Source organism: Erythrolamprus reginae, chromosome Z (assembly GCF_031021105.1).
Source record: "Erythrolamprus reginae isolate rEryReg1 chromosome Z, rEryReg1.hap1, whole genome shotgun sequence".
In the NCBI taxonomy this organism is placed as follows: domain Eukaryota; kingdom Metazoa; phylum Chordata; class Lepidosauria; order Squamata; family Dipsadidae; genus Erythrolamprus; species Erythrolamprus reginae.
This window is the reverse complement of record NC_091963.1, coordinates 77,406,658-77,478,746: the sequence shown is the minus strand read 5'-3', so window position 1 is coordinate 77,478,746 and position 72,089 is coordinate 77,406,658. Positions and strand designations below refer to the sequence as shown.

Here is a 72,089-nt window from a genome sequence, read left to right as displayed (position 1 = left end):
TCAAATGTTTAGTCATCATATCTAATTCTGCACATTCTATAATTTTTTTAAACACTTCAACGTCTTTTGGTATTGTCTTTTCTTTCCATTTCTGTGCGAATACTATTCGGGCCGCAACCAATATATGTATTATTAAATAATAAATTTCTTTTTTATACTTTGTATTTGAAATGTCCAATAGAAAAAATTCAGGAGATTTTTTAATCTTCTCCTTTGTTATTTCATTTATCCAATTCTCCACTTTGTTCCAGAATATTTTAGTCTCATGACATGTCCACCATGTATGATAATATGTGCCAATTTCTTTTTTACATTTCCAACAAATAGGCGACACAGACGGAAACATTTTAGCAATTCTATATGGTGGAAGGTGCCATCTATAAAACATCTTGATTTGGTTTTCTTTAAAGGAAATTGATTTTGTTATTTTCCAGTTATACACCCATATCTTTTTCCATGTATCTAAATTTATCTCTTTGCCGAAATTTTTGCACCAACTGATCAGGTTGTCTTTCAATATCCATCCTATCGTTCTATAATTTAATAAATATTTATACACATTTCCAATTATCTTTCTTTGATTTTGAAGTAATAATTTACTTAATACATTATTTTCTTTTTAAAAAATATAAATCTTTACGCCCATTTGATATCTAGAACTGATCTGCCTGTATTGCCACCAATCTAAGTCAATACCTAAATCTTGTAACTCTTGTTCTTAATTTTAAATGATTATCTAGCAAATCTCTATATTTCCAAATCTTACCTTTTTCTTTAAGATTCGGATGTGTGATAGCTTCAATGGGTGAAACCCATTCTGGCATTACTAAAAAGTGGTTTTTCTTTATTTCATTCCATACTTCTATCAATGCTTTTCTAATAATATTATTTTTAAAATATGAATGAGTTTTTAATTTGTCATACCATATAAATGCATACAAACCCACCATTAAATCGTGGCCTTCTAGAATAAGCAACCTTTGATTTTCTAAAGTCAGCCATTCTTTTATCCATGTCAAGGCGGTGGCATGATAATATAGTTTCCAATTTGGGAGGCCAAGACCTCCTCTTTCTTTACGATCTTCTAATGAATTTTGTTTTATTCTTAATTTTTTACCTTGCCAAATCAATTTGTTTATTATCTTATTTAATTCAACAAAAAAAATTCAGTCCTGGTTTATTGGAATGACTTGAAAGAGGAATACAATTTTAGGGAGAATATTCATTTTAATTGTAGAAATTCTTCCTACCAATGATAATTGTAAATTACTCCATATTTCTAAGTCTTTTTTAACCTGACTTAATAATTTTAGGTAATTATCATTTTTTAAAGATACAGCTTTAGAAGTCTTCCATATCCCTAAGTATTTCACTTTTTTTGTGATTTTCATGTATGATAAATCTCCTAGATATTTTCTCTGTGTTTCAGTCATATTTTTTGTTAATATCTGCGTCTTTTCTTTATTTATTTTCAATCCTGCAACTTTCCCATATTCTTCAATTTAATTTATTAACTTTAAAATAGATTCTGTTGGGTCATCTAAAACAAACACCACATCATCAGCGAATGCTTGTGTTTTATAAATTTCTTTTTTAATCTTCAGTTCTTTTATTTCCTTGTCTGCTCTTATTTTTATCAACAATGCTTCTAATGTTAAAATAATTAATAATGGTGATATTGGACAGCCTTGTCATACTCCTCGTTGTATTGCTACTTTTTTTAACCTGTTCACTGTTTATTATAATTTTAGCTGTTTGTTCAGAATATATAGCATCTATTATGTTAAAAAAAACTTTGTTACTACCTCCATCTTGTTTAATTATATTTTCATAAAATTTCAACCTACATTATCAAATGCTTTTTTCGCATCTAAGAATATAAGTGCCATTTGCTTTTCTGGATGCTGCTCATAGTATTCTAATGTATTTACTATTATTCTTAAGTTATTTTTTATTTGTCTTCCTGGTAGGAATCCATTTTGGTCACTATGTATCATATTGTTTATAATACTTTTAAACCTATTGGCAAATATTGATATAAAAAATTTATAATCTATATTTAACAGTGAAATAGGTCTATAATTTTCAATTTTTTCTTTTTCCATATCTACCTTATGTATTAAAGTTATTAAAGTTTCTGACCATGTTTTTGGTAAATTACCTTCTGTCATTATTTGGTTATATATCTCGAGCATATTTGAAAAAAATATTTCTATCTCCAATTTATAAAATTCTGCTGGTATTGCATCTGGGCCAGTCGCTTTGTTGTTTTTTTGATTCTTTATAGATTGCTTTAATTCCATTTCTGTAATAGGTTTATTTAATCTTTGCTGTTGTGTTTCAGTTAATACTGGTAAATCTATTTTTTCCAAATATTCAAAAATTAGATCCTCACTTATTTCTTATTTCTTATATAATTGTCTATAAAATTCCAAAGCAATTACCTTTTTATCTTCTATTTTGTGTTTTATTGTGCCTTTTGAATCTATCAAATTTTTTATAATTTTATTTTCTCTCTCTTTTCTTAATTTGTATGACAACCATCTTCCTGGTTTATTCGCATGTTCAAAATATTCTTGTTTTGCTCTCTTTATCTTTTCTATAATTGGTTCTTGTTCTATTAGTCTCAATCTATGTCTTATTAATTCTCTCTGGTTTTTAAGTTTATCATCCTCTTTTTGCATTAACATTTCTATTTTTTTAAGTTCTTCTACTAATTTTTCATAGCTTCTTTTCTTTTCTTTATTTTTTTTGCTATAAATGATATTGTTAACCCACGTATATATGCCTTAGTTGTGTCCCATAAATTTTGAGGAGTAATATTGGTATTTTTGTTTATTTTGAGAAAGATCTCTAGTTCTTTCTCTATCCATTTTTTATACTCTGGGTCTTTTATTATATTTCTGTTCATTGGCCAGTTATTTCTTTTCCTTTTGCCTTTCCAATATAAACATAAAGGATTATGATCTGCCCAAGTATTTGTCTCTATTTCTATTTTACTAATTTGTTCCATTATATGGGCAGAAGCCCAAGTCATGTCAATTCTAGACCAGGTCTTGTGTGTGTTGGAATAAAAAGTGTATTGTTTATCTTTTAAGTGGTATTCTCACCATACATCTTTTAATGATAATTCTGTACTCATTTTCCAAAACGGCACAGGTAAGATTACCTTTTTTTTTTTTTTCTTTTCCCAGTATAATCCATTTGGTCATCTGAAATTGCATTAAAATCTCCTATTATTATCATATTTTCAATTGATAATTCATTTATTTTTTCATGCAAATCTTTATAAAATTGTTTTTGGTTGTCATTTGGTGCATAAATTGAAACAATTACAAGAGGTTTTGTTTCTAAATCTAATTGCACTATCAACATCCTTCCATCACTATCATTATATATTTCTTTGAATTCAATTAATTCATCGATATACATTGCTACTCCTCTTTTCTTTTGATTTGCCAAACTAGTATATAATTTCCCCAGTTTTGAATTATTAAGAAGACTTCGTTTTGATTTTTTGATATGAAATTCTTGTAAGATATTTATCTGCGCTTTTTGTTTCGTGAGTTTAGTTAATACTTGGTTTCTTTTCCTTGGGTTATTCAATCCATTAACATTGACTGAAAATATTTTCAAGTCATGAGTCATCTTTATTTGTAGTACCTTTTAACTTCTTTTGGTTCTCAAAGTCGGGTTTCCAAAATTAACTCTTGTGAAGCCTGTGGTTGTTTCTGCTTCACTGCCTGTAGTTCTTCCCCTCCACCACCTGTGGCCCCCATCATATCATCACTACTCTTTGGTTCTATCTGAATTTGTTCAATTCTATCCAATCCGCTGCGTGCTAAGAAGGACCTTGCTTGTTCCACACTTTCTATTTTCACTTTCGTTGATTGCCAATTAGAGTCAAACCTTCTGGTACCAGCCATCTGAAAACAATATTCTTTTTAATTAAAATGCTTGTGAGAAAATAATATTCTCTTCTACTCTCTCACACTCTCTTCGGGACTTGTTTCAAAATCGCGATTTCTTTCCCATTACGTTGAAAAGTCTCATTTCTTGTCAATCTCAGTATCTCATCTTTGATAATTCTTCTTGAAAACTTAATATGGACTTCTCTTGGTAAGTAATGGCATCTTACATAGCCAGTCTGGACTCGGTAAACTTCATCAATTTCTCTTATCAATTCTGCTGGATCTGCCTGCATAATGCCTCCTATGACTTCTGCCATTTTTGCGGATAAATCTTCATCTCTTTCTTCATCAATGTTTTGAAATCTCAAACTGAAGTGAATCCAGACACAGGTAACTCAGAACGGTACTTTTATTCAGCTCAGAGAGAGAGAAGTGACAGCTCAGCAAGGCAAGTGACTTTTGCGAGTACCGATCTGCTTTGCCTGGGAGAAACCGCTTCTTTTATACTTTTGCGGTTCCCGCCAAAGCAAGGAGCAGCCGCGTCTGAGCCAATCAGGAGCGACTTCCTGAATCAGGCTCAGACAGCGCTTTAAACAGGAAGAAACTATTTACAATTGAAACAAGGTAGCCATTACGGACACAACACCCCTCCCTCCTTAGTTTGGATACATCCTTAGGAAAGCCATGTGACAAAATCGTCCAATCTGCTTGGTCTTCGCGAGGATTGGTCGGACCTGCGCAGTTCAGTTATGTCCTCACTCTCGACGGTGGATGTTGGCTCGCTGTTGCTCTCCCGGCGCGGCTGGGGCCTCGCTTGTGCTCCGGCCTGCTGACTGCTGATTTCGGAGGAGGACGATGGCTTGGCGTCGCTGGAGGACTCCCCTCGTCCCGATAAGTCCAATTGCGTGTTATTTAATTCGGGTAGCGTGTTACAGTCTGTTGAGTTGGGAGAGGCCGTGTTAGCGGTTTGTTGTAGAGAATTTTCTGCGCGCTTACGTATGTGGTCAATGTGCCGCTTCCACATTCGACCATCCTCCATTTTTACAAAATATGTCTTTGGAGCAGTTTGTTTAACAATAATTCCCTTTTTCCAGTTTACACCCCCATCAAAATTTTTAACAAATACATTTTGTCCCAAATACATTTCTCTTTCAGGGTTTACATACATTTGGTTATTTTCACAAAACCTTGGGTGTAATCTATCTAGTGGTGACCTTAGTTTCCTCCCCATTAGCAACTCAGTGGGGCTTATGTGCGTGTGAGAGTTTGGGGTGATGTGTTGGGTTAACAGAAATTGGTCCAGATTTTGTTGTACATCTCCAGGGCCTGACCTGCGTAAGGCTTCCTTAGCCACTCGAACGTAGCGTTCTGCCAATCCATTAGCCCAGGGTGAGTAAACCGAGATGAGTGCATGTCTGACTCCTAGGTTGTCTAAGAACAATTCAAACTGTCTGGCCGTTAGTTGTGGCCCATTGTCAGACACTAGGATATCTGGGCAACCATGGGTAGCAAACAGTCTGCTCAATACCTTGATGGTGGCACACGTGGTTATGTTGTTCATTGCAATGATTTCTACCCATTTTGAAAATGCATCGACTACTATTAAGAAGTATTGTGACCCCACTGGCCCTGCAAAATCGATATGGATCCTGGACCATGGCCCTGCAGGTTGCTCCCACTCTGCTGGGGTTGTCTTGGGGGGGTTTGGCCGTGACTCTTGGCATGGGTCACATTTGGCCACCCAGTTCTCAATATCTGCATCTAAACCTGGCCACCATAAATGTCCTCTGGCTAGGCCTTTCATCCTGACAATCCCAGGATGGCCCACATGTAACATTTTGAGTACTTTTACCCGTAGGGTTTTAGGGATGATCACTCTATCCCCCCACAACAGACACCCCTTTACATATGACAATTCTAAACGTTTAGTCTTGAAGTCACACAATTCAGTTTTCACCGAGTCATTTTGCCAACCTTTAAGTACACAATTTACCACTTGTTTTAGGAGGGGGTCTTGCTGTGTGTGTGTAGCCACCTCCTTTGCAGTGACTAGCGGTTTGTCATCGAGTTCTATCATTAAGACATCCACAGATGGGGCAGGGTCTACTACTAACTCTGCCATGGGGCACCTACTGAGACCATCTGCGTGGTTGATGGTTTTACCCCCTTTATGGAAGAGCTCGTATTGTATCCTGAGAGGAAAAGGGCCCACCTTATTAGTCTTGGGGACATAAATGGGGGGGTAGGCTTGTCGGGGGCTAAAAGTCCCAGTAAGGGCTTGTGATCTGTAACCAATTCAAAACTCCTCCCAAAAAGGTAGTTATGAAATTTCTTCACCCCTGCCACTAAAGCTAGAGCCTCCTTATCTAGCTGGCTATAGTTCCTTTCGGTATCCGTCATTGTTTTGGAGAAGAAAGCAATTGGAGCCTCTGTATTATTTGGCAAGATGTGAGCCAACACCCCTCCCATGCCGTACAGGGAGGCGTCGCACGTAAGCCTGATGGGTAGTGAGGTGCTATACTGGACTACCACACTCTTAGAAGTCAACAGCTGTTTTATTTGAATAAAGGCTTCGTGTTCAGTTTTCCCCCATGTCCAAAGGGCTTCTTTCTGGAGCAAACGGTGTAGAGGCTCTGCTACTGTTGCCTTCTGTTTTAAGAAAACGGAATAGAAGTTAAGAAGGCCTAGGAAAGCTTGCAATTCTGTCTTATTTTGTGGCTCTGGGGCTTCTCTGATGGCTCTCAGTTTCTCAGTTGTGGGGTGGATACCTTCTCCATCAATTTTATACCCTAGGAATTCTACACTGTTTGCCCCACACACACATTTGTCTGGTTTAATTCTTAGCCCTTTGTCCTGCAGTCTCTTAAGTACTTCCCTTATCCTTTTGTTTAGCTGTTCTTGGTTTTCTCCTGCAATTAAAATGTCATCAAAATAGGGAATGGCCCCTTTTATCCCTGCTAATAGGCGTTCCATTATACTTTGAAATATCCCCGGGGCTATGCTCACTCCAAACTGTAGTCTGGTACATTTAAAGGCACCCCTGTGGGTTACAATCGTTTGCGCTTTTGCTGTTTGTTCATCGACGGTTAACTGTTGGTAAGCCTAGGCGAGGTCAATCTTTGCAAACCTTTTCCCTTCCCCCAGGGAGTGCAGGAGTTGTTGTACAACTGGAATGGGGTAAGGGTGATGTTGGAGGGCCTTATTTAAGGTAGATTTGTAGTCAGCGCAAACTCTTAAGGAGCCATCTGGTTTTAAAGGCGTGACTATGGGTGTTTCCCAGGGACCCTGCTCCACTGGAACCAAAATGCCCTGGCTTATGAGCTTGTCTAGCTGCAGATCCAGTTTGGGAAGGAGCGGAAGGGGTACCCTGCGGGGTTTGAGTCGAATAGGCGGAATCTTTGGGTCAATAGAAAATGAGATGGGGGGCCCTTTGTAAGTCCCCAGAGTGGGGCTAAACACCTCGGGGAACTCCTGTAGGAAATCAGGCATGCTATTTGAGCTAATAGTACAAACTCCAGAAATTTCAATTCCTAACGGTTCCATCCATGCTAACCCCAGGAGAGAATGCTTAGCCCCTGTAACAACAATCATAGGTAGGGTACATTTAACATCCTTAAACACAATAGGTACATTCACTTTGCCCAACACAGAGATTATCCCCCCTTGAAAATCTCTAATCACCAATGAGGTTTGCAACAGGTCATCTTTAGATAGGCTAGGCATGTATAATTTGAGCTTTCCCCATGGCATGATGGTGTATTTAGACCCCGTGTCAAGTTCCATGGAGCATGGCTTGCTGTTAAGCAGTAGTGAAATTACAATCTTGCCCCCATTTTTCGGTGCCGTGTTATTCACGGAAAATTTAGTGTTACCTTTTGAGTAGTCGTGGTTAGCGGCTGAGTAGTTCCTTCGGTTTGAAAAGCGGGAAGGTCGGTTTTCTCGTGGCTGGGGCGCCTGGTGTTGGGCTCGTTGATGGCGCAGCGTGGAGAAGGTTTCTTCTGGTGCCGATGCTCTGCAGGCTTCGGCGATGTGGCCTCGTCGGTTGCAGCGGCGGCAAATGGCATCTCGGAAGGGGCATCGTTGGCGCTGGTGGTTTCCCCGGCAGCCGGCGCAAGGGGCTGTGTGGTGGGGAGCTCTGTGCTGTCTCGGCTGGTCTTGCAGCAGGAGGCAGTTGTCCTCGTTGTGAGCTGGCGGGCTGAGGTCGTCTGATCCCTCGGCGCGGTGAAACGTGGAGTCGATCTTGGCGATGACTTCTCACCGTTCGTTTTCCTTCAGCTCTTTGGCAGCGGCGTCGGCGACCTCTGCGGTTTGAGCTAATTTGATCACGGTTTATAGCGTTGGTTCGTCTTCGGTGAGGAGTTTGTTCCTCACTGAGGCGTTTTTCATGCCGAAAACTAGGGCATCGGTGAGGCGAGCTTCCGAGTTGTCAAACTTGCATTTGGCAAGCACCGTTCGAAGCCGCGTTGCGAACTGGTTGATCGATTCCGTTTCTGTCTGGGCCATTCTCGAGAATTGGTGCCGGAAAACCATAGCTGGTTTCGTGGGCTTGAAATGGCTCGCGAGCTTGGCTTGTAGGACATCCCAAGCAACGGTTCTTGCTGGCTGTGGGTCGGTGAGAGTCTGGGCGAGGGCGCGGATCTCTGGGCCGCAGTAGTTTAGAAAAATGGCCCTTCTTCGGTCGGCGTCGGCGTCCTGTATGCCCGCAGCTTCGAGGAAGATCTCGAAGTTGGCCATGTAGTCATCCCAGGAAGTCTTCTCGGGATCGACGAATTCGGGAGCCCGGCCGATTTGTATGTTGCTCATGGTGCACGCGTGGTTTCTTTCGTCCGTCGTCGCCAGTGAAGTGAATCCAGACACAGGTAACTCAGAACGGTACTTTTATTCAGCTCAGAGAGAGAGAAGTGACAGCTCAGCAAGGCAAGTGACTTTTGCGAGTACCGATCTGCTTTGCCTGGGAGAAACCGCTTCTTTTATACTTTTGCGGTTCCCGCCAAAGCAAGGAGCAGCCGCGTCTGAGCCAATCAGGAGCAACTTCCTGAATCAGGCTCAGACAGCGCTTTAAACAGGAAGAAACTATTTACAATTGAAACAAGGTAGCCATTACGGACACAACACAAACCATGTGACGCAGATTGGAGTTCTAGATTAGTTATTGCTATGTCAAAGCCTCTGCGGGCCACGTAGTTGCGATCTTCATATTCTTCCACTTTTTGTCCCATAGCTTGGATTTTTTCTTCTGTCACTTGTATTCTTTTTTTGCTGTCTTGTAAGTTTTGTTGCATGACTTTTATGTTTCCATCCATTTCGGCAACATTTCCTTTCACTTCTGTTAATTCAGTTTTGAGTTCAGCAATTTCTTTTTTAATCTCATCTTTTATCTCCTTCATTTCTTGCCTCATTTCTTGCTTTATTTCTTGTAGGTACATTTTCATTTCTTCTTTTTTAGTGTCAAGTTGAGTTTTTGTCTGGGTTTGTGTCTTCTGCACAAGCTCTTGGATGCCTGCTAGTGCTTCTTGAATAGTCTGGAAGTTTGAGTCCATAGGTGGCTTTTCTTTTTCTTTTTCTTTCTCTTTAGCCAACATTGTAATGGTGATGAAGTTGGAGAGACTTTAGGTGTAGGAGTTGAAGTCAAAGTGGGGGTAGTTGTTTGTTTTCGTGTTGTTGTAGTCACCGAAGTCACACTTTGTGCCCTGTAAGAACCTTTCATATTCCAAAGTTTCTACTTTATTTAACAGTTATGTAAATCAGTGTCTTATATATTCTTAGTTAAAGAAAAAGAAGAAGAAATTTAAGTCTATAATACTAATAAGCGAGAAAAGAAAAAATATCAATTAAATTCTATTAATACAGTAATTAATTATTTAAATTAATTAAAAAGAAAGGAAAGAAAGAAAGGAAATTAATTAAAAAGAAAGGAAAAAGAAAAGAAAGAGAGAAGAAGAAAAAAGTTCAGTCTTTTAAAATCCTAAGCTCATGGGAAGGGGGACCAGGTGGGGAAGGAAAGAGGACAAAGTTTCTAACACATAATTAATTAATAATAAGAGAAAAAGGAAAGACTATAATTCTGGTGGGGAAAAAATAAAGAAAAGAAGAGAAAGAAAAAAGAAAAAAGGAGGAAAGGAAAAGAAGAGAAAACCTATTAAAAATTATTTAGGAGAAAAGGAAAAAATTATTAAAAAATTATTTCTAATATTCTGAAAGAATAAAAAAGGTAAAAAATAATAATAATCACACCAAAAATTAAAAAAGAAGAAAAAAAGGGAAAATATATCAAAATCTAAAAAGAGGAATCCAAAAAAATTCTAATAAGTCCAAATAATCCAAATATGAGTTGTGCTTTAATACAAATGTCCAGAAAGTAAGATTCCAAAACCAATGTCTAATATAATATCCAAGTTAAAACAAATATAAAAGTAAAATCCACATCTTCTTATTATATAAAAAGAAAAAAATATGAGAAAGAAAAGGGTAAGGAAAAATTATCCCTATGCCTCCGATGTCAGATTAGAAAAAGTAGTCCCACAAATTCCAAAAAAGGAAGGAAAATTGAAGAAAATAAAATAAAATAAAAGAATAATTATAAAAATAGAAAAATAGAATAAACAGTCCAAAATTTATTCCAAGTAGTTAAAACTTCAATAAAAATTCATTCAAATGGGGCAATTTCAATTCAGTTCATATGTTCATATATTCAATTCATTTGCGTATTCCTAGTTTATCCAATTAACTAATTGCTAACCCAGTCTTTGATTATTATTTAAAAAAGGGAAAAATATAATTATAGAAAAATGAATAGCAAAAGAAAAAAGACACCACATTAGAGTTTAAAAAAGTAAATTATGCTATTTAACAAAGACAAGTCGTTCCGGCTGTTCTTCTTCTCCGCGTATGGATATCAGTTACAGGTTTTTTTTCTTTGTTTATGTTCACCTTTCAAGGTAGGATCTTTTCTTCACGAACTTTGTTCTAATACCAAAAGATTTTCGCGTGGTGCTGCCAGTCTTCTTTTATCAGCTGATCTGCTTCCTCGTAGACTTCTTAATCTGTTTTTTGACTTCCTTCTGTCGGTGACCACTATGGCTGTGCCCAGGCAGCCGCCTGGACGCAGCCTTCCATTTCTGCAGCTGCGGGGCTGTCCCTAACCCCTGGGGCCGCGGCGATCCATCCTGGGGGATCCAGGAGACCCTCTGTCCTGGGCCGACCCCTCTGGGTGTCGGCACAATGCAAAACGGCATCCTGCAGAGCAGAAAGATAGGCTGCGGAGACGGAGCTATGCCTCCACTCCCCCGGCCCGATCGAGCTCCTTCCGGAAGTTAGAGTATCTATATTTCTATCTGCTTTTTATTTTGCTATTTTGTAGGCCAACTACCTGCCTGGCTTATTTGCTTCTTCAAAAAAATTCTGTTTTGTTCTTTTCAGTGTGTCAATTCCTCTTGTGTTATAATATTAATCTTGTGCTTTGTTGTGTTCAATTCCTCTAATATTTTCATGTCAGATGGAGTTTTATGCAAACCTCCATTTAATCTTATGGTTAAATCATTTATTTTATTGTTTTTGTTTTTGTTGTGTGCGGCCTGATATGCTATTGATAGCCCCCTGATGTAGGCCTTTGTGTCCCATAAATTAAATATTGTAGTATCATCATTTTAATTTATTTGTAAAAAAATATAGTTCTTTTTCCAGCATATTATATATGCTTTAATTATTGTTTGGTTTAATGTCCACCTTTTTGTAACATTTTTATCAAAATCTTTCCATTTTAAACTCAAGGGGTTATAGTCTGCCCATATGTTGGTGAGAATTTCAGATTCTATTATTTTTTTAAAAAATGTTTATTTCGTTTTTTCATATACAATAAAAAGGAAAGAAATCTAATTATATACATGCAGATTATTGCCCGTTTCTATTTCAGTATACAAATGTTCAATTTCTAATTGATTAGATTTGTCATTAAAAAGATGAATAGAAAAATAGATAACTACTACCTTACTAAACATAAATATTATTTTGTTGTTATCTGAGTTTGTATAGGTCTTTTAACATTTCTTTGGGTTATTCTATTCTGCATCCAGTAGTACCATTTATCCCATGGTTTGTATGTTTCATGCCCCTAATGTCTCTTGTCATTTGGTCCATCTCCGCATACCTGTATATTTTCTCTATTATTTGCTTTTCTGACAGAGCGTCTTGATTTTTCCAGTTTGGGGCATATGTTAATCTCATTGCGGTGATTATATTGGTCATCAAATGAAGTGTTGGTTTTGGGTATTTTTTATCCCATGTTCCTAATAGGAAAGCTTTCAGGGAGAATTCAATTTCTGTTTGTGTTATTTCTAACAACCATTTGTGTATTGTTTTCCATAAAGTTTTTACTTTGGGGCAGGACCACCACATATGGTAAAACGTACCAATTTCTTTTTTACATTTCCAGCAAGTTACATTAGCTTTTGGGTGGATTTTAGCAATTCTGGAAGGGGAGAGATACCATCTGTAAAATAGTTTATAATAATTTTCTTTGTAAGCAACGGATAATGTGATTTTGGTGATTGTTGTTCAGGTTTTCTCCCATTCAGCAATATATTCTGTCCTATATTTTTTGCCCATGCGAGTATTGGGCCCTTGACAATTTCTTTTAAGTTGTTGTTTTCTAACAGATAATTGTAAGGTTTTGTCATATTTTTCTCATCTGGGCCTGTAAGAATCTTATCCAATGGGTTCAGAGTTGGTTCTATGCCAACTTCAGTATCTTTTTTATATCTAGTGCTGATTTGGGTATATGTCCACCAGTTCATTTTGGAGTTCAGAAAATTCACTAATTCTCTTGGTTTTAGACGGCCATCTGGAAATAATATATCCTTGTAGCTCAGGGTTTTGGTTGGGTCTAATAAATTTGGATAAATGATGCCCTCCATTGTAGAGAGCCATCTTGGAATTTTAATGTAATATCTTTTTTTAAAATTTCAGACCAATTTTTCAGAAGGGATTTTCTAATTAAATGTTTATTAAATGAAGTTTGTTTTTTGGTTTCATCTGTCCATAAGTGGGCATGCCAACCTATTTGTAGGTCATGCTCTTCGAGTGTCAGAATTCTTTTATTTGTTAGTTTTAATACAATCTTTGATCCATGTTAATGCGGCCTCTTTGTAGTAAAGTCTGAGATCCGGTAAGCCCAGATCTCCTCTTCGTTTGCTGTCCTGTAAATGTGATAGTTTAATTCTTGGTTTTCTTTTATTTCAAATAAAATGTTATTTTATTAAGTTCTTTAAAATATTTTTGGATAGACTTCCGGATGACGCTCGATCATGTCGGGTGGACGAAGACATCGCTCCATCTTTGTTTCTCCTTTTTCCCTGCTACAGGGTGCGTTTTGTGCTTTGTCTGAGCCCAGAGGGCTCAACATAGAATAGGGGGTCTCCTGGGTCCCTAGGGGCAGGTCGCCACTGCCCCGAAGGGTAGGAAAAGCCCTGCAGCTGTAGTATGGAGAACTGCCCCCAGCAGCCGCTGGGATGCGGCCATAGTGATCGGTCTACGAAGGAAGCCAAGAAAATAGAACAGAAGTCTACAAAAAGCAAATCTACAGAAAGAAGAAAATAAAAAGCACATACAAGGTAAAATTTTGGTAACTAATACCTGAAAAGTGAAGATCTTGAACTTAAAAGGCGAAGTAAAAAAGTTTGTTACTCTGAGTGCTTGTCTTGGAAAGAAAAAAGTGATGTTTTTATATTTGAATTATTATATATTGACTCTGGACTTTAATTTTTCAAATATTTGGATTGATAACTCTAATATATTATCTACATTTTATAAATGACTGGAATGAACTTTTAATTGGATTAATTCAGAAGAAATCATGGCAAATGGTCTAAATTTCTTATTAATGAATTTTATATTGATGGATTAAATTTTTGAATTTTTTATTTCTTTTGAATTGGACTGCATTAATTTTTATATTTGCAATACAACTATTTTCATATACTTTTTTACATCTCTCTGCGGATTGTGGATTTTGGACTTGTTTTTTGGACCTATTTTCTTCCTTTTTTACCTAATAGAAGACTGAGAAATAAGACAGAGCACTTTGGGAAAAATAAAACTTGCCCTTTTTTATTTGCCACTTTTTCCATTTAGAAAACACTTTTATATTTTTACCCCTTTTCATACATTATAAATATTTTCAAAATCATTGCCAACCTTTTTATTCCCAAATTAGTATTTTTTTACATTATTTTTCTTTCTACATATAATTACATAATTTTAAACCCTTAAATCTTTTCTCCTCTTTTCTATTTTTCTCTTCTATATTTTATTTGGATTGTTTTTCTTTTTTAAAAAAAATTATTTTAGTTAAATTTGATATTTAAAATGTGTTAGAGTTTTGTTTTCCCCTCTCTCCACCTGGTGTATCCCCCTAATTTTATAATATATTTTAGTTCTTATTTTATAGTTAACTGTATTTTTAGGAATATTATTAAGTACATTGTTTAATATTTGGCTTAGTGTATTTTTTTTAAAAAAAAATTATTGTCATAGTTTTCTTTTTATTCTTTAATTATACAGTATTTCTCTTTTTATTCTTTCTTCTTTATTATTATCCTTTTTCTTTCATTATTTTTTATTTTATTATTTTTAAATTTTCCTACCCCCTAAGATATATAGTCTACTTTTTGTTTATTTTTCCTTTTCCTTTCTCATTTGATATTTTTCATATTGTCCATAAATATTACTTTAATTACAAAGTAAAATAAAGTTATACTAAGATATTGCATAATATTGCATAATATATTGTAAACTTCTGAGGTATGAAAGGTTCCTACAAGGCTCAAAGTGTGACTTCTGTTACAACAACAACAACTCAAAAACAAACATCCACTCCAACTCCAACTCCAACCCCCACTCCAAAGATATCTCCAACATCATCTCCTCTACAACAAAGAACAATAATAACAATGTTAGCCAAGGAAAAAGAAAAGCAACCGGCAGAATCAAACCTTCAGACTATTCAAGATACACTAGCAATTATTCAAGACTTCATGCAGAAAATGCAAACACAAACAAAAATCCAACTGGATACAAATAAAGAAGAAGTGAAAAAATATTTTGAAGAAATGAAGCAAGAGATGAAAAATGAAATGGGTACTTTGAAAACTGAGCTCAAGAAGGAGATCGGTGAACTTAAAAAAACTGAAATTGGTGAAGTCAAAAGGAGCATAAATGAGATGGATGTAAATATGAAAGTTATACAACAGAACTTACAAGAAAACGAAAAAAGAATAAAAGCAATGGAAGATAAAGTCCATGATATAGGACAAAAGGTGGAAGAATACGAAGAACATAATTATGCGACTTGCAGAGGCTTTGACGAAGCAATAACTAACCTTGAACTTCAATCCGCATCACATGGTCTGAGATTTCAAAACATTGAGGAAGAGAAGGATGAAGATCTATCCGCAAAGATGGCAGAGATAATATGAGAAATTCTACAAGCAGACCCACAAGAACTTATAAGAGAGATAGATGAAATTTATAGAGTCCAAACGGGCTATGTAGGGCGACATAACCTACCAAGAGAAGTCCACATCAAGTTTTCAAGAAGAGTAATCAAAGATGACATCTTAAAACAGGTGAGAAACCAGACTTGGAAATACAAAGGGAAAGATATTACAATTCTGAAACAAGTTCCAAAGAGGGTAAGAGAAAGCAGAAGAGAGTACTATTTTCTTACAAGCATCTTAATCAAAAAGAATATATTTTTTCGATGGCTAGTGCCAGAAGGGCTTTCTCTGACTTGGCAAGCAATGAGAGTTAAGATAGAGAGTGTGGATGACGCAAGAGCTTTTTTCGCACAAAGTGGACTGAACAAGACTGACCAACTACAGATAGAACTTAAGGATAAAGGAGAAGAACAGGGGGTCACCAGTAAGGAGAGGGGAGAACTGCAAGATGTTAAAAAGAAGCAACCACAAACTCAACAAGAATGGGTGTTAGATAGTAGATTGCGTGAACCGAGCAAAGCCCATGGGGAAAACAGATTCGTGTAGCAACTGGCATACTAACATAACAATGGCGAGGATTCATTTAGCAATGGTGGTGGGAAAGATGGCAAAGTGGGGCTCAGTTCCCTTAACCAATGTCTCACTTAGTGAAGGAAATGTTATTTATTTATTTATTTATTTATTACTTAGATTTGTATGCCGCCCCTCTCCGAAGACTGTTGGTCAGAGGAGCGTCGGGAGAGTTTTGCGCAGGTGGAAGGTGTTGTGAGTATTCCCTGTCAGCCTCAGGAAGTGTCTGATTCAGAAGAGGACGAAGAGACAGAAGCTTTAATATACAATGATACCCCGTCTTACAAACCCCTCATACAAACTTTTCAAGATACAAATCTGGGGTTTAAGATTTTTTTGCCTCACAAAAATATGGAATCACAAAAACACAGAAGTCCAGAGGTGGGGTTTTGAGGACTACAAATAGAAATGTCACATGACTTGAAAATCTTTTCAGTCAATGTTAATGGTCTGAACAACCCCAGGAAAAAAATCAAATATTGGCTAAACTTAGGAAACAAAAAGCACAAATAAAATTTTTACAGGAAGTCCATATTAAAAAATCAAAAAGGAGCCTCCTTAATAATTCAAAATTGGGGAAACTTTATACTAGTTTAGCAAATAAAAAAAGAGGCGTAACAATGTACATCGACAAAACAATTGAATCAAAACAAATTTACAGTGATAGTGAAGGCAGAATTTTAATGGTACAATTAGACCTAAATATGAAACCTCTTGTAATTATTTCAATATATGCACCAAATGACAACCAAAAACAACTTTATAAAGAATTGCATGACAAAATAATTGAGCTACAATTAGATATAGAACCAAAACCTCTCGTTATTATATCAATATACACACCAAAAGCAATTTTATAAGGAATTACACGATAAGATAATTGAGTTATCAATAGAAAACATGATAATAGTTGGTGATTTTAATGCAATCACAGACAGTCAAATGGATTATACAGGGAGGAAGAGGGGAAAGAGGGAAAAAAGCAATGTTACCAACAACTTTTTGGAAAATGAGTACAGAACTATTATTAAAAGATATATGGCATGAATACCATCCACAAAATAAACAATGTACTTATTATTCTAACCCCCACAAAATCTGGACTAGGATTGATATGGTATGAGCACCAGCATACACAATGGAAAAGATCAGAGATATTGAAATTGAAACTAATAGCTGGGCAGACCATAATCCATTAGTCATTATTGGAAAGGTAAGAGAAAAATAAATAACTGGTCAATGAATAGAAACATATTACGTGACCCTGAATATAAAGAATGGATAGAGAAAGAATTGGAGGCCTTTTTCAAAATAAATAAAAACAATGACACTACGCCACAAAACCTTTGGGATGCAACAAAGGCATATATACGTGGGCTAACAATTTCTTATATGGCAAAAAAGAATAAAGAGAAGAAGTTGCAATATCAAGGGTTAGAGGATGAATTGAAAAAATTAGAATTAGAAATGCAAAAAGATGAACATGATGATAAAGTTAAAAATCAGAGAGATGTATTAAAACACAAAATAAGGTTGATAGAACAAGAATCAATGGTAGAACAAATAAAAACAGCAAAACAAGAATATTTTGAACATGCAAATAAACTAGGAAGATGGTTGGCATATAAACTCAGGAAAGAAAGAGAAAACAAAATTATCAAAAAATTAATAGATAGCAAAGGTGTAATAAGACATAGAATAGATGAAAAATGAAATAGCATTAGAATTTTATAGGAAACTATATGGAAAAGAAGAAATAAAAGAAGATTTAATTTTTGATTATTTAAGTGGTATAGATTTACCGGCATTAATGGAAGATCAACAACAAAAATTAAACAAACCTATCACAGAAATAGAATTACGGCAATCTATTTAAAAACAGAAAAATAATAAAGCTACTGGTCCAGATGCGATACCAACAGAATTTTATAAATTAGACATTGAAATACTTTTTTCAAATATGTTAGAAATATTTAATCAAATAATAGCAGATGGTAAATTACCAAAAACATGGACAGAAACTTTAATAACATTAATACATAAAGTGGGAACTGAGAAGGAAAAAATTGAAAATTACAGACTGATATCATTGTTAAATGTAAATTATAAAATCTTTATATCAATATTTGCTACTGTTGTGGTTAGCTCCTGCACCAAGGAATGTGGATGTGGAGGAGACATTCACATGCTGCAGGCCTGTTTTGCTCCCTGTGGAATCTGCTGATGAAGGCTCCTCTGACCAAGAAGACATGAGTGACAGGGAGGAGGAGAGTTTGGCAGACAGCTCAGAAGGAGATCAATTATCTGTCTCCTCCTTGGATTCGGAACAAGAGTTAATGATACAGCCACACATGTGGAGAGCGATGAATAGGAAGCAACAACTGAGAGATTATTATAAAAGAAAATGAGGCCACTTGTGGTTGGGTGGGGCTGTGGTAATTAATGAGGCTGCTATAAATAGCAGCGTGTGGGTTTGGCCATTGTAGAGGATTATCTGATCATTTTGTTTCGTGCCTGTATTACTGACTTCGGCCTTTGTGTGTTGATTTTTCCCTGCTTTGAAACTAAAGCAGAGCAAAGTGTGTTTCACTTCGTGAAAGAAGAAGGACTGTGAATTGCCTCACAGCTGCAAGCTAAGTATCTAAGAACTGATAAGGGACTTGTACAAATTACCAGGTTGTTTGGAGACGAGTGCTCTTTGCTATACAAAAAGAGTGCTTAGTTTGAATTTTCATTATAAAGAACATTGTTTTGAATTTTCAAACGTGTGTGTGTCTGAAATTTGTACCTTTGAATTTTCAGGAGGATTCTACCAGAGAGCCTGACAGAACAGCTACTAGGTTTAAAAACATTATAAATGGAATAATACATAAAGACCAGAATGGATTTTTACCAGGTAGACAAATTAAAAATAACCTAAGAACAATAATAAATACCTTAGAATATTATGAACAACATCCTGAAAAACAAGTGTCACATATATTCTTAGATGCCAAAAAAAGCATTTGATAATGTAAATTGGACCTTTATGAAAATACCATTAAATAAGATGAATGTGGGAACTAAATTTTTCAATATAATTGATGCCATATAGTCTAATCAATCAGCTAGAAATATAATAAATAACGAGCAAACAGGAAAATTAGAAATACAAAGAGGAGTGAGACAAGGATGTCCAATATCACCATTATTATTTATTTTAACATTAGAGGTATTACTAATAAAAATAAGAGCAGAAAAGGAAATAAAAGGGTTGAAGATTAAAAAAGAAACATATAAAGTCCAAGCCTTTGTGGATGATGTAGTTTTTATAATAGAGGATTCTCTAATATCAATTCTAAAGTTAATAGATTTAATAGAAGAATATGGGAAAGTTGCAGGTTTGAAAATTAACAAGGAAAAGACGCAGATACTTCCAAAAAGTATGACAGAGTCACAGACAAAATATCTCGAAAATTTAACAAACATGAAAGTAGCAAGAAAGGTGAAATACCTGGGCATATGGATTACCTCCAAAGCTACATCTTTAAAAAATGATAATTATATAAAATTGTTAGGACAAATTAAAAAGGAATTGGGAGTATGGATCAATTTACAGCTATCTCTAGTTGGAAGAATCTCCACAATTAAAATGAATATCCTCCCTAAAATATTATTTCTTTTCCAAGTTATTCCAATCAATCCTGGACCAATTTTTTTAAAGAATTAAATAGAATTACAAAAAAATTCATATGGCAGGGTAAGAAACCAAGAATAAATCAAAGTTCGTTAGAAGACCGTAAAGAAAGAGGAGGCCTTGGCCTCCCTAATTGGAAGTTATATTATCAAGCCACCGCTTTAACATGGATAAAAGAATGGTTAACCCTTGAAAATCAAAGATTACTTAACCTAGAGGGCCATGATTTAATGCTAGGCTGGCATACCTTTATATGGTATGAAAAATTTAAAATTCACTCATACTTTAAAAGTAATATCTCACCAGCACTCTATATAGCGGGATCATATTCTCCCTCTTCCTGCTTATTATACCTCTAGCTATGCAGCCAAGCATCCTACTTGCTTTCCCTACAGCCTGACTGCACTGTTCACCCATTTTGAGACTGTCAGAAATCACTACCCCAAATCCTTCTCTTCTGAAGTTTTTGCTAACACAGAACTGCCAATGCAATACTCAGATTAAGGATTCCTTTTCCCCAAGTGCATTATTTTACATTTGAAAACATTAAACTGCAGTTTCCATTGCTTTGACCACTTATCTAGTAAAGCTAAATCATTTCCCATATTACAGACGCCTCCAGGAATATCAATCCTATTGCACACTTTAGAGTCATCGGCAAATAGGCAAACCTTCCCTACCAAACCTTCCCGAATATCACTCACAAACATATTAAAAAGAATAGGACCCAGAACAGACCCTTGTGGCACACCGCTTGTAACCTGTCTCTGCTCAGAATACTCACCATTAACAATAACTCTCTGATGTCTATGCTTCAGCCAGCTGCAAATCCATTGAACTATCCAGAGATTAAGACCAATCTTCACTAATTTATCTATCAGCTCTTTATGTGGAACCGTATCAAAGGCTTTGCTGAAGTCCAGATAGGCAATATCCACGCACCACCTTGATCCAACACCTTTGTGACATAGTCAAAGAAATCAATGAGATTAGTCTGACATGATTTCCCTTCAGTAAAGCCATGCTGATTTGGGTCCAATAAGTTATTGTTTTAGGTGCTAATTTATCCTCTTTTTGAGTAGAGTCTCCATCATTTTAACTATAACTGATGTCAAGCTAACTGGCCTGTAGTTACCAGCTTCTTCTCTACTGCCCTTCTTGTGGATAGGCACAACACTGGCCATTCTCCAATCCTCAGGAACATCTCCTGTTAACAGGGATTGGTTAAACAAATCAGTCAGGGGGGTAGCAATGGCATATCTGAGTTCTTTAAGAACTCTGGGGTGGATGCCATCTGGACCCATTGCCTTTATTTATCTTTAAAAGATGGTAAGATATGGAAATATAGAGATTTATTGGACAATCAATTAAAATTAAGAACGAAACAAGAATTGCATGAGATAGCTGTTGATATAGATTGGTGGCAGTATGTACAGATTAACTCTGGATATCAAAAAGATGCTAGAACTTTTATTTTTAAAAAAGATAATAACATTCTTGGGAAATGATTGATTCTAAACCAAGGGAAATTAATTGGGAAATTATATATATACTTAATAAATTATAAAATGATAGGCTGGATATTGAAAGACAACATGATTAGTTGGTGCAAAAATTTTGGAAAAGAAATAAATTTGGAAACATGGGAAAAGGTATGGATATACAACTGGAAAATAACAAAATCAATTTCTTTTAAAGAAAATCAAATTAAGATGTTTTACAGATGGCATCTTCCACCAGATAGGATCTCAAAGATGTTTCCTAATACTTCTCCTATTTGTTGGAAATGTAAAAAAGAAATCGGTATATATTTTCACATATGGTGGACCTGCCCTAAAGCCAAGATTTACTAGAACAAGGTAGAAAAATGGTTAAAGGAAATAACGAATAACAAGATTAAAAAGACCCCAGAATTCTTTCTACTGGGCATTTGTGATACCAAATATAAAAAAGAAATATATTATTTAATAATTCGTATCTTAGTAGCGGCAAGAATTACATTTGCGCAAAAATGGAAAGAAAAGGAAATACCAAAAGACGAAGATGTATTTAAAAAATTATGGAATATGCAGAATTAGATATGATGACGAGACGGTTAAATAATCAAATGGAAACAGAGTTCTATAAAAGTGTATAATTGGTGGAATATTAAAAAAAGATTATGAATAATATATAAATACATTTTATAACATTTGAACTTATTAAATTGAATAAATGATATATTGAAATTTTAAGGATAAGTTATTAACTTTATTAATGGATTTCAAATATTTTAATCATAAGGTAAAGGTTGAAATAAATTGATTAACTGACTTTAATTATTTTAATTATATTGTTAAAATAGAAATAAAGAAGTAGATTTCAAATTGTGTAATCATACAGTACAGTAGTATATTAAGAAATTCTAAGTTTAATTTTTTTTTCTGTTTAATTAATTTATTTTAATTATTTTTTTGAACAATTTTTATTGATTTTTAAAAATATAAGACAAACAAAACAAACCACATTTAACATGTATAGGAGCTACCATTGCTCCTCTTATTATAGAAGTCTTCTTAATACAAAAATGAAAAAACTAATTCTATTTAGATCAATACAGAAAAGTTAACTTATCAATAAAATATCTATTTGTATTCAATACTAACATAAAAAATATGCAATTTCAAATATTTTCTATTAATTATACAATTGTGGTTAGTATAATTAAACTCAATTAATAACAATCAAGTTATTCATCAAATATATTATATTCAACATTATGCATTTGCTATTTCATACTTTATTTTATTGTCATCATTAATATTTGGGTGTTTTTTTTAAATTCTACCATTCATACACTTTTTCCCAAGTTTTATAAAATTCAGATTCCACTTGGTTATTTAACCTTCTCATCCTCATATCCAATTCTGCACATTCCATAATCTTCCTAAAAATCTCTTCGTCTTTTGGAGTTTCCTTTTCTTTCCATTTCATGCGAATACTATTCTTGCAGCTACTAATATATGAATTGTTAAATAATATACTTCTTTTTTATATTTAATATTAGTGATGCCTAATAAAAAAAAATTCTGGAGTCTTCCTAATTTCCTTACTTGTAATTTCTTTCAGACATTTTTCTACCTTATTCCAATACACCTTAGATTTTGGGCATGTCCACCAAGCATGAAAGTATGTGCCAATTTCCTTTTTGCATTTCCAACACATAGGAGAGGCACTAGGAAACATCTTTGAAATCCTGTTTGGTGGAAGATGCCATCTATAAAACATTTTAATTTGATTCTCTTTGAAAGAAGTTGATCTAGTTATCTTCCAGTTATATAGCCAAACCTTTTATCATGTATCTAAATTTATTTCTTTTCCAATATTTTTACACCAACTGATCATATTCAATATCCAACCTATCATCTTGTAGTTTATTAAATATTTATATAACTTCCCGATCAATTTTCCTTGATTTTGAGTTCGTAATTTCCCAATTACATTATTATCCTTCTTGAATATAAATATTCTCGTGTCTTTTTGATATCTAGAGTTAATCTGGGCGTACTGCCACCAGTCTATTTCCACCCCTGATTCTTGCAATTCTTGCTTTGTTTTCAATTTTAGTTGATTATCAAGTAAATCTCTATATTTCCATATTTTACCTTCTTTTAACAAATTCGGATGTGTTATTGCTTCAATCGGTGAAATCCAATCTGGCATTACTAAAAAATGGGTTTTTAAAATCTCTTTCCAAACATCTATTAATGCCTTTCTAATTATATTCCTATTAAAATATGAATGTGTTTTTGACTTTTTGTACCATACAAAGGCATGCCAGCCTAACATTAAATCATGGCCTTCTAAATTTAATAGTCTTCTATCTTCCAAGGTTATCCATTCTTTTATCCATAATAGTGCCGCGGCTTGGTAATATAACATCCAATTTGGTAAGGAAAGTCCTCCTCTCTCCTTCCGATCTTCTAGTGAACTTTGTTTTATTCTTGGTTTCTTACCTTGCCATATAAATTTTTTAGTAGTCTTAGTTAATTCTTTTAAAAAATTCCCTCCTGGGTTTATTGGAATTACCTGAAATAAGAATAATACTTGAGGGAGAATATTCATTTTAATTGTAGAAATTCTTCCTACTAAAGATAACTGTAAATTATTCCATATTTCCAAATCTTTTTTAATTTGACCTAATAGCTTTATATAATTATCATTTTTCAAAGACATAACTTTTGCAGAAATCCAAATGCCTAGATATTTTACTTTTTTTGTTATTTTCATATTTGTTAATTTTTCTAGTTGTTTTTCTGTAAATCTGTAAATCTGTCATGTTTTTCACAAGGATTTGTGTCTTTTCCTTGTTAATTTTCAAGCCATCTACTTTTCCATATTCTTCTATTAATTTTAATATTGATGTCAATGGATCTTCTATTATGAAGACCACATCGTCTGCAAAGGCTTGGACTTTGTAGATTTCTTTTTTAATTTTCAAGCCTTTTATATCCTTTTCTGTTCTTATTTTTATTAATAATGTTTCTAATGTTAGGATAAATAATAATGGTGATATAGGACATCCTTGTCTAACTCCCCTTTGTATTTCTAATCTTTCAGTTTATTCATTGTTTATTATAATTTTTGCTGATTGGTTAGGATAAATCGCATCTATAATATTAAAAAATTTAGTTCCTACATTCATCTTATTTAATTGTATTTTCATAAAGGTCCAATCTACATCTATTAATGCCTTTTTTGCATCAAGAAATATAAGTGCCATTTGTTTTTCAGGGTGTTGTTCATAGTATTCTAAAGTATTTATAATTGTCCTCAAATTATTTTTAATTTGTCTACCTGGTAGAAATCCATTCTGGTCTTCATGTATCATTTCATTTATAATGTTTTTAAGTCTACATGCATATATTGTTATGAAAATTTTATAGTCTACATTTAATAATGAAATTGGTCTATAATTCCCATTTTTTTCCTTTTCTGTTCCCTCTTTGTGTATTAATGTTTTTAAAGTTTCTGACCATGTTCTATGTAATATACTATCCGCTATTATGTTATTAAATATCTCTAACATGTTGGAAAAAAGTATTTCATTGTCTAACTTGTAAAATTCTGCAGGTATTGCATCAGGGCCAGTGGCTTTATTATTTTTCTGGTTTTAATGGATTGTTGTAATTCTAATGTTGTAAAAGGATTATTAAGTTTTTGTTGCTGGTTTTCAGTTAATATTGGTAGATCTATAGTATTTAAATAGTCTGCAATCACCTCTTTTATTTCTTCTTTCCCATACAATTTCCTATAAAAGTCTAATATTATTTCCTTCTTTTCGTCCATTTTATGTCTTATTACTTCATCCCCATCTATCAATTTTTTAAAATAATTTTAGATTCTCTTTCCTTCCTTAATTTATATGCCAGCCATCTTCCTGGTTTGTTTGCATATTCCAAATATTCTTGTTTCGCTCTTTTTATTTTTTCCACGAGTTGTTTTTGTTTTATTAACTTTATTTTATGTTTTAATATATCCCTCTGGTTTTTAACTTTATCATCTTGTTCATTTTGTTGCATTTCTAATTCTAATGTTTTTAATTCATCCTGTAATTTTTGGTATTGTATCTTTTTCTCTTTATTTTTCCTAGCTGTATAAGAAATTATTAAGCCCCAGATATATGCCTTTGTTGTATCCCAAAGATTTTGTGGGGTTGTATTGTTGTTTTTATTTATTTTAAAAAAGAGTTCCAATTCTTTTCCAATCCACTCTTTATATTCAGGGTCACACAAGATGCCCCTATTCATGTACCAATTATTAATTTTTTGCCTACCTTTCCAATATATTACTAATGGACTATGATCTGCCCAACTATTGGTTTCTATTTCAATATCCTTAATCCTTTCCATTGTGTATGCTGGTGCTCATACCATATCAATCCTAGTCCAGATTTTGTGGGGGTTAGAATAAAAAGTACATTCTTTATTTTGTGGATGGTATTCACGCCCTATATCTTTTAATAATAGTTCTGTACTCATTTTCCAAAAAGTTGTTGGTAACATTGCTTTTTTCCCTCTTTCCCTTCTTCCTCCCTATGTAATCCATTTGACTGTCTGAGATTGCATTAAAATCACCAACTATTATCATGTTTTCTATTGATAACTCAATTATCTTATCGTGTAATTCCTTATAAAATTGCTTTTGGTGTGTATATTGATATAATAACGAGAGGTTTTGGTTCTATATCTAATTGTACAATCAAAATTCTACCTTCGGAGTCACTATAAACTTGCAGGGATTCCCATGCACTGCCCAAGCTGGCATCCATTGTCTGAAGGATGCAGGGAGGGCAGGTGGAGGATGAGTGGCCTGAGTCGGCAAACAAGTAAGGGAAGCAGCAGCCAGAGACAGTGATAGGGATGTCTGTTGCTCAAGTCTTGCACTTGTAGGCTCACTGTTCTGAATTGGCTTTGCCATCTCCTTGCAGGCAGGAACACAGTTCAAATTGCCGAAGGCAGACCCCAAAAGAGTTGAGCTAATCCAGAGAGATGTGCATCCACCCATCATTTGCTTGCTCTTCATCTCCCAACCAGGAGCCACTCTTTCTCCAGTGGGCACTCTTTTGGCCGGCAGAGACAGAGACCAAGCGAGATGCAGGTACACACATACCTCACAGGATGGGCTCAGTTGCTTTGAGCTGCCTCCAGCAGCATTTTGAAATATGCTCCTGCCTGCAAGGAGACAGCAAGCCAGGGATCAATGTTCACCTCCTCTTCCTTGCAGGCAGAAGTGTGTTTGAAACTGCTGTAGGCAGAGCCCAGAGAAGACGAGCTGGTCACGCATGGTGTGCGCGCATCCACCTCTCATTTACTCTCGCTCTCCTGGTCAAAAGAGTGTCCATTACAAAAAGAGCAGTTCACAGCATGTCCCCTTCCCTTTTCCGGGAAAGTAATTCAGGAATGAATCTGCTTCTTGCTTTTAACATACTACTTAGATACATAATTTGACTTAAATAAGGGAAATAAGAAGGGAAATAAAAGAATGGGGATTGAAATGTATTAATTAAGTTGCACAATTATTCTAACAATAAAGAGCCTACAAAAATGCAATCAGGGCCCATATTCCTTAACATACTCTGCCTTATTGGGTAAATGCAGGGCTGAAACTCTACCGGTTCAGCCGGTAGGCATGAACTGTTAGCAACAAATATTTCCGGTTTTCCGAACTGGTAGTAAAAATGCTTTTAAAAAGTTTTTAAAAAGTTTTCTACGATGGTGCAGATTATTATTATTATTTATTATTATTTATTAGATTTGTATGCCGCCCCTCTCCGTAAACTCGGGGTGGCTCACAGCAATAATAAAAACAATGTACAGTAACAAATCGAATATTTTAAAATATCTAAAATTATCTAAAAAATATCTAAAATATCTAAAAATATCTAAAAATGATCACATCTGATGAACCTTTCTTTTACTTTTTAAAAAGCATTTTTACTACCTATTCCCCGAAGCTGGTAGTAAAAAAAAGAGTTTTTTTTAAAAAAAATCCTGACTCAGCTATTTGACAATCAGCTGAGAGGGGGGTTGTAGGAACCTTTTTGAAAAACCCTTTTTAAAGCATTTTTTAAACTACTATTCTCTGGAACTGTGACTCTGTGAGCTTTTTGCTTGTTGTGTAGCTTCTGCATTGTGTGTGAGTCAGTTATGTAGCTTTTGTATTATTTTTATGCAATGTATAATAGTTTTTGAGCTCTCTGTGACTCTATGAAGTTCCTGCTTGTTGCAGGGGTCTTTTTGTGTGAAGCCAGTTGCTTTTGCATTGTTTATTTATTTGTTTGTTTGTTTGTTTTGTCACATATATAATGATAGTATACAAAGATATAATATTTATATACATGATACTAGTAAAAGAGAGATATTAAGACAGGGGATGGATGGCACTCTGATGTACTTATGCATGCCCCTTACTGACCTCTTAGGAATCTGGAGAGGTCAGCAGTGGATAATCTAAGACTAAAGTTTTGGGGGTTAGGTGATGATACCACATGCACCAACTACTCGGTTACTAAAGTCGTATTTCCTGCAGTCAGGTTTAGAGAGGTCTACTTTAAGTTTGTATCTGTTGTGTACTCGTGTGTTGTTGTGGTTGAAGCTGAAGTAGACATTGACAGGAAGAATATTGTAGCAGATGAATTTGTGGCTTTTGTGTTATTTGTGTGCGAAGTGTGAAAGTTGGCTTTTGAGTCACTTGTCACATGACCACGACCACCAAGCCATGACCACCCAGGTCACATGACCATCGAGCCACACACTAAGCCATGACCAATAGCGCATTGCACCCAGTACGGCTAGGGTCACAAGTTCTGGTAGCGGAAATTGAGATGTGCATGCATTTTTGTGCCCCCTTCGTGCCTTCGTCCTTGCACAGAAGCAAAGAAATTGTCAAAAATCCACAAAATCTCACTTGAAAGAATGTCCTCACACAAGATTTTACTTGCTGCACATGCACAGAAGCCAAATCTTGCACTGACCGGCTTGTGCATGGCCACCAGACAGGTGCGTGCCTGCAATGGTCCCGGAGAGCGCATTGGTAGCGGATGGTATGTGCAACCACTGCTTGGCCATGACCATGAAACCATAACCCCAGAACCAATAGGGAATTTTTTTAGATTTCACCACTTGGTAAATGATTTAAGTAAATTTATTTTCATTAGCATTTTGATTTCTTTTTGTAATTTCAGTAATTTTGTAGAAATGTCCTGAAATTGTTCCCCCTTCCTCTTTAAAAATTCTAATTAAAAACATCTTGTACCTTGGACTTTTTAGCCTTACTCAGCCTTTTGTTTTTTCTTGACTAAAAATATCAAATCATTCCTATATCTTCTCCCCATCTTACCAGTTACAGTAAACAGACAAAACAGTGATAGTGTACTGAATTTCCTTTATGACAAGTATTTGCACACTTGAGTCTTGAAAACTCAGTATGACAAGGAGCGAGTTCCATCTGCAGCTACTTTTCTGGCCTTCACACTTGCTACTAGATGTAAGCCCACTGTAAGCTTAGTGGGCCTCAAGTTGGTTCCCAATTGCTATGTGATGGGTTGCTTCCATCACAAGTTCAAAGGAAGAGGTATTCTGGTTATTTGGTACACAACATGATTTTCAAGGAGTTCTAGCAACCAGAAAGGAATGAAACAAGCTGATATCTGTTCCTTCTTCTTATATATTGGTGTTCCAATTAAATTTCTGATATTCTTGAAGCATCTTGGTGGTGGGATTCAAATGTTTTTGCTACTGGTGTATATAATGGTGTGGCTTGGTGGGCATGGCAAGGGAAGGATACTGTAAAATCTCAATTCCCTCCCCACTCCAGGGGAAGGTTACTGCAAAATCCCCATTTCCTCCCAATCAAAATTTCCACTATCGGTTCTCCAGAACTAGTAAGAACCATCTGAATCCCATCTCTGATTTCTTTTTCACTAATATTTCCTGCAATTCAGCAGCTCTTAACATTGGTTCTAACAGACTAACAGATTAAAGGAGTTGGAAGGGTCCTTGTAGGTCATCTAGCTTCCCAGAATGCCACACTTCAGTGAAGTCTAAGGAACAGCTTTCCAGCAGCGTTAGCTGAAAGCTATGTCAATGAAGAAATATGGTGTGTCATATTTTGTTCTATTTCTTGATAGCTACAACTGGCAGATCTCCTCTAAATTTGGCAAAAGGAAAGGGAAGGAAGAAAGGGAGGGAGGGAGGGAGGGAGGGAGGAGAGGCACTTCCTTTTCTTCAAGTCTCATTTTCCCATCTCAGTCATAATTCAGACCTTGCAGTGCTCCTCCTCTTTGCTTCTTATTTTGTGGTTCAATTGCACATAGATTTGCTCAGAGACCAATAGCTGGGATGGCTTTGCCCACAGATGGAGCAACTAGATCACATGCTAAAATGTAGACAATTAAATTCTGATGAACAGCTGAAATGGCAGAATAATTCTTTGCATATCCTGTTAACTATCAAATCTGAAGATCTTTACATGATGTTTCTGCAATTAAACTCAGGTATAACTTGCTTTTCTTGGTCTTGCCACTATTATTATTACTATCATTATTAAGACTAGTTGTATTTAGACAGATGTTTAGACTGGATTTGGTATGTTATACACCTATGAGGTCTTTCTATGGAAGCCCGTGGAACAGTCTTCCCTTAGAGCTTCGGTTAGAGGAGAATCTTCTCTGATTCCGCGAGACATTAAAGACATTCCCCTTTGATTCAGCAGATTGAAACATGGTAATTGTATATGGCTTGCTGTTATGTCCTTTGTTAAAAGGGCATAATAAGTAAATGTTGTTTATTGTTGTTGTTGTTGTTATTTTTCCCGGGGGCTTGGGATGGGTAGATATTATTTTATCATTGCAAGATGTAAGCTGTTCCAAGTAAAGCTGCTTTTTGCAGCTGAATGACAGTATGATTTTGTCAATGCTGATGGTATTTAGGTGGTATGCCAGATGGTTTGGAATTGCATGCAAGGCACCTATTACTATTACTACTTTCTTTTGCCATGTCTTTCTACTTCTATTTGTAAAAGTATTTTTATATTTTATGATTTTCCCCGGTTCTTTCTTCTTTCTTCTGCTATCTTTATTCGGCTATCTTCAACTATCTTCAAATTTATTCTGCCATGTCCAATATCCAGGCATTTTTGTCTTTCTTATTAGGTTTTGGGTGTTATGTGACAGATATTGCTCTATTTGAATTCTAAAGTTACAAAGCACTTTAGCTTCTTTATTTTCTATTGCTTTGTCTATTTTGGGGTCTTACTAATTCTTACAGTCAAATGATATTCCTTGTAACAATGAACCACTGTTGTTACTTTGTTATCCCACTGCTTATACTCTGTGCAATGTTTGCAGCATGTATACAGGTGATTCGCTGTTTATTCAGCTTCTTTGCAAAGGTGGCATTTGCTGTCTGTTTCTGTCTTCTCAATTCTGGCTTTATATGAATTTATTATTAGAGCTTTGTCTTATGCAACCACAATTATACCTCTATCTCTTTCGTCAACTTTCCTGCTTTCAGCCATTGTCAGGGTTTAGTATCTGCTTTGCCTACAATTTTCTTTATGTAAGGGTCAGGTAATACTTTGCATTGAGCTGCGGTGGCACAGTGCAGAGTGCAGTACTGCAGACTACTTCTACTGATCACCGGTTTCCAGCAGTTTGGCAGATCAAATCTCACCAAGCTCAAGGTTGACTAAGCCTTCCACTCTTTCAAGGTGGGTAAAATGAGGATCCAAACTGTTGGAGGCAATATGCTGATTCTGTAAACTGTTTAGAGAGGGTTATAAAGCACTGCAAAGCAGTATATAAATCCTAGTGCTATTACTATTGCCATGTTTTTTTTTTCTGTTCTTCATTTGATCTTATAGGGCCGTTTGATTTCTTTAGCTTGGTAAGCTTTAATGGATTTTCTTCTGTGTCCTTCAGATATTCTTTCATTTTTTGAAAAATAATTTTTATTTAGTATATATACTTTAAAAAAAAACATTATCTCAATCATTACATAGTTACACGATTATTATTCCGTCTACATTTAGGAACATAAAAAAAGAAGAAAAACAGAAAAAAAAGAGAATAAAACAAAGGCATAACAAAAACAACTATACATCCCTCCCCCTCTTCCCGCTGTCTCTTTGACAGCTTAATGTTTACTTTTAAATTATTCTATGGTGCACAATACCAACAATTACTATTCGGTCTTATGTATAATCTACTTTCAAATTAATTATCATATTAAATCCTATTTTTCTATCTTCCTACATCCATATTTGATTATTACGATGTCTTTAAGTTTACAAATCAGGTATTTTAAAAACTTTTAAACATATTTACAAGTCATACAGCTTCCTTTACTTTTCCTTTTTTCTAGCCATTCGTAAAAACCACTCCATGCTTCATAATATTTTGAATCTTCCTGGTCATTTAGCTCCATTGTCATTTTATTTGATTTAGCACAATCAAGTATTTTTAAATCAAACTTCTTTCAGATGGTATTTCTTCTTGTTTCCAGTATTGAGCAATATTAACTCTTGTTGCTGTTATAATATGTTGGATTAAGTAATAATATTATTTTTTGATTTGTTGTTGCTAATCTTGCAGGTGCTAAATGCCATTTAGAAAACATTTTAATTATATTTTCTTTATATATTGTAGATATTGTCAATTTGTAGGGTTTTTGCCATATTTTCCCCATTGGTTTAAATTTATATTATGACCAATATTCCTGGCCCAGCTAATCATATTTCCTTTAACAGTTTCTTCTTCCATTTTGTCTTTTAATAAAAGTTTATATATTTTTATGATTGGTTTTTTTTGTCCTAATAGAATTTCGGTCTAATGCTGAGTTTTGACTTTGTATGCCATATTTTTTCTTATCATGGTGTAATCTTGATTTAATTTGTACATATGGCCACCAATCTATTTTAATTCCTTCTTTCTCTAATTGTAGTATAGTTTTCAAATTCCCTTTTTATTCAGTATCTGTGAGTACCTAACCATTTTGTCTAGATCCATAGTATTCAGGTGCATTATAGCCTCCATTCCTGAGAACCAGCCCGGAACCTCTCTGTAATACTGTCCTTTAATTTTATTCCATACTTCTAATAGTGCCTCTCTAATTTTGTGATTTCTAAGATATGAATGAATTTTATGTTTCCCATCCCAGAGAACTCCATACCATCCTGTTTGCAAATAGTATCCTTCTAGCACCAGAAATCTCTTTTTTTTTAATTGAATCCATTCTTTTATCCAGACTAGCACTGAGACTTGATAGTATAATTCAAAATTCGGATGTTCAAGTCCTCCCTATTTCCTATTGTCTTGTAACCACTTCAATTTAATTCTTGGTTTCTTTCCCACCTATATAAATTTGGATACTATTTTATCTAATTGCTTGAAATTTTTTTATCTAATTTGATCGTAATTGTCTGGAAGTAGTATAGCAACTTAAGTAACATTGACATTGACATAGTAGATATTCTTCCAATTAACAAAATGTGTATTTTAATCCATTTTTTCAATTGTGCCTCTATCTTTTTTAATAATACCATATAGTTGTTCTTTTTAATCCTAATGCACTTTGGTGATAATATTACCCCTAGGTATTTAACTTTATTGATTATTTGAATTTCTAAGTATGCTGCTAGTTCCTCATTCTGTATATTTGTCATATTTTTAGTAATAATTTTGGCTTTTTGTTTATTAATTTTAAACACTGCCAATTAATAATAATAATAATAATAATAATAATTTATTAGATTTGTATGCCGCCCCTTTCCGAAGACTCGGGGCGGCTCACAACAACGATAAAAACAATATTATACTGGCACAAATCTAATATTTAAAAAAAAGTAAAAACCCTATCATAATTAAAAACCAAACAGCACATACATACCATACATAAATTATAATAAGCCTGGGGGAAAGGTGTCTCAAATCCCCCATGCCTGGTGGTATAGGTGGGTCTTAAGTAGTTTACAGAAGACAAGGAGGGTGGGAGCAGTTCTAATCTCCGGGGGGAGTTGATTCCAGAGGGCCAGGGCCACCACAGAGAAGGCTCTTCCCCTGGGGCCCGCCAGATGACATTGTTTAGTCGACGGGACCCGGAGAAGGCCAACTCTGTGGGACTTTATCGGCCGCTGGGATTCGTGCGGTAGCAGGCGGTTCTGGAGGTACTCTGGTCCAATGCCATGTAGGGCTTTAAAGGTCATGACCAACACTTTGAATTGTGACCGGAAACTGATCGGCAGCCAATGCAGGCCACGGAGTGTTGTAGATACGTGGGCGAATCTGGGAAGCCCCACGATGGCTCTCGCGGCCGCGTTCTGCATGATCTGGAGTTTCAGAACACTTTTCAAAGGTAGCTCCATGTAGAGAGCGTTGCAGTAATCGAACCTCGAGGTGATAAGGGCATGAGTGACTGTGAGCAATGACTCCCTGTCCAAATAGGGCCACAACTGGTGCACCAGGCGAACCTGGGCAAATGCCCTCCTCGCCACAGTCGAAAGATGATGTTCCAATGTCAGCTGTGGATCGAGGAGGACACCCAAGTTGCGCACCCTCTCTGATGGGGTCAATAGTTCCCCCCCCGAGTAATGGACGGACAGATGGAATTGTCCTTGGGAGGCAATACCCACAGCCACTCCGTCTTGTCTGGGTTGAGTTTGAGTTTGTTGACACCCATCCAGTCCCCAACAGCCTCCAGGCACCGGCACATCACTTCCACTGCTTCGTTGACTGGACATGGGGTGGAGATGTACAACTGGGTATCATCCGCATATTGATGATACCTCACCCCATGCCCTTGGATGATCTCACCCAGCGGTTTCATGTAGATATTAAATAGCAGGGGGGAGAGGACCGACCCCTGAGGCACCCCACAAGGGAGAAACCTAGAGGTCGACCTCTGACCCCCCCACTAACACCGACTGCGACCGACCAGAGAGGTAGAAGGAGAACCACTGGAGAACAGTGCCTCCCACTCCCAGCCCCTCCAGTCGGCGCAGAAGGATACCATGGTCAATGGTATCGAAAGCCACTGAGAGGTCAAGAAGCACCAGGACAGAGGACAAGCCCCTGTCCCGGGCCCACCAGAGATCATCCATCAATGCGACCAAAGCAGTTTCCGTGCTGTAACCGGGCCTGAAACCCGACTGTTGAGGCCCTAGATAATCGGCTTCTTCCAAGGACCGCTGGAGTTGGAGCGCCACCACCTTCTCAACAACCTTCCCCATAAAGGGAAGGTTGGAGACTGGACGGTAGTTATTAAGCACGGCTGGGTCCAGGGAAGGCTTTTTGTGGAGGGGGCGCACAAGTGCCTCCTTATAAGGAGCCGGGAAGGACCCCCTCCCCAAGGAGGCGGTGACAATCTCCTGGACCCAGCTCCGTGTCATCTCTTGACTGGCTGAAACCAACCGGTCTAAATTTATTTATTTCTCCTACTAATTTTTGACCAAACTCTAGAAGATCTTCAATAATAAACAATACGTTGTCTGCAAAAGCTTGTGCTTTGAATTCTTGTCCTCTATTCTTTAATCCTATAATTTGTTTTTTCTGAATTTGTCTTGATAATATTTCTATGGAGAAAATAAAAAGCAGTGGGGATAGCAGAAATCCTTGACTTATTCCTTTAGAAATTTTGAAGTTTTCTGTTATATCCCCATTCAGTATAATTTTTGCCCATTGTTTAGTATAGATTATCTTAACCATTCTAATATATTTCTTTCTGAATTTCATTTATGCTAATTGTAGAAATTCCCAATTTAAGTTTTCGAAGACCTTCTGGTCATCAACAAACATTAATGCCCTGGACTTCCCCAGGTGGGTCTCATAAAACACAAATTGTTTAGTATTATCCTGGTATTATTTTTGTTATGTCTGTCTGGCAGGAATCCATTTTGATCTGATCAGATATTCTTTCACTGCTCTTCTTTCTTCATCATCTTTCTGTTGTAGTTGCAACTTTATTATCATACAATAATAATATATGGAATAATTATTATTATGACTGCTGAATCCCTAAAGATTCTGAGCCAGAGGTGGGTTTTTCCTGATTCAGACTGATTCACCCAAAACAGTAGTGACTCACTGGTGACATTATGATGATATCATGGAACTTGTTCAGTCGGTGCTGGTCTGTGGGTGCCACCATCTTTCTTTTAAAAAAATACTGAGCATGTGCAGAAGCCAAGTTTCCAGCATTGCACATGCACTCAGCATCTTGTTTTTGGCTTTAAAAAACAAAACAAAACTTCTGAACATATGCAAGAGCCCGGCTGGTGCAGCAGGTAGAGTACTGTACTTCAGGCACCGAAGCTGACTGTAGATCTGTAGGTCAGCAATTCAAATCTCATCACTGGCTCAAGGTTGACTCAGCCTTCCATCCTTCCGAGGTGGGTAAAATGAGGACCTGGATTGTGGGGGCAATATGCTGGCTCTGTTAAAAAATGTGCTATTACTAACATGTTGTAAACTGTCCTGAGTCTAAGGAGAAGGGCGGCATAAAAATCAATCAATCAAACAAACAAATACATTAAAAAATTAAAAAATTCAAGTTTCCAGCACTGTGCATGCAGTCACCATTTTGTTTTCAGCTTTTAATTTCATTTTAAGTTTTTAGCTTTTTTTTCCTTCTGAGTATGTGCAGAGCCAAATTACTGGTGCTGTGCATTTGGTTGCCATCTTGTTTTTGCCTTTTTAGAATTTTTTTGGCACTATGCAGGCATGTATACAGAAAACGCATGCCCATGTCATGCTAGAGGAAGCGAACTGGCAGCAAGGTAAGTCAGAAACAACCCCTGCTCTGAGCATATTGTTGTTGTACTATTAATTTAGAGATATTTCTAAATGTCCTCAGTTTCCCTAATTCTGCTTTAAAACTCTGTTCTCCCTCCAACATCAAATAATGTTGTTTTCTTTCATTCCTCAGGGAACATGTACATGCAAGCCTTTGTGACTATTTTCTTCAATTAGTCCTGTCCCAGGGATATGTCATTCTTAAAAGTCTAAGAGTAATAAAAGTTCCATTGGAAAAGTTAGGTAAGTAACATTGAAGCATAAATATTTTTATGAAAGTACATAATTGTGATAGTTCCTTCATTTCTTTTTATTAATTTATATTCCTTTATTAATTTATATTCTGACCATTGATTAATTATGGTAATGATCCAAAATTTTGGAAAATTAATTCCCATTTGTAGATATTCAGGAGTAGGATTCAGCCAGTTCAGAGTGGTTTGAGTGAACTGGTTGTTATAGTTTTGTACAGTTTGGAGAACCAGCAAAATGCACTACTGTCTGGCCCTGCCCCATCTCTTCCTGCCCTCCCAACCCATTGCTAACCTGCCTTCATCTGACATTGCTGCCTGCCTACTTTTGCTCACCATTACTGCCTATGTTTGCCTGCCATTGCTGCCTACCTTTGCCCACTATTGCTACCTGCCTTCTTTGCCATTGTTAACCTGCCATCTGCTGTAGCCCTGATCTCCCTGGGTGAACGAGAACCTGCAGGCTCCAGTCAAGTCAACTCCCGGGCTGGCCTAGAGCCGCAAGCCCTAGTCGAGTTGACTCCTGGGCAGGGCGCCCTACCTTCTGCCACTGTCGCTGCCATGGAAAGCCTTGGTTGAGTGACAACTCCTGGACCAGTCTAGACTGCTGTTGTTGCACTACCCCTCCATCCCCACCCTTGCCTGGCTAGCTCCATCACTGCTGTGACATCTCAGTTAGGTAGCTAGCTATCCACTTCCTGGGTCGATTCCCAGGATGGGCCAGCCTATCTGCCACCACCATGGAAAAGCTCTGTCAAGAGACTCCCGGGTCAGCCAGTTTAATTGCCGTTGCTACCGTGGAAAGCCCCTGTCAAGAGACTCCCTGGGCTGGCCAGCCTACCTGCTGCAACAGAAAACCCCGATCAAGTGCTGATTCCTGGATTGGCCTAGGCCATCGCTATTGTGCTGCTCTCCCCTCCATCCCTGGCTTGCCTGCCTGCCTTCCCCATTCCCTTCCCTACGGCCTTCCTGGTGGCCCCAGTGGAAGAGAATATTTTAAAAATTACCTCCAGCTTTCCTGCTGCCTTGTTTCACATGGCCAAATGTTGTCAGCCTGGAAACCTTCCTGAATCTGCCTGCTTGCCTTGGTTATATTGCTCTTTTTTAATAAGCAGTTTTTAAAAATAAAGTTTAAATAAATTAATTTAAAAATTCAATATTTGCATGGTGTACAGTTGGGTACAGTTAATTTTATGTAATATATAATGACAATTTTTCATAACATTAATAATGATCACATGTTAATAATAATGAATTTTCCTTAAACAATTGGTCTTTTCTTTTATACTTTTAGTTTTCTAACTTCTGTTTCGGTTAGCCATTAATAAAAGAAATCCCATGTTAAGCTGTATTCAGTTTCTTCCTTCTTAATTTTAAGTGTTCTATCCATTTCTGTAATTTTTTAAATTACATTTTCATCTATAGGGATCTCTTTGTTTTTCACTGTTGTGCAAACATAATTCTTAATGTGTAAAATTAAATATGTATTCCCTTTATTATATTTCTGGCTTTAAATCTATATGTTGCTTTACCATTTTTTCTAACCACAACACTAGTAACTCTTTAATAACTACGTGACTTGAATATAGGCTGAACCCAATACTGAATATAATTCATATATTCCTGTTTTTTAAACTGAGGAATAAATTTCAGGGGGGGGAATTCAGTATTACTGAATTTGGTTCTTATCTAACTTCATCAATTTTTTTTTGTACTATTTTTTTTGTACTAGATAAGCATAATGTTGTAAAACGTTTCAGTACATTTTTAAGATGTAAAGTCTAAAAAGCTTAGGTGACTAAGCATGGTTTCCCCTGGCTTCTTTCTCTCTGCTATAGAGAGAGCATTCCATTAGGGACTGTTAGTCTAGGCAAGACCTGGGCAAGACTTGAGTTAGTCAAGTTCTAGCAGATGCAAATATTTTTATTTATTTATTTATTTATTTATTTATGTGTTGGTAGTATACAAAGATATAACAATGTTTACGTACATGATACTAGTAAGAGAGAAACGTAAGAAGAGGGAACGGAAGGCACACTGGTGCACTTATGCACGCCCCTTACTGACTTCTTAGGAATAGGGAGAGGTCAACAGTGGATAGTCTAAGGGTAAAGTTTTGGGGGTTGGGCGATGATACTACAGAGTCAGGTAGTAAGTTCAATGCATTAACTACTTGGTTACTAAAGTCGTATTTCCTGCTTAGAGTGGTTTACTATAAGTTTGTATCTGTTGTGTGCTTATGTGTTGTTGTGGTTGAAGCTGAAGTAGTCATTGACAGGAAAAATATTGTAGCAGATGATTTTATAGGCAATGCTTAGGTCGTGTTTAAGGTGACATAGTTCTAAGCTTTCTAAACCTAGGATTGTAAGTCTAGTTGCGTAGGGGATTCTATTGCTAGTGGAGGAGTGGAAAGCTCTTCTAGTAAAGTATCTCTGGACGTTTTCTGGAGTGTTTATGTCTGAAATGCGGTGTGGGTTCTGTTCTGCCGGGCTCTCTGATAGGAGCCTCCCAAAAATTCAAAGGTACAAATTTCAGACACACACACGTTTGAAAATTCAAAACAATGTTCTTTATCACAAATGTCAAAATAAACTAAGCACTCTTTTTATATTGCAAAGAGCACTCTGTAGTCTGTACAATTTCCCTTAAGCAGTCATTAAGTACTTAGCCAGCAGCTGTGAAGAAACTTCACACCCCTTCTTCTTCCAATGAAGTGAGACACACACACACGTTGCTCTGCTTTGGTTTCAAAGGTGTGAAAAAGCAACAGATATTCTTCCACAATGGCCAAACCCACATGCTGCTATTTATAGCAGCAGCCCTAATTACTGGAGCCCCACCCAAACACAGGTGGCCTCCCTTATTTCCTGTAATATGTTCTTACTTGGTCTCTTCTATGCATAATTCTGTGCTTGTGTGGATCCAAAATGTCATCATTTGAAGCAACAGAAGACAAGGAACATTGACTGCCTTGGCTGTGTGCCAAGCCCTCCTCTGCCGAGTCACTCCCACCTTCTTCTTCGTCCGAGGAAACTAAACTCTGAACTGATTCTGTCGGCAATAACACAGGCCTGTAACATGTTGAAGTTTCCCCTGCATCCACCTCCCCATTCCCTGGGGCAGGAGCTGGGCCAGAGCCAACCACAACACCATCCCGTCCTGGAAGGCCCACTCCATCGCATGACTCCATTGCAAGGGATGAGGTTTCTGGGGAAATTGGGCATGAAATGCTTGGATAAGGATGGGAGCATCAACCAGGGCAGCCTCCACCCATGAACAATCATCAGGCTCACCCTCCACCCATTGCACCAGATATTGAAAACAATCGTCCACCCAACGGGAGTCCCGGATGGCATGGACCATGACCTCGGGCAGATGATCCCGAACACAGGGGGCAGGCAACAAAGGGACACTGTGACGAAGGGGGCACTCAGGAGAAACAGGTACCAAAAGGGAACGGTGGAAAATGGGGTGAACACGCAGGTTGGCAGGCAACGTAAGCCACCGGATTGATGACCTTCTCAATTGGGAAAGGGCCCATGAAGCGGGGATCCAGTTTATGTCGAGGTAATTCCGAAGCGATGTGCTTGGTGGATAACCGCACCTGGTCACCAAAAGCCAATGGGGGGACGTCTCACCGGGACCAGTCCGCCACCCGTTTGTAATCCTCTTTGGCCTTAATCAAATACCGCTTCACCATCTCATGAACCGCGTGCAGTTCCGATCAGAAGTCCTCTGCTGCGGGGACCAGGGAATCTAACAGGGTTGATGGGAAAAACGGGGGATGGAAGCCATAGTTTGCATAAAATGGCATGAGTCTTATGGAGGTATGCTGGGAGTTATTAAATGCAAACTCCGCTACCAGGAGGAAATGTAACCAATCAGCCTGCCGGTCGGACACAAAGCACCACAGGTATTGTTCCAAAATTCCAATAGTTTTTTCCATTTCCCCATCAGTCTGAGGGTGCTGGGTTGAAGCAAGACACACTTGGACCTGTAAAGCAGACATAAGCTCTTTCCAGAACTGTGCCATGAACTGAGTTGACACAACTCAACGGTCTGACACAACTCGATCTGGAAGTCCATGGATCCGGAAGACAAGTTGAAAAAGCAATTTAGCGGTGTCATGGGATGTGGGTACCTAGTGACAGGGGATGAAATGGACCATTTTTGTGAACATGTCCATTACCACCATGACTGTGGTGAACCACGATGAGGGGGGCAAGTGTGTGACAAAGTCCATGGACACAGCCCCCCATGGCCTCGTGGGTGTTGGCAATGGCTGTAATAATCCTGGTGAGGCCCCTGTGGCTGACTTGGCTGCACGACACCATTCACATGTGGCAACATACGAGTGAACGTCATGTTGGATTTGCGGCCACCAAAATGTTCGAGTCACTAAGTCCAAGGTTTTAAACAAGCGAAAATGACCCACCACAGGATTGTCATGGCATTGGGACAGAATCAATCCGTGAAGCGGCCCTGCTGGGACGTACAACTGCCCCCGGTACCGGAGCAGTCCCTCAGCAAATGTCCAGGGAGAATTGGGCACCATCTCCCTCACCCGCTGAGCCACAAACCATCCCCCTGCTGCAACTCACGGATACACCTCCACAAGTCGATGGGTCCTGGGTAGCAGCCAGCGCTTCTGCTAGCAAGATTGTCTGTAATGGGGCCGGCTCTTTCAGATGCAGAAATTCAGGTTTCCTAAACAAAGCATCCGCTCTGGGATTCTGTAAGCTGGGTGTGTACCGGATCCAAAAGTTGAACCTTGCGAAAAAGAACGACCAACGGATCTGTCGTTGGTTCAATTTTCGGGCCATTTGCAGGTACTCCAAGTTTTTATGGTTGGACCTGATGCCGGGTGCCCTCGAGATGATGTCTCCACATCTCGAACGCCGACTTGACTGCCAAATGTTCCTTTTCCCAGATCGTGTAGTTCCTTTCCAAGGGCATGAGTTTTCTGGAGTGGTAGGCACACGGAAACAAGGTACCACCTTCGGGACGGGCCTGGAGAAGTACAGCTCCAATGGCAACATCAGAGGCATCAGTCTCAACGACAAACGTCCGACACGGATCTGGATGCTTCAACAAGGGCTCTTTCATGAACGCGTCCTTAAGAGTTACAAAAGCCCGCTGCTCCTCCTCACCCCAATGGAATGAGACCTGTTTTTGCAACAACTGGGTGAGAGGCACGGTCAACTGGGCAAACCCTGGCATGAATGTGCGATAGTAGTTTGCCAACCCCAACAACCTCTGCACATCCTTGACTCTCTTTGGGGGTTGCCAGGTCTTTAGTGCTGACACCTTGCCCAGGTCCATGGCTTTGCCCCCTGAAGAAATGACATGACCCAAAAATTCTATGGTGGTCTGCAGAAACTGACACTTCTCCAGCTTAGCATATAAACAATGCTCTCTCAACCGGAGCAAAACCCGGTGCAAATGTCCCAAATGACTAGCCATGGAGGGGGAGTAAACTAAAATGTCATCCAAATATATGACGACAAAATGGTCTAACATGTCCCTGAATACATCATTCATCAAATGCTGGAAAACAGCTGGGGCATTGGTGAGTCCAAAGGGTATCAGTGTATACTCAAAATGCCCGTATTGGGTGCCAAACACTGTTTTCCACTCATCCCCTGGCCTTATACGAACCAAATTGTAAGCGCTGAATAGGTCGATCTTGGAAAAAACAGTGGCAGTTCGTAAACGTTCCATTAATTCCGGAATCAGTGGCAAGGGATAGCGATTGCGCACCGTAATGGCGTTCAGGCACCGGTAATCACAACACAGATTTAAGTCCCCAGTCTTTTTTTTCACAAACAAGACAGGCGCCGACAATGGGGAGGTCGATGGCCTGATGAACCCTTTGGCCAGATTTTTATCTATGAACTCCTTGAGGGCCACTAGTTCAGATTCCGACATAGAGTACAAACTACCAGCCGGCAACTTGGCATCAGGGAACAGGTCTATGGCACAATCATAAGGGCAATGTGGTGGCATGCGGTCTGTCTCTTTTTCATTAAAGACATCCGCAAACTCAGCGAGGCCCTCTGGTAACACTGCTGCGGGGATAACGGGCCCTTGCACAGCACACACGTGAGCATGGTGGTCTACACATTGCAAACTGGGAAACGTGACGATGTTTTGTGACCACACCACCTGAGGATCATGCGCCAGTGACCATGACAACCCCAAGACAAGAGGGAAATGGAGAGCCCGCGTGACATAAAATTGTAATGCCTCCACATGAGTCCCGATGCTGATCTGCACTGGCAAGGTCTGAAAACGGATGGGCCCAGACAACAACACCCGCCCATCAATGGTTTCTACAGTTAACAGAGGGTCCACAGGACACAAGGGCAACGAATGTCTCTGTGCAAACTCCTCATCCAGGAAATTCGTGGTGGCCCCCGAATCATGAGGGCAACAGCAGGAATCGATTGAGTACGCCGATCCACCAGGAGCTTGACATTAATCGTGAGGTGACGGTATGTTCCGGGGTCGTTAGCCAAAGAATCTTTAACCAAGAATCTTTAACCAGCCCAACCTAGCGTTGCCACCAAGCCGGGCCGCCCTCGTTTCCCGACTGCACCTCTGGTGGGGAAACCAGGGACATGGGAACAGACATCAAGGAATCCGGAGCCATGGTGGGAACATGAGTTGAAGACTCTGGGAGCTGTCCTGCAAGAGTCTGCATGGCAACAGGAGGACTGGGAGGAGTCGACACCATGGCAGCAATCATGCTCCTTCATTTGTTGGGACAGGCATGCGCAAAATGACCTCCCCCCGCAATAGAAGCACCGGCCTGTTGCACGTCACTGCGCTCTCTTCTCCGGGGACAAACGGAGTTGCATGAAGTTCACCTCCATGGCCCCTCCGGCAGGGGCACGATCCACTAGATGAGGAGGCAGGGCAGGCAGGAAGCGATGGGGTACAGGAACCAGGGTCGGCACGTGCATAGAAGACACCCCCCGCCGTGGAGCAGGCAGTGGCGTGACACCCGAAACATGGGGGGAGGACCGCCCAGCCCGGTGCACCTCTCGAGCCAGGAGCCGAGCCTCAATGGCCAAACAATGCTGCTCCAGCTCATCCAGGGTGCCCGGCAGGGCCTCGTGCACCAGCTCATCAAGCATAGTCTCTGACAAGCCACCCTGAAATGCCTCCATCAAGGCAGCCTCATTCCACTGCACCTGTCCACTGAGGCTACGAAAGTCACTTAAATATTCCACTAAGGGGCACGAATCTTGTTTCAGCTGTTTCAACGCCCTCATGGCTGTCTGCTCCCGCACCGGATCTGAAAACTGCCGGTGCAACTGGGCACAAAAGGTGGTGTAATCCTGCAGTATCGGATCATCTCTGTCCAGCAATGGAGACATGCAGGAAGCAGCGGGGCTGCCCAACAAACTGCAGAGAAACGCCACCTTCTCTGCATCTCTTGGAAAATGGGGCAGTTGTGCATTAATAAAAAACTGCACCTGACTGAGGAAAGCTGCAAACATGTGTCTGTCACCCCAGAATTTTCCAGGCAGAGCCACAAAGCATTTCCTTCTTGGCAGGGGCTGTGGGGCAGGGGCTGCTGGCTGTACCGGTGGAATGACAGGCTGTTGAGATAATAAATCCACCTGGTTCTGTAATTGTTGCACTATCTGCATCAACCCTTGGATTTCCAACTTCAAAGCGTCGAAGACTGCTTGGATTTCTGCCATACCAGCAGCCATGATCAGATAAATGCCAGAAAAAAGAGAAGCAAACAATCCAAAACACTTCCCTCTGGAAATGGTGTGTGTCTGGGGTGGAAGAATATACTGTTCTGCCAGGCTCTCTGATTGATTCCATGACTTTGCATATGATTCAGATAGAGAGATTGGTCTGTAGTTTTCAACTAGACTGGGATCTCCTTTTTTGAAGATGGGGATGACAGTTGCTAGTGACCATAGCTTTGGTAGTGAGCAGCCCCCAAATGATTTTTTAAAGATTATGCTTAGTGGTTCGGCTATGGCTGTGGAGAGCTTTTTTAGGAAGTATGCACATAGACCATCAGGCCCAATTGACAGAGAAGGTTTAAGGTTGCATAGTGCTTTTCCAATGTTGTCTTCTGTGAAGTCTATTTGTGTTAAGTCATGGCAAGTGTTTGAGTTGTGATTAGGGAATTTGGGGGATGAGCCATTGCTGTTTACAAAGACTGAGCCAAAGAATGTTGAACTGCAATTATTCAAAAATAAATGGGTGAAATTGGAAAAAGATGAATCGCATAAAGAATAGAGAATTAATTTTTATAAGATGGAATAAGAGCGATTTAGATAAATTAATAGGTACCTTTAAAGAGACTGTGGAAATTTGGGGAAAATGACAGGGGAAATTAGGATTATACAAATCAAAATTGTCATTGTTATATGTAATAAATAGAGACAATGAAACAAATGTAAATAGGGCTACAGGAGAGTTGAATAGAACAGTTATATGATAAGGATGGGAGGGTAAGTAGAAATCGTATAGAATGGTGGTTGGGTAAAGGAAGATGGTTACAAATAAATGCAATATGTAAATACTTAAATGAAAGGGAGAATAAAGAAGGGAGGAGATAGAGTTAGAGAAAATAATAGGAGAAAAAAGAGATGGCACCAAGGTGCAAGCAAGTAATATATATAAGATGTTAGTGCAGGTAGACTGGTGTGTGATCTGAGGACTAACTAAATGGTGGCAAAGTGAATTACAAGTAGATGTACAAGAGATGGAGTATAGTGGAGAATATGAAGAAAATTAAGAATACAAGAGTTAGGGAAATGGGAATATTGCATAAGTGGTATTAGACTCTGTTCTGCCTGACTGGGCTCAGGCGATTAGTAACAATCCAGGGAAAAGAAATCAAACACACACATGCTTTTCTAATCAGCAAACTTGTATTAAACAAACAAAGAGGGTTAACGAAAACAATCCTTATTGTCAGGAATAAATTATAGTGCAAGGCAGACAGTCAGCCACATACAAAGTGCAGGAAAAAGCAAACAAAGACAACCTGCACAGAGTAGAAACATTTCAGGAGTCCTTTGAATCATGGAGACTCGAGAGCAACCAGCTAGTCCCAGAGGTTTCACCTCCCACTTGCCTGAAAAGGCTGGGTTGAAATTCAAAGGCACGGAACAGAAACTTCAGAGCAGGAACCACAAAGTCACACAGATAAACAGCCACAGTTTGCCTTTTGCCTCTGTTCCCTTTTATACCCTTAGCCCTCATTAGGGGAACCACACCCAACCCTCAGTATGAAAACCACACCCAGGTGCTACTCTGATCACTGGTAATAGTCCTTTAATTGAGCCTCCTTTGCATGGCTCTCCGGCTACACATGTCTATGAACTGTTCTGCATCAGAATCCAATGGGGAGAGACTGTCTGAGTGGCTGCGTGCCAAATCCCCTGGGCTGTCTACTGGATCCTGTGTGCAGTCTGCCAACTCCTCTGAACCAGTGACCTCATCCTCGAGGCTGTCTGCCACGTCTTCCTGGCTGTCAGCCAGGCTTTTGCACTCACTTTGTGCCTCATCTCTCCCATATGTGGGAGCAACGGCTGGCCCAAGCCCATGTCGGGATGGAGTGACCCCCTTACCTTAGACAAGGCGCTCAGCCCGTGAGGAGTGAGCCGGGAGCTTCCGGAGGTGATGAATATTGAAGTACAGACAAATCATGTTCGAATGAACAATTAGTTTTTATTAGAAAAGTATAAAAACAATAAAAGTCTGAAGAGACATAAAAAGCACATCCTCTGGCTAAGGATGTATGGAGAAAAGATGTCTCCTAATTAAGGACCGCCCTTCTTCTTCAAGAAGAGACAGGATGTGAGCAAACAGGTTACATCACACAGGAGGAGCTATCTTACTAGACAGAATTAACTCTCTAACTACTGGATGTTTCTCAATGTCGTTGGGGGCTGGCAATTTCCAGCGCAACACCCCTTCTTTGTCAGTCATCAGAGACAGGAGGGACATCAGGACATCAAGTCATCAATTCACTTAAGGCACAATTTGTTGGTGAGGTATTCATGTTGATCAGCTGGCAATGGCTTATTCAGCAAGTCAGCGATCTGCTCAGTAGTAGCCACATACTGAAATTTCACGAAACCATCTTTCACCTTCTCTCGGATATTTTGATACCGAATGTGAATGTGCCGTGAACGAGCTCCAACAAATTCAGCTTCAGCAATGAATGCAACTGAAATATTATCCTCCATAATAACAATTGGTGTCATAGGACCTTTCCAAATACTATCAATGAGAGGAAAAAGAGACATTAATGCATTACAGCAATCAGAAACACATGCATATTCAGATTCAGTTGAAGAGCAAGAAATAAACTTCTGCTGCCTAACTTTCCAAAAGAAAGGACAACCATTTAAAAACATGATATAACCAGAAGTACTTTTTCATGTTTCTGTGTCACTTGCCCAGTCAGCATCAGCATAACAAATCACTTCAGGGTACCCAACATGATCTGGCTCAAGGTACAGCTTCTTGCCTTTCGTGAGCTTCATGTATTTGAGCAGCTTCTTTATGCAAGACCAATGAAACGTGGTAGCCTTTCCAACGTATCTGGACAGTAGATTCACACTCAGTGAAATGTCAGGTCTCGTCCAGCTGCTGATGTACAATAGCGATCCAATCACTGACCGGTACAATGTTTTGTTCTCAAAATCAGGATACTCTTCTCGGGTTAACCTTTAAAAGTCAGTTTGCATAGGAGAACGACAAGTATGCGCATCAGACATGTTACAATTTTGCAAAAGCTGGTCAACCTTACTTTCTTGTGAAAGAGAGAACCCCTTCTCAGTTTTCTCAAACTGAACACCTAGATAATCATTGATATGCCCTAGGCTTTTCAAGGTGAAATGTTTCTCAAGGCCCTTAGCAAAAGTTTGACTAGTGCTTTCATTGAGACCCACATAAACAATATCATCAACATAAACAAGAACAATTTCATAAGTCTTACCTTGCCCTTTTGTGAACACGCATCCATCAGATTCGGACTTAATAAAGCCCATTGAATTTAGCTTTTGGGATAATAATTTGTACCAGCAGAGGGCGCTCTGCTTGAGGCCGTATAAAGACTTGCTCAGAGACCAAACCTCTCCTTCTCGGTTCTGGAATCCAGGAGCACCCTTGACGTAGATCTCTTCATTCAGATCAGCGTTCAAATAGGCAGTCTCTACATCGAACTGAAAAACCTCTAAACCCAAAGCAACAGCAGTGATTAGGGCAATCTTGACACTTTCATTTCTGACTGTGGGTGAGTATGTATCTGTGTAGTCTTCTGGATAAACTTGAGAAAATCCTTGAGCTACGAGTCTAGCTTTATACAGCTTTTCCTCATTAGGCTTTTGTTTGACTTTATACACCCAGCGTGTGCCAATGACTTTCTTCTTGTTAGGAGGCTCCACCTTCTGGAACACATTAAGTTTCTTTAAACAGTCCAGTTCGTGTTCCATAGCCTCATGCCATTTTTCTTGTTCAGAGTCAGGCAAAAGTTTGATCTGGTGAAAATGATCAGGTGGAAGTGTAAGATTGTTACACATGAAAAGATAAGGAGAGTCAGATACTTGCTGTGCAAATCTCTTTGGAGGAGTTCCTTTGGTAGTTCTCTTGGAACGTCTGGGAACGCTGGTCCATCCTTCATCATCATCTCCGCCTTCAAGTTCATCACCAGAGGTTTCCTCGGCAACTGTCGAAGGCTGTTCATTATCTGGAACATCAGGAATATCTGGCACAGATCCCTGGGCATCAGGACTCTGCACACTTTCCTTAGGAAAATAAACTGAAGTATCATTACTATGTATACTGGACCAATTTGTGTCTTCCTCAAATTTGGCTGAATTAGAAATGTAAACTCTGTGATGAGAGTCAGCAAATTTGTGGTACTTGGAGACTTCATCAAAGCCGATGAATCTCATTCTTTCTGACACAGGACCTCCTTTTCTTCTCTGTTCAACTGGAATGTTAACAGTGGCATAACAACCAAAAATGTAAATATTTTGAATGTCAGGTTTCTTGCCATGGAGCAAGTAATAAGGAGTGTCTTGAATGACGCTACTCCATGTTCTGTTAACAATGTAATTAGCATACCTTAATGCTTCGCCCCAGTATGAAAAGTCCACGTTTGCATCCTCAATGAGACAACGAAACATTGTCTGCAGAATCCCGTTCCTGCGTTCGCACACACCATTCTGCTGCGGCGTCCCGGGTGATGAGGTCTGCTGGCGGATTCCATTCCTGGCCATCCATCCTTGGAACTGTTGCGACATAAATTCGCCTCCACGATCACTTTGAATCCGCTTGATCCAGACGTCGTGTTGGGTAAGTATCTCTGCAGCAAAGCCTTTAAAAGCCTCAAACGCCTCTGATTTTTGTTTTAAAAGAAAAACATAGCCAAATCGTGAGTAACTGTCAACTACAGTTAAGAAATACTTACGTTTACCAACAGTAGGCCGAAATGGACCGACAACGTCGGTATGGACCAATTCAAAGATGCGTGTACACAGCCGGACAGCAATTTTTGGAACTGGGGAGTGCCGGGATTTTGCAGAATTACAAATTTTACAATCTAGGTAAACCTTGCAAGCCCCATCAATTGTGAAACCATCAACATATTCAGACATCTTTGCTAAGACGGGGTAAGAAGCATGCCCCAAGCGACGATGCCATCTGTGAATGCACCTGGAATGAAAAGATTTGTTTGTTAACATATGTTTAACATTTTTAACAGCATTAGGAACCTCAGGGGTTTCATTGGTTTTAGGAACCTTTGAACTAGCGGTGGCACCAGGGTTTCTCTCTGGACCTGTGCATACGCCCTTTGGAACGCTTATACTTACACTACCTTTGCTGGCAGGTTTGGGTTGCAAATAAAAGACACCTTTGATGGGGATGGCAGTAGCAAGAAGTTTGCCATCCTTGATAATGTTGGTGTCAACAAGTTCATAGTTTATTACAACCTTCAATTCTTCTCTCAGGCAATATCCACTAAGGATGTTGTTCTTGGCAGTTGGAACGTAGAAAACATTTGAGATAAGGGAGTCCAGTTCTTTGACGAAGACTTTTCCTTTTCCTTCCACCTTGGAACGTAGATCACCAACTCCAAACACTTCTTTGACATCTGTCGGGTGTAGCTCACTGAAGGATTCCTTCCGGTACGCGATGTGTGCCGCTGCTCCGCTGTCTAGGGTCCATAACTCACGAATGTCGTAGAGTGGACTCTTGTCAGGAACAATGCTGAGGTGGATGGTACCAACATAAGTAGGTTTCTCATCTTTTGAGTCTTTGGGAGTTGACTTTGCAGCTCCAGAACTCTTTCCTCTGGATCCTTTCTTGTGTGCGCCTTTAGGCTGGGTTGGATAAGGTGGATGATCAGTCTCGCCAGACTTCACACTTTGCACATCAGGAGATTTGCGAGTGTCATCCTTCTTAAAAGGTTTCTGGCGTGAGTACTTTGGAGTACTTGTTTTCTGCTGACCGCCCTTGGCCAAGTTAGATTTAAATGCTGCTGACATAGGTCTAAGGCCAGTGTTCAGCAACTCTGCTTCTTCACTTAGCATGTTACAGAGTCTCTGAGTAGATTTCTGGGCCATTGGGAGTATACTGAACTTGTAAATAACTTCCTTCCATTCAGGACCAAGGGAAGTTATAATAGCCGCATTTACTTGATTATCATCATAACGGTATCCTCTTTCTTCTAAATCTTTGTGCATTGTAAGGATTTTAGAAAGGTGAGGTGCAAGTTCGCCCCCTGTTGGAAGTTTAGTGTTATTAAACTTGGCTATCAGTATGTAATTGCCTTCATCTGATATTGGCCTAAACATGCCATCTATTGACTGCAATATCTGAGCAGAAGTAATGTCATGTGTGTCATATCTCTGTGACAACTGTGAGTCCATGCTCATAAGAATGAGTAGCTTGGCTTTTATGTCAGCTTCCCTTTCTTCTGCAGTCCAGCGCCTTACTGGGGGATTATGAGCGATCCCATCTATGTCATGAGCCAGTAGGTGCAAATTTATTCTGTGAAGCCACTTCCGATAATTGTGTCCATTAGGTAACAGCACAAACTCACCTTTCAGAACAGAGGAGGTGATGGTCTGCCTTGTTGATGCAGTCAGCTGGACTGCTTGGAGTTGCTGGGGTTGAGCCCCAACCCCTCCTGACAAACCTTGTGGCTGTACCACCTGGGGAAGTTGTGCAGGCATCTGCGGAATAAAACCTGGAGGTCTCTGCGATGAAACAGAAGTACCTGAAACAAATGGAACTTTTCTTTGCATTTCAGCAGCCATATCTGCCTGGGAAAGTCCCTGTCTGGCTTCTGGCAATGGTTTTTCCTTTCGGACGTTCCATCCACTAGTGGCCGCTGTTGCGTAACTTGTAGCAGTGGGGGAAAGCCTCCCCCTTTCTCTGTAATCAACAGTTTCAAATTGCAAAGGGACCATTTTTTTATCTTCGGGCTGGGTAGCCCTCCCTTCTTGGAAAGGAATGTGTTCTATGTTAGAGCTTGGCGGAAAAAAGTGTGTGACCACGGGAGGATTTACGATGTGCACATGCGTATCTTGGGGTGAGTGGGAGGAATGGATTCCTTCTATCTCTCCCTTTGGAGAATGAGCACGTGAACTACCTCTCAGGGACATAACCTCCATCTTTTCTGTAATAAGTTTAAGCTGAAGTTTTTTCAGAGATCGTAATTCAGTCCTGGCATTATCAGCCTTTTTTAAATAACTGAAATAGATTTCTTGCTGCTCTATATTTTTCATTGTAGGAAGGTTATCAAAATGGAGACAGACTGATTCCAAAGCGTGAATCTCCTTTTCATCCTTCTCAATGAGCTGCTCAATTGTCTGCAAGTTTAGGGAAGTTCCTTTTATATTAGCAGAAGCGAGAGAGCTGAAATCATCTAGGTGCCTTGTCTTGGCTTGTGCTTTAACATGCGTACCAGATGATTGCGAGGGGAAGAGAGTTAAAGTTTCCTCCTCCTCATCTTCGCTAGGATTAATGGAAAGACTGCCGGAGGGCTCACCCTGGGTAGTTTTACAATCCTGTTCCCTGGTTTCTACATCATCAATGAAGTAAGATTCACTTACGGTTTGATGAGTGCAGGCGTCAGCTGGAAGAACTTCCTTCTCACCGTGCAAAGACATTGTAGGATTCCTTTTACAATCGGTTACACGAATTGTCTCCTTGAGTTGGGCCAACTGGTCACTCGTGAGAGAATCCACGTAGGATTGCGTGAGAGGATTACGTTTCTTTTTCGCTGGCATTCGGGAAAAATTCCTAGGAAGCTTACGGGGTGTAAGCGGGGTCTATTACTTCAATAAGAACCGTGCTCGGCTACCATGTCGGGATGGAGTGACCCCCTTACCTTAGACAAGGCGCTCAGCCCGTGAGGAGTGAGCCGGGAGCTTCCGGAGGTGATGAATATTGAAGTACAGACAAATCATGTTCGAATGAACAATTAGTTTTTATTAGAAAAGTATAAAAACAATAAAAGTCTGAAGAGACATAAAAAGCACATCCTCTGGCTAAGGATGTATGGAGAAAAGATGTCTCCTAATTAAGGACCGCCCTTCTTCTTCAAGAAGAGACAGGATGTGAGCAAACAGGTTACATCACACAAGAGGAGCTATCTTACTAGACAGAATTAACTCTCTAACTACTGGATGTTTCTCAATGTCGTTGGGGCCTGGCAATTTCCAGCGCGACAGCCCAAATACAACAGACACCAACTCAGCTTGCATACTTTCAACAGAATGTTTAGAATACTTGTTGGCATGGGTGTCAAGATAAAGGGGTTCAGTTGTGCAGAATTTTTGGAAACTGCAAGAGGACGCCAATAGGATGTTAAACATATGTTGGACAATTACAAAGGAAATGGCGGTACTAGTCAAAAGGAATGAGATGGGGGAATTTAAAGAAATAAATGAAGCAGTGATAGAAAGCGCTCAGGCGGTAATAGTCCTAGGTTGGAAGAGTGCGACAAAATGGACAATACAAAATTGGTACCAGTACATGGTGGATCATATTCAGTTTGAGATCATGGATAAGAGTATGAATTCAGCCAATGAAACTGAGTTGAGGGAACTGATGGGACGATGGGACGATGGGGCAAGATAAGAGGATGTTATGGTTACCTCTGGCCCAGCTCCTGCCCCAAGGACTGTGGATGTGGGGGAGACATCCACATGCTGCAGGCCGGTTTTGCCCCCGGTGGAATCTGCTGATGAAGGCTCCTCTGACCAAGAAGACATGAGTGACAGGGAGGAGGAGAGGGTGGCAGACAGCTCAGAAGGAGATCAATTATCTAGCTCCTCTTTGGATTCAGAACAAGAGTTAATGATACAGCCACGCATGCGGAGAGCGATGCATAGGCAACAACAACTGAGAGATTATTATCAAAGAAAATGAGGCCACCTGTGGTTGGGTGGGGCTGTGGTAATTAGTGAGGCTGCTATAAAGAGCAGCCTGTGGCTTTGGCCATTGTGGAGGATTATCTGATCGTTGTGTTTCGTGACTGCTTTACTGACTTTGACCTTTTGTGTGCTGATTTTTCCCCGCTTTGAAACTAAACCAGGGCAAAGTGTGTTTCACTTTGTGAAAGAAGGACTGTGAATTGCCTCACAGCTGCAAGCTAAGTATCACAGAACTGGTAAGGGACTTGTACAAATTACCAGTTTGTTTGGAGACAAGTGCTCTTTGCTATACCAAAAGAGGGCTTGGTTTAAGTGAATTTTCATTATAAAGAACATTGTTTTGAATTTTCAAATGTGTGTGTGTCTGAAATTTGTACCTGTGAATTTTTGGGAGGAGTCTATCAGAGAGCCCGACAGAACAAGAGGATATGTGGTCAGTAGAATTCGAGACCAAGCTATAAAGAATAAATTAGAATTACTTTATAATATGTAAAAAGATGTATTGCTCTTGACTTAAAGTGGTATATAGAAAATACACCTCCATTTTGGTGAAGGGGTATGAATGTTTTCTGGTGGCGGGCATTAATCACTGAGCACTTATTATATGTTGTGTGTGTGTTTTATATTATAAAATCAATAAAAATATATTTTTTAAAAAACAGTCATTTTGTTCTGTCCCCAGGGATTAGTCTCCTGTTTTGCAAATTGTTTGTTTGTTTGTTTATTTATTTATTTATTAGATTTGTATGCCGCCCCTCTCCGTAGATTGTAGAAGGTGCAGTAGGATTTGGTGCACAGGAGGTTTTTATCTTGTTTGCTTTGATAGTTGAAGCATTTTATCTTTATTTGGTGGCATATATTTTTGTAGCGGATTCTGAAGTTGGCTACATGGCCTTTTTTGTTTTTCCGCCAGAGATATTTTTTGGGATTTTGGTTTTATTATTGAGATGGATAGGTTGTTTTTCTTGCTCAGGTGAGTTAATTTTTCATCTCAAATGTGGTAACATTTATGAAGATCTTTTCTTTCCTTGGTTAAAATTCAGTGTGTTCTCTTATATATGGAAATCAATATGCTATTGTTAATATAATATTTCCAGTATTTTTAAAAGCTGTGCATTGTCTCCCTTTAATAGTAAACAACTCTGTCTTTTTCAGTAACAGGAAACAAGATGGACAATCTAATAAATGGAACAAATGAAGTATCTACCACCACTGAATATGACTATAGTGAAGTGGTAACACCATGCCAAGCAAAGGCTGCCCAAAACTTTTCCTCCTATTTTGTGCCAAATGTTTATTCTTTGGTATTCGTCTTTGGTCTTTTGGGTAACATGCTAGTTGTATTGATTCTAATCAAATATAAGAAATTCAAGAGTATGACTGATATATACTTACTAAATTTAGCCATTTCTGATTTGCTTTTCATTTTCTCAATCCCATTTCGGGTTCATTATGTAATATATGAGTGGGTATTTGGAGATGCAATGTGCAAAATTTTTTCTGGAATCTATTTTTTAAGCTTCTACAGTGGAAGTTTTTTCATAATCCTCTTGACTATTGATCGATATTTAGCAATAGTCTATGCAGTTATTGCATTAAAAGCTAGAAAAGTATTCTATGGCATCATCACAAGCATTATTACCTGGGGCCTGGCAATTCTAGCCTGTACACCAGGAATAATCTTTCATATGGCACAAGAAGAAAATAATAGGATAACATGCTCTTTTCATTTTCCTCATGCAAGTCATTTTGCATGGAATTTGTTTTTTACACTGGAACTGAACCTCATAGGCTTGGTTTTTCCAATGATGGTTATGATTTTCTGCTATGCGTGCATCATAAACACTTTGCTAAGATGCAGAAATGAGAAGAAGAACAAAGCAGTCAGACTTATTTTTATCATAATGATTGTTTACTTCCTTTTCTGGGCCCCATACAATGTTGCTCTTCTGATCCAATTGTTCCAAACTGATTTATCCCTTAATAACTGCCGCATGTTAAGTGGTACCGGTATAGCAATTCAAGCGACCGAAACACTTGCAGTAGCTCATTGCTGTATCAATCCTGTGATCTATGCTTTTGCTGGTGAGAAATTTAGAAAATATACTATTACCTTTTTCCAAAAACATGGTGGTCGCCATCTCTCAAAATACTTTATTTTTCTATATCAAGAACATCTGGAACGGGCCAGTTCTACATACTCGCATTCTACTGGAGAGCAAGACATTTCAGCAGTCTTGTAAAGCATATCTTTGGGGGAAAATGAGTGTTTTTTATTGGTGCATTTTTATGGATCTCTGCAATACAGATAGTCCTCAACTTATGATTGCAAATGAGCCCAATATTTCTATTGCTGGGTGAGACATTTGCTAAATAAGTTTTTCCCCATTTAACAATTTTCGTTGCCACAGTTTTTTAAATCATTGCAGTTGTTAAGTTAGTAACATGGATATGTGAATCTAGTTTTCCCATTGACTTTACTTGTCAGACGTTGGCAAAGGGGGATCACATGACGCAGGAACACTGGAACTATCATAAATATGAATCAGTTGCCAAATATCTGAATTTTGATCATGGGGATGCTATAATGGTAATAAGTGTCAAAAAGTATCATAAATCACTTTTTTTAGTGCCACTGTAACTTCAGAAGGGTTACCAAATGAACAGTTGTAAGTCAAGGATTGCATGTACTAGATTTAAGAAACTCTTTTCAAAAGAGTCAATACAACTTAGATGTGAAAAGGTATGTTGAAAGGTATAGATAAAGATTTGTTTTATTATGTTAATTCACAAATGAAGCCATAAATCAATGTTCGTATAACCTCAGTTGAATAATTATAAATGTAATAAGACATTTTGCAATAAGAGAAAAGAGCCTTTCTTGTGCAAAGCAAGAAAGATAAGTTTCAAGCATCTTTTGCAGCAGGACGTATGTTTACTAATTTTGATGCATTATGAATGACTATGTTGATTATTTCAGTGACATTTAATATGCTCCAATTCCTTCTAAAAGCAAGACTTCCTCTTCTCTAAGTTCATCAAGGCTGCAATTCTGCTCATTCCTTCCTGGGAAGAAAACAGCTACAAGTTAGAAATTGAGCTATACAAGATGTTTTGTGTTAATTTTAAATCATTAAATATTGTTTGTTCAAATTCTGAGTTCTTGAATTTTTTTATTTCTTAGGTTCATGGATCATAAATGGACCTTGAGGTAGCTCATTCGATTATAACATGACATAAAAAGATTTCCCATCCAATGGGGAAAACAGTGCAATTTTAGAAGATGGTTTCAAGGAGCCTGGAAAGTCTTTAAGTGGAGTTAGGATTCTCCAAAATATTTACAAGATTTCAGTCAGAGCACAGATTGAAATTCTGTAATGTGAATACTTCTCTATTAAGAATGACTTCCACTACCATTTATCCAATAATTATTCTGGAATTTTCTTTGGTCACAGAACATCAATAATACACTCAAATTTGCAATAATGTACAATTTTGGTCAGGGAACATCAACATAAAAAAGGGATATTTTGTGCTGCAGAAAGCACAATCGGTGAGGGGAAATATTAATATTTAAATTTTTTCAGCATAGAAAAAAACCAAATGCACAAAAGAATACCAAATAGAAATATGGATGACGTGTTCTTCCTTATAGTATACAGTGGAACCTCTACCTACGAATGTCTATACTTGTGAACTTTTCTAGACACGAACCAGGTGTTCCTCCTTTAATCCCGGCCATCTTGGGCTTTTCTGGGCTGCCAGAGGAGCCTTTCGGTGGTGCTTAAAGGGGAAGAGGAGAAGTAGAATGAAGACAGGAGGATGAGGAGGAAGGCAGGCAGCTGTGGACTACCGCGCTCAGATCCTCTGTGCAGAGGGCAGTCGGGGACAACTCATCCCAAGCGCCAGGCGAACAACCTTGTGGGGGGAAACAGCAGAGGGAGGGAGGGCAGGGGGAGCTGTTATTTGGATGCCAGTGGAGGAGGAAGAGAAAGAAAGGAGGAGGAAGAGGGGAAGGAAGAGGAGAAGGGGAGGAAGAGGAGAAGTAGAAGGAAGAAAGGAGGGTGAGGAGGAAGGCAGACAGCTGAAGACTCCCCCTCTTGGATCTCTATGCAGGGGACAGGGACAACTCATCCCGAGCACCAGGCAGTCAGGTGGCGAGCAAGCAAGCAACCTTGTGGGGGGAAACAGCAGAGGGAGAGGCGGGCGGGAGTGGTCGTTTGGATGCTGGTGGAGGTGGAAGAAAAAGAAAGGAGGAGGGGGAGGAAGAGGAGAAGGAAGAAGAGGAAAGGAAGAGGAGAAGGAGGAGGAGGAGAAAGGGAGGAGGAAGAGAAGGAGGAGGGGGAGGAAGAGGAGAAGGAAGAGGACAAAAGGAATCTCATAATTGACCCCTCCTCCCCTTCCCAAAGCCCGTCCCTTCCTTCTTCAAACTGTGCCAGCGCCGCTGCTCTGCAGCCCTCCAGAAGACACAGTCGGGGAAGAGCTCTCACATTCTTCCCAGCCGTGCATGACAGTGAAAGTGAGAGAGTGAGTGACCTTGTGGAGGGAAACAGCAGAGGGAGAGGAGGGTGGGGCGGCTGTCATTTGGATGCCAGTGGAGGAGGAAGAAAAAGAAAGGAGGAGGAGGGGAAAGGAAGCCCCTTCCTTGCTTCCCCAAGCTGTGCCAGTGCCACTGCCCTGCAGCCCTCTGGAAGACACAACTGGGTAATAGCACTCACCTTCTTCCCAGACGTGCACACTAGCGAAGGCAAGTGATAGACCCTGCAAGGGGAAACAGTGGAGGGAGAGAGGGGGGCTGTCGTTTGAATGCCGATGGAGGAGGAAGAGAATGAAAGGAGGAAGAGGAGAAGGAAAAGGAGGAAAGGAATCTCACAATCGACCCCTCCTCCCCCTTCCTAAACCCCCTTCCTTCCTTCCCCAAGCTGTGCCAGCACCTCTGCCCTGCAGCTCTCCAGAAGACACAGCCAGGGAAGAGCGCTCACTTTCTTCCCAGCTGTGCATACCAGCAAAGGTGAGTGAGCAATCTTGTGGAGGGGGGAAAACAGCGGAGGGAGAGGCGAGCAGGGGAGGCGTCATTTGGATGCCTGTGGTGGAGGAAGAGAAAGAAAAGAGGAGGAAGGGGGAGGAGGAGGAAGAGGAAGAAAGGGGGACAAGGAGGAGGAGAAAATGAGAAAGAGGAAAAGGAGAAGGAGACAGCAGGGCTATCAAGGAGGGCAAACGCCCCAGTGGGGCTGTCAAGGATGGCGGAAGCCCCACCGACTGACACGCTGGCAGGCAACTCCCCACATGAGTCAATCCACCCGCAAGGCTCCCTCCGGACACCCTCCACTATCTTTCCCCCCCACCCTCCTCCTCCACCCACCCCCAAACAAGGGTCAGAATGCCTGCAGTAATAAGGCAAAAGGGGTGAGTTTTGTGATGGGCTTGCACGCATTATTTGCTTTTACATTGATTACTATGGAAAAAATGGCTTCTTCTTATGAACTTTTCTACTTAAGAACTGGATATGAATTGTTTCAACTCCTATATGCTAAATGATGCTATAGAGCACAACACACCAAGACAACTAGACACAAGAACAGTTTTTTCCCAAATGCCTTCACTCTGCTAAACAAATAATTCCCTCAACATTGTCAAACTATTAACTAAGGTTGAATTAGTATTACCAGGGGTCTCAAACTCATGGCCCTCGGGACAATAGTTTGTGGCCCCCACCTCAATATCAAAAATTAATGTTAGTGTGGCCCGAGTTTGATACAAATGGCACTTTTCAGTGTTGTGTGTAGAGCTGAATGAACCTACCAATCACGATGGGGTATATTGCTCTTGGAGGCAGGACATTGGCTGGGCTAATTGCGAACTTGCACCATTACCCTGGGCTCAGAAGCGGAGGTGGCCCCGGAAATTGCTACTCAGTGAGACAGAAAAAAAAGCAGAAAAGATGCATCGGCTAAAGTTTAGCCGCTAAACACTGAAACAGTGACACCAAGTGGAATTATATATTACACAGCCCCAAACATGTCTTTTTCAAAGCCTGCAGTGAAGAGAAAGGTTGGTGATGAGCACAGACAATTTCAGGAAAAGGGGGAAGTGCAATATTTCTTTGTTGAGCACAGGGACATCCCGACGTGTCTTATTTGCACAGAGAAAGTTGCGGTGCGCAAAGAATACAATTTGAAACATCATTACACAACTAGACATGCTGATGAGTATCAGATCCAAGGGCTTAAAGCACAAAAGGTTTTGTGCTTGTGTAGAGGAAATGGAGTCAGAATATGGGGATATGCTCTACTTCACCGAAGTACATTGACTCAGCAGGGGAAACATATTGAAGAGATTTTTTGAGTTGAGAGCAGAAGTGAAAACCATCATGGAGAAAGATGTGGTTGCTGTCCTTGTGCTAAGTGATCCAAAATGGCTTATGGACTTAGCTTTTTTTGTTTATATCACACATGAGCTTAATGTACTGAACAAGAAGTTACAAGGCCAGGGGCAACTTGTCAGTGCTGCCTTTGACAATGTGAGAGCATTCTCTATAAAATGTATGTTATGGAAAGCCCAGCTTTCTCAGACAAACCTTTGCCTTTTCCCAGTATGCAAGGCACTCATGGATGCAGGCACACCATTCAGTGGCAAGGAGTATGTGGATGTCATTTTGAAACTACAGGAGGGATTTGATCACAGATTTGCAGACTTCAAGACTCACAGAGCCACAGTTCAAATTTTTGCGGACCCCTTCTCCTTTGATGTGCAAGATGCCCCTCTTGTGCTTCAAATGGAGCTCATTGACCTGCAGTGCAACTCTGAACTCAAAGCCAAGTTCAGGGAGGTGAGTGGAAAAGCAGACAAGCTCAGGCAATTTTTGAGAGCCCCCCAGCTTCCCTGAGCTTTACCGAATGTTCAAGCAGACCATGTGTCTTTTTGGGAGCACATACTTGTGCTAAAAGCTCTTTTCTACCTTGAACTTCAATAAGTCCAGGTCCAGACTTACTGATTGTTGTGATTCCGTCTGAGGCCCCTCAGGGAACGGCTGATCCTCTGCTGGCTTCCTGCTCAGAGGGGGAGGATGAGGAACAGGAGGTTCAGGCAGACAGGGAGGAGGAATCTCAGGCTGAGGGAGAGGGAGGACAGCCAGAGTCCCCCGAGAGGGAGCTCTCCCCAGCAAGCAGCCCGGATTCCTTAGATGAAAATGCACAAGCAATAATCGATCTCCGGCAGAGAAGAGCAACACAACGAAGGGGACAATTAGCCAGTTACTTTCAGCACTAAAGAGGCAACAGCTGGGTTTGTGTGTGGTGCTCTCTGGAAAGGCTGAAAAGGCAGACCCACCCTTCCTGGCTTGTGGAGTATTATCTTTGGGAGTCCTGGGACCTGGCTGTGATTTTTGGCGTCTTGGAATTCTGGTTTGTGACTTTGAATACTGAAACCTTGGGGGGAAAAGGTGTGGGTCTTATTCTCTACAGTGGTGGGTGTGCCAGCAAGAAGTCTGCTGTATTGTCTGGCCATCAGGACTCTGCTGTGAAGTCTCATAGCCTGCCTGTTGGGAAGAACAGATTTTTCTCTGTGTTTATTTTTCAAACTATAAAGTGCTTTTGCTTTTACCAGCGTGTCTGGTTGCTTTTTCCAGTTGGTGTTGAAGTCTGGGGGCACCCAGACAGAACACTGATGAGCATCTCCAAGCCCTACTGAGGGTTTCAACAGCTTCCTCCCTTAAGCCAAATGTGGCTCGGCTATGCGACAGTAAGCACTGCCAGATCTCTAGCAGCAAGAAGTAGGCAGAAGAAGCCATGTTCCATACAGTTTATGTTCAATGTTCCATTCATGTTCAGAAAGTTAGATGTTAAAGAACTGTTAATACAGACATTTGAATCTGAATAATAATTACATTTCTCTAGTCAGTAACTATATGTGGTTTGTTCAGTCTTCTATATCTGCTGTATTATTATTATTATTATTATTATTATTATTATTATTATTATTATTATGTCAATACAACACAGCAAATGAGATCACTATGCTGGATTTCATATTTCATCACCAGTCGGGCGCTTCCCAAGCACCTAGGACTCCGTGATGGGGCGGCGAATTATGTTTGCCGATCCCAGTAAAGTGGCCTTTTGCAATTGACAGATGGAGATTTTGTTAATTCTGATGGTTTTCAAATGTCCGCTGAGATCCTTTGGCACTGAACCCAGCGTGCCAAGTACCACTGGGACCACTTTCACTGGCTTATGCCAGAGTTGTTGCAGCTCGATTTTTAGATCTTCGTATTTCACTAATTTCTCTAGCTGCTTCTCCTCAATTCTGCTGTCCCCTGGGATTGCAATGTTGATGATCCATACTATCTTTTTCTCCACAATCAGGATGTCTGGTGTGTTATGCTTCAGAATTTGGTCAGTCTGAATTCGGAAGTCCCACAGTAGTTTTGCTTGCTCATTTTCAACCACTTTTTCGGGCTTATGATCCCACCAGTTCTTTGCCACTAGTAAATGGTAGTTACAGCACAAATTCCAGTGGATCATCTGTGCCACAGCATCATGTCTATGCTTGTAGTCTTGTCTGTGCGTTCTTTTTGCAGCAGCTGAGTATGTGATTGATTGTTTCATCTGTTTCTTTACAGAGTCTGCACTTTGGATCGTCTGTTGATATTTCAATTCTGGCTTTGACAGCATTTGTTCTAATGGCCTGTTCTTGTGCCACCAGTATTAGTCCTTCTGTCTCCTTTTTGAGTGTTCCGCTTGTAAGCCATGACCAGGTCTTTTCTTTATCCACTTTGCCTTCAATCCTCTCCAAGAACTGGCCATGCAATGCTTTGTTCCACCAACTGTCCATATGACATTGAGTTACAGTTTTTCTATACTGGTCCTTGGTTCACTTCACCTTGAGAAGCTTCCTTTTGTTGACCTCCATCAATGCTGACTCTTTGCTCTCCTTCACATAGTCAGCTAATGCATGTTTCTCTTCTTCCACTGTCTGCTTCACTTGCAAAAGTCCTCTGCCACCTATTTCCCTTGGTAAATACAGCCTGTCAATGTCACTGTGAGGGTGTAGTGCATGATGGATCATCATTAATTTTCTGATTTTCCTGTCCAAGTTGTCCAGCTCTGCTTGAGTCCTGTTCACTATGCCAGCTGTGTATCTAATGACAGGTATGGCCCAAGTATTTATAGCCTTGATAGTGTTGCCACCATTCAGTTTGCTCTTCAAAATTTTTCTGGTCCTCTGGATGTACTCTTTGCTGATCACAGTTTTCACATGACCATGCTTGATATTATCCAGTTGCAAGTATCTGTAGGCTTCTGGCTGGTGGCACTTGATGGTTTGACCATTTGGCATTTCAATGCCCTCACTTTCAGTGATTTTCCCTTTTTTCAGTGCCACTGTGGCACATTTATCCAGGCCAAACTCCATGGTGATGTCATTGCTGAAGATTCACACAGTGTTGGTTAGTGACTGTATGTCAGTTTCTGATTTTCCATACAGCTTCAGGTCATCCATATACAGCAGGTGTGAAATTTTTGGTAGATTCCTAGCAGTTTGATTTCTGTAGGATGAGTGAAAGCGGGATTTTAGCGATGAATTATTATTATTATTGTTGTTGTTGTTGTTGTTATTGTTATAATTGTTATCATTTTCATTTTATTTATTTATTTACTGATTTGTTAATTTATTTTCATTTTTTAATACAAAATAGGATGAAAAAATAAAGATATTTGATAACATTGGCCCAGCTTCCCCCAGACTCTACCTCCAGCGGCTCCCGGGTAAATTGAGTTTGAGACCCCTGGTATTACTATTAGTCTTCTCATCATTCCTATCACTCATCTCCCCACCACTTATGTGTCCATTCCTATCACCCATCGGCTCCACTTGCTTGTATCCTTATGATTTTGTTCTGCCGGCATGTCCCAACTGCCCGTAATTACAGGGTAATTAGTCCAGAAAGACACACACCACATGATAGAAGGAAAACCAAAAATCTTTATCAACAGAAAAGCAGAAAAAACTCCCTTTTTAAATGTCAAAGGGATTTTCTGGTACACACAAGGCACAGATTAAATGCAATCCAATTTCTCACTCAGTAACTGGGAAATTGAGTCCAAATTCCAAAGTCCAGAAAGTCCACACACAGTCTTGAACAGGGAAACAGCAAAATCACGATCTTGACGAATTATGAATCAGATAAATTTCCACAAGGTTAAATCAGCACGCTGCTCTTTTATCTGTAGCACTAATTACAGCAGCCCCACCCAACCACAGGTGGCCTCACTTATCTCCTGTAATAATCCTTCAGTTGTTCTCTCCTATGCATCACTCTCTGCATGTGTGGGTCTGTCATAAGTTCTTGTTCAGAATCCAGGAACTACTATGCAATTGGAGTCCAGATCAGCCCAGATCCGAGCGACTTTATCAGCGAAAAACGAGTTAAATTCCTCGGCACTACCCTGTAAGGGCTCCCCCACTCCCCCCTGATTTAGAAGGGAGCGGGTCACCCTAAACAGAGCAGCAGGGCGGGATTCCGCTGATGCAATCAAGGCGGCATGGTATACGCATCTTGCTGCCTTGAGCGCCACTTTGTAGGTCTTAATAAAAGCTCTTACAAGTGTTCGGTCGGATTCAGACTTACTCTTCCTCCATCGCTTCTCTAGACGTCTCTTCTGGCATTTCAACTTCCGGAGCTCCTCATTGAACCATGGAGCTCTACGGGGTCTAGTGCCACAGAGAGGTCGCAAAGGCGCAATTTGGTCAAGAGCCTCCGCTGCAGCCTTGTTCCAGCCCTCAGCAAGAGACTCTGCTGAGCTGTGGACGAGTGAATCTGGTAAAACCCCAAGCGCCCTCTGAAAGCCCTCAGGGTGCAGGGAGGATTGGAGCCAGGAAATCGAGCTGCAGTAGAAAATGGTCTGACCATGACAAAGGCAATGCTTCTAAGCACCTTAGTCTCAGACCATTATTCAATTGCTCTGAGAGGAATATCATATCGGGGGGGTGTCCACCCTCATGAGTCGGACCCTGAACTACTTTGGTCAGGTCCATGGCTGTCATGGTGGCCATCAATTCCTGTGCCAATCTAGAGGAACCACCGAGTGATGGCAGATTGAAGTCCCCCAGGACAATAAGTCCAGGGAACTCCACCGCCAACCTGGCCACCTCCTTCGAGCAGCACAGGCAGGATTATTGACACGCAGCTGGGAGGCAGGTACATGAGTAACAAGCCCACCTGAACCCCTGAATCCAACTTCACAAGGAGTGACTGAGAACCCGCAATCTCAGGGGCAACGAGTCTACGCAGGCGAAGGTTCTCCCTGGCTATAATAGCCACTCCCCCCCTTCCCTGGGGTCGAGGCTGATGCCATATCTGAAACCTGGCTGGGCATAATTCCGAGCGAGGAACTCCTCCCTCAGGGCCCAGCCAGGTTTCAGTCACACATGCCAGATTGGCCTCCTCATCCAGGATTAAATCCTGGATGAGGAGAGCTTTGTTTACTACCGATCTGGCATTGAGCAGCAGCAGCTTGAGCCCAGGGCCTGGATTATACTCGTCACCAGTACCCCGGGATGAGCTCACGGGACCAGAACAGGGGATCGCTTTTAAGCAGCGATCCCTTCTTCCTCCAGAATGGCTAGCCCCTGACTCCCACCATATCTACCTCTCCCCAGCAAGACCGGAATATTCCGGCCCTCCACCACTCCAGTGATAGATGCCTCTCTCCCTCCTGTCCTTCCATCGCTAGGTAGGCTAAGTTCAACATTCACACTATTCTCATTATTTATATACCTATCATCCCACCCACCCCACTCATTAATTTCATACAAAACAGCCCTCCCACCCCAATCTTCCAACCTTGACTCTCCCCCCTCATTCAATTCATATATATCATTCCCACCATTCCACAGTTGCCATTCATCCATCCTTAAAAATCCCCACAATAATTTAATTAAAAGTTAATTAATATAAAACTAAACTATTAAAATATATATTAATTATTAAAAATATAGGTAAAATATTCCAACTGGTCAATTAATTAATCAATTCAGCCAAGTTCACATAGATAACATCTTATCTAAAAAGTGAGTTCAAAGGATGTAAAATAGGACAAAGTCTGAATCCTGGGTATAAGCTCTGTCCTCCCAGGCTTTTTGGTAATGGCCGTTATCGTTGGCCAAGTCTGTCTCTTTGCCGCTGTCATTGTTGTCAGCTCCCCCACCTCAACGGCACGCCCGGGCTCTCATGGGTCACCCCAATAACACCTCTGTTGTTATTGGGGGGCATCTCTGTATCTCCAGGTCTTCAGTTAAAGCGTACAGCATCCACAAAACTTTCATACAGGCAGTTTCTGATCTGGCAGTCTCTTTCTCACTGTCTCCTTGTTACCTGTAATGGCTGGCCCTCTATCTTCCCATGCTGAGTATGTCCCCCACAAAGCCCTCCGATGCTGATCGTGCCCACCATATAACCATTCGGCATCCAGGGTCTATCCTCAGCCAGTGCACCATCCGCCCAGCATACTCACCCAGCACGATCACTCATCCGCTCGCTCCTGTTCCTCTCCACCTCTCCCTTTCCTTCTCTGTCAGTATGGGTCAGTGCCAAATAGCAGCTACCACTCCTCTCCTCTCAACTGACCCCCTGGGCTGAGCCCCAATAGGTCTGCAGCAGCACAGCTCACCCCAGCGCAGAATGCTGCTGGAATGCTGCTGGAACACGGCGATTCAAGATGGAATCAAACAAGCTCGGTCGTGGTTGCCCTCTTCCGAGCCCCAGCTGATCGGGGCTCCCAGCTTCCTCACAACAGAACGCCCCACCACAGAACGCCGCTGGAACGCTGCTGGAACGCCGCTGGAACGCTGCTGGAACGCTGCTGGAATGCGGCGACCCAAGGTGGAATCAAGCAAGCTCGGTCGCAGTTGCCATCCTCTGAGCCCCAGCTGATCGGGGCTCCCAGCTTCCTCACAACAGAATGCCCCGCCGCAGAACACTGCTGGAATGCTGCTGGAACGCGGCGATTCAAGGTGGAATCAAGCAAGCTCGGTTGCAGTCGCCATCTTCCGAGCCCCAGCTGATCGAGGCTCCCAGCTTCCTCACAACAGAAAACAAGAGAAAAACCCTGCCGAGACACCAGGCAACAGGACCTTCCGAAACAGGAGAATCTAATCTCTGTGAACTATATGCTGGTTTTCAAAATTAACTGAGAGTTTTCCCTATATTTTTTATCTTAATGCCGTAGTCCAGTGGAGCAGCAGTCCCTCCCTCCTTCCTGTCACTCCACCGGAACCGGAAACCGATTGGAGTAGGCAGAAATGAACTCTGTCCACCTGGCCATTCCCAGGGAGATGAACTGTGGGGATTGTTTAGTAACTGATAGGATACCCAATAAGGGTTTGTGGACAGTTTGCAATACAAAAGGTCTCCCATAAAGGTAGTCGTGGCACCTCTTGACTGAAATGACAAGGGCTTATGCCACCTTGTCCATCTGACTGTAATTTCTCTCAGTGTTAGATAAGGTACAAGAAAAGTATGCAATAGGGGCTTGGGAGCCGTTCGTTAGTTGATGGCTGAGTATGGCCTCTATCAGTGTTCCCTCCAAGCTGAGTTGTGCTCTGTAGTGCAGGAGATTTAAAATCTCAGCCCAGAAGATTGGAATTCTAGCGCAGATGACCGACCTCTGCACTAGAATTGGCAAACTGTTGCTGAGATTTAAAATTTCCATGCTACAGCGCACAGTAAAGGCAGAAAGGTGGGAAAGAAAGGGGCCAATTGCAGGTCCCTTTCTCCTTCTGGCCGGGGTGGGTAAGCCCCTTACCATGTCCATCCATGGTGGGGGGGATCCGCTGGACCAATGATGTCCGTCCGTGGGGGAAGGGCGGATCCGCTGGACCCACCAGCCCGATGTCCATCCGTGGGGGTGGGAGGGGCAGATTCGCCGGCCTGACAATGTCTGTCTGTGGAGGGGAGGGTGGATCCGCTGGCCTCGCCAGTCCGATGTCCATCCATATGGAAGGGTGATGACTGGGGCCCACTGAAAAGCAAGCAGCCTAGCGGCGCAGCCCACTACCAAGCTTCTTGCTGTCCGGGGGGAGGCGATGCCGAACGCAGTCCGTCCATGGTGGGGGGTGCAGGGCAGGCACAGGCAGACCCAGGAGAAAAAGAGGGAGGGTGAGAAAGGAAAGAGAGAGAATGGGAGGGAGAGAAAGAGGGAATGAAGGAGGGAGAGAAAGAAAGAGAGATAGAAAGGATAGATAAAAAGAGGAAGGGAGAGAAAGGAAAGAGACAGAAAGAGGGAGGGAGAGAAAGGGGGAGAAAGAGGGAATGAAGGAGGGAGAGAAAGAAAGAGTGAGAGATAGAAAGGATAGAGAAAAAGAGAAAGGGAGAGAAAGGAAAGAGAGAGAAAGAGGGAGGGAGAGAAAGGGGGAGAAAGAGGGAATGAAGGAGGGAGAGAAAGAAAGAAAGAGTGAGAGATAGAAAGGATAAAGAGAAAGAGAGAGGGAGCGAAAGGAAAGAGAGAGAAAGGGAGGGAGAGAAAGGAAAGAGAGGGAAAGAGGGAATGAAGGAGGGAGAGAAAGAAAAAGTGAGAGATAAAAAGGATAGAGAGAAAGAGGGAGGGAGAGAAAGGAAAGAGAGAAAGGGGGAGAGAAAGAGGGAATGAAGGAGGGAGAAAGAAAGAGAGAGAGATAGAAAGGATAGAGAGGAAGAGGGAGAGAAAGGAAAGAGAAAGGGAGGGAGATAAAGGAAAGACAGATGAGAGAGGAAGGAGGAGAGAGAAAGAGAGAGAAAGAAAGGAGCAAATTATGGATGTCAGAACTCATGCATGCGTGATAACGCACGCCCACACTTTATTTATTTATTTATTTATTTATTTAGACTTCTATGCTGCCCAGTCCCAAAGGGACTGCCGCTCAGACACTACACTTTTCTGCCCACACAGAAAAAAAATTAGAGGGAACACTGGCCTCTATGCCATAAGGGGAGGCATCTATGGCCAACACCAATGGCCATTGATCATTGTATTGGATGAGGACTGCATCGGAAGACAGCAAGTCTTTGACTGCCATAAAGGAGGTATGTTCCACCTTCCACCGCATCCAAGGCCTATCATTGTCTAGTAGCTGATGCAAGGGCTTGTAGCCTTATGGGGCAGGAAAGCTTGTAAAAGTTAAGCAACCCCAAGAAGGCCTGTAACTCAGTTTTGTTAGAGGAAGCAGTTGCCCTTTCAATGGCTGAAACCTTTGCTTGAGTAGAATGGATTCCTGAGGAGTTGATGGTATATCCCCGAAAATCAATGTGGGAAATCTCTATCTGGCACTTGCCACTTTTTAATCTGAGGCCTGCCTGTTGGAAATGAAGGGGGGGAAACCCTGACACAAGCAAGTAATTGTTGGTCAGAGGCAACATATATGAGTATGTCATCAAAATAGGGGGTTACACCAGGCAGGCCATAGAACAGACGTTCAATGGTGTTTCGGAAGAGGCCATGGCCATGGTTATGCCAAACTGGACGTGGCAGCAGCGGAATGCTCCCCAGTGGGTAACAAGCGTTTGGGCTTCCGTGGTAGTATCATCCACCGGAAGTTGCTGGTATGCCTGCACTGTGTTGTTTGGCAAAAGTGGACCCCTGGCCTAAGGAATGTAGTAAATGCTGCATGTTTGGTACCCGATAGGGGTTGGAACTTAGGGCATGGTTAAGCATTGCCTTGTAGTCTCCACAAAGGTGAAGAGACCCATCAGGTTTGACAGGAATTACTAGAGGCATTTACCACTTGGAGTAGTCAATGGACTCGAGAACCCCTGGCTCAATGAGCTAATCCAGCTCAGCACCAACTTACTTACTTACTTACTTACCGTATTTTTCGCTCCATAAGACGCAGTTTTTTTCCTCCCAAAGTAGGATGAAAAATCAGCCGCGTCTTATGGAGCGAAGATGCAGGCAGGGAGGGGGGGGGCGGCGCAAGCCCAAAAAGCAGCCGCAGCAGAGGCCAAGTCTCGCTCCGGGCTGTGCCCCCTCCGAGCGCTCGCTGCCTGTCCCTGTCAGCGGCCCAGCCACCTTCACCCATCTTCGCGTCGCTTCGGAAGCCGCTCTGCATCAGCGGGAAGGAAGGCGGAAGGCAAGCAGCAAAGCGGCACTTGGCAAGCGGAGAGGCGCTTCGCTGGCTGAGGGCATTTCGGAAGAGAAAAGAGCCCGCAACACCGGGGGAGGCAGGGGGTCCCGCGCCGCAAAGCAGCCAGAGAGGCTCCCACGGGGGAAGAAGAGACTAGGGGCCTCCCCTCGGAGGCGGGCGGGGGAGGGCCAGGTAACGCGCACCGCTGCAGGAGGGATGAGGAGCCGAAGCAGCCCCCCGTCCGCCCAGCTGCCCATCCGGGGATTTGGCAGCGCAGGCCGCTGGGCCCTCCTGTCTGCAGGATCAGCCTCGACAGCCCCCCCCACTCGCCTAAAGGCCTGGCCGGGAGCCCGCGGGCTCGCCCCAAAAGCGCCTTCGCCCCGGAGAGCAGCCGTCGCCGACCTCTTCCTCGCCCACGGAGTGGCAGGAGCAGGCCGAGCAGAAGCGCCCCCGCCCCGCGCCGGAGAAGTCACCCCTCCGAGCCCGACGTTCCGGGCAGATGCGGCAGGAGCGAAGCTCGCCCACCCGCGGCCCGTTGTGGCTCGGGCGGAGCGGCTCGCCCGGGATGATGCTCTGCCCCGCGAGCGCCTCTGAGACTGGAGAACAACCCCCCCCCCGCCCGCCCGCCCACCCGCCCGCCCGCTTGCTCGCTTGCTCGCTCCCGGTGCGTGGGCCCGCGCTGCGTCCGACCGGGCGCCCTCATGTCAAGGTTCTACTGTACTGCCTATTTTGTCTTGAAATATCTAAACTTTATAAATATATCATGGCAAGATTCTTCTTTATATTGTCTAACAAGTTATTCTGTGAAATTTCCTAAATTTCAGAGTTTTATCCATATCCAGGTTGTGAACTACTATTGCAGTTTTCAAGATCTCTCTCTCTCTGTACTATAGTTTTTTCAGACGTGTCAGATTGATTAGTTTGCAAATCCCCAGATATTTGACTTCCTCCACTTCTCAAAAATTTGTTGAAAGGAAGAAAAAAACCCAAAGTTTTAGCGAGACTATTATTAAGTTTCTACTGTATTACAAAGTATAGTTAATCTAGCCCAGGAGATTGAAACTCATTAAATTCTCTTTTAACAGTGATAGCTGCTAGCTACTTTATGTAAGATGCTGCCTGGCATTGTCATACAAGTTATTATTTACCCTTGTATCTGAGCTTTAGTAGAAAGTCAATTATATTTAACATCAAAATGATCCAAGTGAGATGTTGCTTGTTTGTATATTTTCCCAATTCCCCGAGGGCAGTGTTATTGTAATAAATATTTTAGCCTACTTTTTGGCTCAAAATATTTTTTTTCTATTTTCCTCCTCTAAAATCTAGGTGCGTCTTATCAGCAGGTGCGTCTTATAGAGCGAAAAATACGGTACTTACTTACTTACTTACTTTCTTTCTTTCTTTTCTTCCTTCCTTCCTTCCTTTCTTTCTCTTTAATTTATTTATTAATTATTTATTTATTTATTTATTTATTTATTTGACATATGCCACCCCTCTCTGTGGATATTAGGAGTTCTCATGTAACTAACTAAATATGTCAGAAAATTCATCAAATAAACAAGAGTATAAATCAGGAACCACAGAATGAATGCCTTACACTGACAACCCCAAACTGGCGAACCAGGCCAACCCCAGAAGAGATGGCAGTGGGTTGGAAACAACAATTAAGGGAAGACAGCCAAAGAATTTCCCTTTCTGTACAAAAAATGTTCCTTTCCCCTTGGTGGGAATCTTATTTCCCTGACAGTCCCTCAACGTTACACTGGCAGTTTGCAATTTGATCTTGGAAGGATCAGACAACAACTGCATAAGAGTATCCCAGAACACTAGGCTCCTGGAAGAACCCATGTCCACTTCTATTTCCAGAGGTGCCCCTTCAATAGTTACAGGCATAGAAAGTTTTTTGGGCCCACTCCCAGTGGCTAAGAAAACTTCCTCCTCTTCATCCAACAGTTCTCAGTCGGGATTGGTGGTGAAACAGTCAGCGCAGTGTTCCGCTAAAAGTTGAGGAACACATTGTATAGGTGCAGGGCACACAGTTTGCAGCTGCTGAGCCATCAAACCACACCCACCCACCAGTATTTATAGAGGGAAGGCAGCTCAGGTCTCACTGTGTTCACCCTAGAACAAGGACAGAAGCACCAACCTGAAGATGACAAGTGGGACCTAATCAAAATGTCGCCAGAAATCTCTAAATCTTACAAGGGAAGAAACCCAAATATGTCAGGACCTTCATATATATGTTTTTGCTGAATTTTTTAAAATTAAGGGAGACTAGGATAATGCTATATTTAGATTAGATAGAATGGTGACCATATGCACAGTGCCAGAACTCAGTTCTGCATAGGCTCAGAAGGAACTTTTTAAAAAAAATTTAAGTAACAATTTTTTTTTTTAAAAAAAGATGGCATTGCCCAAGGACTGACACTGACTGATCCAGTTCAGAGATGTTATTGTGACGTCACCAACGGGTTGCTACCAGTTCAGCCAAACTTGTCTGAACAGGGACCAACTCACCCATGGTGCAATTTCAGAACAACTGGAGCACCACTTGAACACCATTGGCATTGACAAATTTGCCATCAATCAGTTGCAGAAAGGAGACTTTACTTGGAATAGTTTACATCCTGCAACGATATCTGTAACATCATTGAACATCCAGATCTGCCTATCCAAGTCCTTAGTAAGGACTCAACACTAAAATGCCAAGCCCAGTCTGTACATCAGGTTGACTGTAATGTATTAGTAATAATGCTGCCACTGCTGCTGCTGCTGCTGCTGATGATGATGATGATGATGATGATGATGATGATGATTGTGATTGTGAGTATGATTGTGATTGTGACTGTTGTGATTGTTGTTATTGTTATTATTATTTACTTTAACATCTCTTAGGTCCTTGATTAGGATCTGAACTTCTAAGTTTTTACCAGTCCCAAACTGTGCATCAAATTGAAGCTTAGATAATAAGAATAAGAGGGAGTAGGAGGAGTTGGTGGTGGTAGTGGTTGTGGTGGTGGAGGAGGGAGAGAGTGAGAAAGGGGTCACACTGCAGCTTCAAAGAGCTCTGGAGAATATAAAGTTTTTGAACACTCTCCAAACTAATTTTAGAGCTGGGTTACAGTTGAGAACTGCCTTGAGTAGTTTACAGTACTATCAATCAATCCTGTAAAGTAGTTCAGATTAAGAACAAACATGTCAGGAGGTATGAGTATAGACTGCTTCACACAGATCCAATAACACCACTTCCAGGAATGCAGTCCCCTACCCCCAGATTTGGAGTCACCTGAATAGAATTAAGATAAGATAGGCCCAGACTGAATCAAAGCTC

The 72,089-nt window shown here is 40.4% G+C and overlaps 2 protein-coding genes across 2 annotated transcripts; both read left to right on the top strand.

The window, feature by feature from the left end:
* Window positions 1–14,710: 14,710 nt before the first annotated feature.
* On the top strand, window positions 14,711–15,382 carry LOC139153839 (uncharacterized protein PF3D7_1120000-like). Its single transcript, XM_070728260.1, has one exon. It carries the CDS (start codon window positions 14,711–14,713, stop codon window positions 15,380–15,382), a length of 672 nt encoding a protein of 223 aa, XP_070584361.1.
* A 14,123-nt stretch (window positions 15,383–29,505) lies between these two features.
* On the top strand, window positions 29,506–55,816 carry LOC139154991 (C-C chemokine receptor type 5-like). Its single transcript, XM_070730160.1, has 3 exons — window positions 29,506–29,685; window positions 36,110–36,219; window positions 53,819–55,816. Exon 3 carries the CDS (start codon window positions 53,833–53,835, stop codon window positions 54,904–54,906), a length of 1,074 nt encoding a protein of 357 aa, XP_070586261.1. The 5' UTR covers window positions 29,506–29,685; window positions 36,110–36,219; window positions 53,819–53,832; the 3' UTR covers window positions 54,907–55,816.
* Window positions 55,817–72,089: the final 16,273 nt, after the last annotated feature.

Bases quoted from the DNA above. Each gene is read 5' to 3' on its own strand.
- LOC139153839 (XM_070728260.1), top strand. From the start codon at position 14,711: ATGAAAGGTTCCTACAAGGCTCAAAGTGTGACTTCTGTTACAACAACA.
- LOC139154991 (XM_070730160.1), top strand. From the start codon at position 53,833: ATGGACAATCTAATAAATGGAACAAATGAAGTATCTACCACCACTGAA.